The sequence below is a fragment of the Mus caroli genome, unplaced genomic scaffold (genome assembly GCF_978045245.1).
Source record: "Mus caroli unplaced genomic scaffold, Mus_caroli_1 scaffold_15, whole genome shotgun sequence".
Taxonomy (NCBI): domain Eukaryota; kingdom Metazoa; phylum Chordata; class Mammalia; order Rodentia; family Muridae; genus Mus; species Mus caroli.
In genome coordinates this window covers 103,217,228-103,289,316 of record NW_028227270.1, presented here as the reverse complement: position 1 = coordinate 103,289,316, position 72,089 = coordinate 103,217,228, and the positions used below count along the sequence as shown (strand labels likewise).

Below are 72,089 nucleotides of genomic sequence, written 5' to 3'. Positions count from 1 at the left end.
TGTCTTCTCAGATTGCTGGCTGAAGAACAAAAACAGTTCCAAGACAAATCCCATGACACTGAGGCACCTATCATGCTCATGTGTCCCCCAAAACACTTCCCCCACCCCAGCCAGTTTCCATGCCGACGTCAAGTTCTGTTACTTTAGAACAGAGGCTGTTGGGTGAGGCAGCTTGGAAGGGAGCAGGCTTCACTCAGCAATCTGGTCCTCACTTGATTCTGCCAGAAAAAGACTGGATGGGGTTCAGTCAGGGATGACTGGTGGGAGTTTTCCTATCCTTGGAAAAAGAAGTCTAGTCAGCTGCCTGCAGTGGCGCTAAAAGGAGGGGCGTGAATAGTGCCAGCTGCAGAGAGCCTAATTCCAACCTGTGAGCCTCCCTGATTGCTTAGAGATGGCCATCAGTGAGAAATGTGTGTCTGTAGCCCCAGAACCCCAGCAGAACATTCCTAAAACAGTGAGTCACTGGTCCTACTTTGCTTTCTATTTCTGTGAGAAGGACCTTGATCACAAGCAACTCTCGGAGGAAAGGGTTTACTGACTTACAAATTCTGGGCCACAGTCCACCAAGAGAAGTCAAACTGGAACTTGAGGCAGGAACCTGGAGGCAGGAACTGAAACAGGCCATAGAGGAATGTTGTTTATTGGCTTGCTCCACATGGCTTGCTCATCCTTCTTTCATGTATACCCGAGAACCAGCTGCCCAGGGGTGGCACCACCCACAGTGGGCTGGGCTTGCCCACATCAATCATTCTCATGGGACTCCTGCATCCATCGTTATCATCTGGCTATCTCAAGCCACAAGCTTCTGAATAATGACACAAACTTATATTTACGGCCATATAGCTTAGGCTTGTTCCCCCCTAGCGTATAACATAATAACCCATTTATACTAGTCCACATTTACCACATGTCCCGGATACGTCTCATTCTGTCCCCGTAAGTCCAACTTCCTCCACGACAAGCTGGCCAATCCCGTGCCTGATTCTATCCACAGTTCCTACCTCTGCCTGGATGTTCTGTCTTTCCTGCCCTGCCCTGTTCTAGAACATCAGCTCTTTATTAAACCAATCAAAACATGGACAGGTGATGCTTATAAAAATAACAATACCAAAGTCTGGACAGTACTCTGTTCTATGCTGGCACTGAAATCAACATTTGAATGAAAAAAGACACCCTTTATACAGTGCATAAGAAGATGATCCCAATAAGGGGCCATCTACCAACCTGGCCCTGCTACCAAGCTGGCACTATGGTAATAAGCGAGGCAATGAAGCTGTTGACCCTAAGGAATGCACTTTTAGAAGGAGTTATCACCTGAATCCTAGTCTTACACAAGTTTGTGCTCAGCAAGTGCTCATTTTTGCTGATTGAGGCCAGTATGTCTTGACTAGACACTGCCTTAAAAAGTGTCCTTTCCTCTCTCTTTTTCTCCTTCCCTTCCTCTTGCCACCCTTATCTTTTCCTACTTGGCCTTAAACTCCTGAACTCAAGTGCCTGCCCTGCCTCAGCACAGCTGAGGTATTCTTTGTAGATGTCACTCTGACATCTCCCCGAACCCACTCCTCTTCCGGTTAAAGACCAAAGCATTTGGACTTCAAGGTCCTCCCCCAGTTAATGGCCAAGGCATTTGTTGGTATATTTTCTTGATTTTAGCCCTAGGTGTGTTGTTAAGTTGCTAGTATGAGATCTCTCCAACTTTTTTTTTTTTTTTTTTTTGGTTTTTCGAGACAGGGTTTCTCTGTATAGCCCTGGCTGTCCTGGAACTCACTTTGTAGACCAGGCTGGCCTCGAACTCAGAAATCTGCCTGCCTCTGCCTCCCGAGTGCTGGGATTAAAGGCGTGCGCCACCACATCCAGCTTTCTCCAATATTTTTATGTAGGCACTTAGTGCTTTAAACTTGTTTCTTAGAACTGCCTCCATTGTGTCCCAAAAATTTGAATATGGTGTGTATTCATTTTCATTCAGTTATAGAAAGACTTTAATTTATCTCTTTCTGTCTTAATCCATTTTGTGTTCAATAGAGAGCTGTTCAGTTTTCATGAGTTTGTAAACTTTCTGCTGTTTCTGTTGTTGCTATCTAGCTTTAATCCTTGGTGGTCTGGTAGAATGCAGAAGTCCTGGTATGTGGTCACTTTTGTAGACGGTTCCACGAAGTGCCGAGAAAAGGTATATTCTTTTGTGTTTGGGTGAAGTGTTCTGTACATGTCTGTTAGGTTCATGTGGCTTATAACTTCCATTAGCTCCAGCATTTCTGTTAAGTTTTTGTCTGGATGACCTGTGTATAAGCAAGATTGGACTATTGAAGTTTCCCACTATCAGTGTGTGAAGTTCAATACATATTTAAGCTGTAGAAGTGTTGGTTTTTTTTTTTTTCCAAACTTGGGTGTCCTTGTCTTTGGGGCATAGAAGTTAAGAATTCCAATGTCACCCAGAGGCATAGCTTAGTGGTATGGTACTTACCTCACTCACACAAGGCCCTGTGTTTGATCCCCAGCACTATAAACTAGGTTGGAAGAAGCACAACAAAAATTAAAATGACTTGATTTAAATAAAACCACAAACTTAAAAAATGGAAAGAAAGAATTCCAATGTCCTCTTGGATTTTTTCTTTAGTGAATATCTCTTTTGATTAATTTTAGTTTGAAGTCAATTTTGTCAGGTATAAAAATGGCTATGCCAGCTTGCTGCTTAGGTCCATTTGCTTGGAATATCATTTTCAAACCCTTTACCGTGGGGTGATGTTAAGGTGTGTTCTTGGATGCAGCAGAAGGATGGGTCCTGGTTTGCATCTATTCTGTTAGTCTGTGTCTTTTTATTGGGATACTGAGGCTGTGAGTGTTGAGAAAGACCAATAACCAATGAGTGCTAATTTTTGTTATTCTGTTGTTGTTGTTGTTGTTGGTGGTGGTGGTGGTGGTGGTGTGTGTGTGTGTGTTTCATTTCTTTTGGCATTGTTGATCTGGGATTATTTATTCTCTGTGTTTTCTTTAGGTTGGAGTTTTCCTTCTCTTATCTTCATTGGGCTTCTGTAGATTTGCAGACAGATATTACTTAAATTTGTTTTATCATGTATTGTAGTATTTTATCCATCTATTGTAATTGGATATTTTATTGAGAAAAGTAAATTTGGACTGGCATCTGTGGTTTCTTAGAGTCTGCAGAATATCTGTCTGGACTCCTTCTGGTTTTGGGGTCTTCACTAAGAAGGCACATGTTATTCTAATAGATCTACTTTTATATGTTACTCAGTTTTCTTCCCTTGCTGCTTTAATAATCTTTCCTTGTTCTGTGTGTTTAATGTTTTGATTATGTGCTGAGGAGACTTTCTTTTTCAGTCTAGCCTATTTTGTGTTATGTTTCTTGAATCTTGATTAGGCATTTCCTCTCCTTCCTCCATTCCTATTATTCTTAGATTTGGTCTTTTTATAATGTTCCAGATTTCCTGGATGTTTTATGCCAGGAGTGTTTTAGAATTATTTTAGAATTATCAACATTTTTGTTGATTCAGGTATCCACTTAAAAAATGGTAAATTTTATTTATTTACATTTCAAATGTTATCCCCCTTCCCAGTTTCCCCTCCACAAGGCCCCTATCCCTTCCTCCTTCTCCCCTGCCTCTATGAGGGCTCTCCCCCACCCTCCCACCAACTCCTACCTCAGCAGTCTAGCGTTCCCCTATCCTGGGTCATCAAGCCTCCACAGGACCAAGGGGACTCCCTTCCCAGTGATGCCAGATAAGGCAATCCTCTACTACATATCCAGCTGGAACCATGGGTACCCCTTGTATACTCTTTGACTGGTGGTTTTGTCCCTGGGATCTTTGGGGGGGTCTGGTTGGTTGATCTTGTTTTTCCTAGGAGGTTGCAAACCCCTTAAGTTCCCATAGTCCTTGGCCTAATTTCCCTGCACTTAGTCCAATGTTTGGCTGTGTATATCTGCATCTGTATTGGTTCAGCTCTGGCAGAGTCTCTCAGGGGACAGCAATACCAGGCTCCTGTCAGTAAGCACGTCTTGGCATCAGCAATAGTGCCTGGGTTTGGTGTCAGCAGATGGGATGGATCCCTAGGTGGGGCAGTCTCTGGATGACTTTTCCTTCAGTCTCTGCTCCACTCTTTGTCCCTGCACTTTCTTTTGAAAGAAGGAATTCTGGATTAATATTTTTAAAGTGGGTGGGTGGCCCCATCCCTTAACTAGAGGCTGTGCCTATCCACTGGATATGGTCTCTGCAGGTTCTATCTCCCCTTTGTTTGGTATTTCAGCTAAAGTCTTCCCTATTGGGTCCTGGGAACCTCTTGGGACTTTCTAGTGGCTCTCCCCCACTGCTACACACCTACATTCAAATTCCTGGCCCTCTATACTTCTCCCTCTATTCTTCTACTTATCTGAACTGGTCCCCATTTTCCTGCCCCCTCTTCTCTCCCTCTATTTCCCAGAGATTATTCTCTTCTCCCAACTGAGTAGTACTGTAGCATCCACACTTTGATGTGATCTTCTTTTTTTTTTTTTTTTTCTGAGACAGGGTTTCTCTGTGTAGCCCTGGCTGTCCTGGAACTTACTTTGTAGACCAGGCTGGCCTCGAACTCAGAAATCTTCCTGCCTCTGCCTCCTGAGTGCTGGGATTAAAGGCGTGCGACACTACCGCCCAGCTTAATGTGATCTTCTTTCTTCTTGGGTTTCATATGATCTGTGAGTTGTATAGTGGGTATTCTGAGCTTCTTTTGGGCTAATATCCACTTATCAGTGAGTGCATACCATGTGTGTTCTTTTGTGAATGGGTTACCTCATTCAGGATGATATTTTCAAATTCCATCCATTTGCCTAAGAATTTCATGGAATCCTCATTTTTAATAGCTGAGTAGTACTCCATTGTGAAAATACACCACATTTTCTGTATCCATTCCTCTGTTGAGGGACATCTGGGTTGTTTTCAGCTTCTGGCTACTATAAATAAGGCTGCTATGAACATAGTGGGACATGTGTCCTTGTTATATGTTGGAACATCTTTTGGGTACGTCTTCAATGCCTGAGATTCTCTCTTCCATTGCTTTTATTCTGTTGGTAAAATTTGCATCTGTGGTTCTTGTTTGACTTCCTAAAATTTTTCATTTCCAGATTTCCTTCAGTTTGGGTTTTTGTTATTGATTCTATTTCCACTTTCAGGTCTTGAATAGTTTTATTCATTTCCTTCCACTGTGTTTTTTTCATAGATTTCTTTAAAGGTTTTATTGATTACCTCTTTATGGACCTCTATCATATGCATAAAGGCAGTTTAAGGGTTTTCGTGTTTGCTTCAATTATGTTGGGATATTCCTGACCTGTTGTGGTAGGGCCACTGAACACTAATAAATACATATTGTCTTGGATGTTAGTGATTGTGATTTTTGCACTGGTCTCTCAGCATCTCAGATTGGGAAGATTGTAATTCTAGGTGCTGCTATCAGGTCTTGTCTTTGTTGGGTGTGTGTTTTATTCTTTGGTCTTTCTTTCCTCTCTGGTCTTAGAAAAGTGGCTGTGTGTTGCCTCTAGGCCCTGATAGGTGTGGCACTGGGGTTTCCAGGTGAAATGTGTTTCTGGGTGTTTTGGGACTTAGGAATGGGGACGGGCAGTGGAGGAGATTCACACGAGGGAGAAAATAGGATGTTCTGCCAGCATCTGCTTAGTTATTTCCCTGTGTAAAAGAGTGTGAGAGGCCACAGCAGAAGGTTTTCTTGGCATGAGCCTAAGGGGTTGGACTTGGAGAGATGGAGGGAAAGGTGAAGATTTGCAGTTATCTTACTTGCTTTCCTGAAAGGAATGACCTGTGCATTCCCAGGAGGTGCCTGCTGGAGTTGCAGGGCTGAGATAAAGCAGGGAGTGGGGGCGGGGAGGGGGGGAGAGAAGCTTGGGGAGTAGATTTGTGTGATTCACTGGAAAGGGAGGGACCTGGGCATATACCCAAAATATGCTCCAACATATAACAAGGACACATGCTCCACTATGTTCATAGCAGCCTTACTTATAATAGCCAGAAGCTGGAAACAACCCAGATGTCCCTCAACAGAGGAATGGATACAGAAAATGTGGTGTATTTTCACAATGGAGTACTACTCAGCTATTAAAAAGAATGAATTTATGAAATTCTTAGACAAATGGATGGAATTTGAAAATATCATCTTGAATGAGGTAACCCATTCACAAAAGAACACACATGGTATGCACTCACTGATAAGTGGATATTATATTAGCTCAAAAGCTTAGAAGAGCCAAGATACAATTCACAGACCACATGAAGCTCAAGAAGGAAGACCAAAGTGTGGGTGCTTTGGTCCTTCTTAGAAGGGGTAACAAAATACTCACGAGAGCAAATAGGGAGACAAAATGTGGAGCAGAGCCTGAAGGAAAGGTCATTCAGACACTGCCCCCACCTGAGGATCCATCCCATATACATTCACCAAATGAAGACACTGTGTGGATGTCAAGAAGTGCATGCTGACAGGAGCCTGATATAGCCGTCTCCTGAGAGGATCTGCCAGAGTCTGACAAATACAGAAGCAGAAGCTTGCAGTCAACCATTGGACTGATCAAGGGGTCCCCAATGGAGGAGTTAGGACTGAAGGGACTGAAGGGGTTTGCAACCCCATAGGAAGAACAACAATATCAACCAATCAGAGCTCCCAGAGTCTAAACCACCAACGAAGGAATACACATGAAGGGAACCATGGCTCCAGCTGTAAATAATGTAGCAGAGGATGGCCTTGTTGGGCATCAGTGGGAGAACCTCCTTGTTTCCCTGGCAGGAATGGCGTGTGTGTGTGTGTGTGTGTGTGTGTGTGTGTGTGTATGCTGAGACTCCATATATGCACACACATATATGTATCAGGACCAGCAGCCCAAGAATGGCACCATCCCTATGGGCTGGGCCCTCTCCAATCAATCACTAAGAACATGTCTTACAGCTGGATCTTATGGGAGGCATTTTCTCAGTTGAGCTTTTCACCTTTCAATTAACTTTAGCTGTGTCAAGTTGGCATAAAATTAGCCAGCACAGCCTAGAACCTCTGAGACTGTGGACAGCTTAATTTTAGCTCTTGTCTTCTGAGAATCATCATAGACTCAGGGAAGACACAGGAGCCAAGGTGTCTGTTATCAAGGTCAATCTATTAATTGAAACATGTGTCTCCTGTTTCACGTCACTAGCTGGGGAGGCCAGGAGAAGCATATATATGTTCCTTATAATCTGAACATTTTCTGTCAATCAAAAATTATTACAAAACAAAAACTTAGGAGAGACTTCAACATATAATTAACTATGCTTGGAAATGGCATTTAGATTCTGATTCAAGCAAACCAGCTGGAAAGAGAGTTGTGGGGGCAGGAAGGAGAGAGCAGCATATGTTTTAAGATAGACTGGGTAATGTTAAGGAATCATAATAAGGATGGTTTTCTTTTATTTTTTTTTCCTTTTCATTCATTCATTTGTTCCTTCATTCCCTTTGTGTGTGTGTGTATGTGTGTGTGGTGTTGGCTAGTTTTTAATGTCAACTTGACACAAGGTAAGGGTCATATGGGGAGAAGGAATCTTTTTTTAAAGGATTTTATTTATTTGTTTGTAGATATATGATGAGTACACTATAGCTGTCTTCTGACATACCAGAAGAGGACATCAGATTCCATCCATTACAGATGGTTGTGAGCCACCATGTGGTTGACTGGGAATTGAACTCAGGACCTCTGGAAAAGCAGTCAGTACTCTTAACCACTGAGCCATCTCTCCAGCCCAGGAAGAAGGAGTCTTAATTGAGAAAATGTCTTCATCAGATTGGCCTATAGGCAAGCCTGTAGGGCATTTTCTTATTTATGATTGATGTGGGAGACTCTAGCCCTTTGTGGGTGGTGCCACTCACATACAGCTCATTCTGGCATATAGAAGAGGCCAGGCTGAATAAAGCATGGAGAACAAGCTGATAAGGAGAGTTCCTCAATGGCCTCTGCTTCAGTTCCTGCCCAGAGTTCCCTCAGTGATAAAATGAGGCCTGAGAGACGCAAGCTAGAGTAAACCCGTTCCTCCCCATGGTGTTTATTACAGTAATAGAAACCTTATGAGATTCAACCCATTGTCTTCCATGTGAGAGGTTAGTGCTACATCACTGATCTAAACCACTATCCTATCCTGTTGTTCTAAGGCACCCAGAAAGAACAAAACAAATGATGTAAGTATTTATTAGTAAAATTATAATTTCTTCAGGCTATCTTAAAATGCTCCCCAAAAGTGTAGTTGGAGGAAAGGATGGGAAAGACGAACAGAGTGTTGGTACTTACTGACACTGGATCAAATGTCTATGGAGACCTTACATACTACTCTGTAGTTCTACAGTGGTGATAGAGCTCAGTGGTAGAGTTCCTATGCCATCTTCAAAGCCCTGGTTCTGGCCCTAGTATCACCAACACACAAAGGAAACTTACTTTCTAAGTAGCAAAATCTGATTTGGTAAGGTAGGTGACTCTGCGACTCTGGACCCCCTCACTCTTTTCTTTCTTGGGGTGTTTCCTCATCTCAGGGGACTTTCTATGATTTCCATTGTTCATGAAGTTTCTCTTTCCCCATATTGTCAGGAAGCACATCCTACTTACTGTTTTCTCTGAACCGACCCTGGTCACTCTGACACGTGCATGTAGACCATCCCTTTGCACTCAGCTTTGGGCAGTGCCATGACAGAAGGGGTAAAAGACATAGGGTGGGTGTGACCTCTAGTCCCCAGGAGCTGAGGCAAGAGGAGTTCAAAGCTGGTTTGAGATACACAGAAAATACTTGCTTCAGGAAAACAACACAAAAATAAAGCTCTGGAGTCTTCTGAGGAAGCGGTGACCAGCTATTGGAAGCTTTGATCTGAAAGATTACAGGAAATGGCCACCCTTCATCAGTTAAGATGCTTTTGGTTCAAGTATCAAAAACTCTAAATCAATTAGCTAAAAAGGCGGCAAATGTTTCCTCCCCTAGAGGGTGCTTACAGTGAAAGAATCTTCCACACTGATACAATGGCTTAACAATGTCTGTCCAGTTCAGGGCTGAGGATGCAGGCTGGGGAAGCGTGATTGTCTAGCCTGTACAAGATTTCAACCTCTAGCACCACAGAACAAAGCAGCACTCTCACCTCAAACAAAACTAAATGTTAGCCAGGTGTTGGTGACATACATCTTTAATACCAGCACTTAGGAGGCAGAGGAAGAGGCAGGTAGATCTCTGTGAGTTTGAGGCCAGCCTGGTCTATAGAGAGAGCTCCAGAAGAGCTAGGGCTACACACAGAGAAATCTTGTGTCTGGGGTTGAAAATTAGCAACAAAAAAGACCAAGTTCTCCTCCCTTTGCTGTGGTCTATATGAGCTCACATTCCAAGTGACGTTTAAAGGCCCAGATGTCTCCCCAGGGCAATCATTGCTAACAAGTTGGGGGCAACTATCCTGCAGGTCTATTTTTACTGTAAACATTTCCTTGAAGTTAGGAAACAGGTGTGGCCTCAAATCCACTGCCTGGAAACACTGGGCATCTGACCCAACTAATAGCCAGGGCAATGTGCTTTCCTGTTTGCTTACACAATAAGACATGATGCACCCCAGACTCAGCTGGATGTAGGCAGGGCCTTGGGGCTCTTCCTTAGACTCTACTCTCTAGCAAAATTGGGTTTGCTTGGGAGGAAGAGAGAGTGGTAGAGGAATAAACTCAGGTAGGAAACAAATGGAACTTGCCAAAGAGAAAGGAAAAGGAGCTTTCTTGTCACTGAGGATAGATCAGGAAATGATACTGAACTGGGAAAGGCTCCAAAGACCCAATGTGGTGGAAATAGAGTTCAGAGAAGGAGTCCAACAGAGAGAGTAGGCAGTCTCAACTCTGTGAGACCCAGGTAACCTCTATCACTGGCTTCCTGTTGCTGCTGTAAATTTACCACAGATTTGGTAGCTTCTAACAATGAGGACTCTTGTGACTACCTTGGATCCATTAGGATAATCTAACTAGCTCTAGATACCTCATACAAACACATCTTCAATGTTCCTTTTGCCAGATAAGAGGATAACATTTTCAGGATGCTGCATATTTCTGAAGTCATGTGTTTATTCTAAGAAGGGAAAATTGTTAAAGAGCTTATGCAAAAGAAGCCATGATCCGTTCTGCAGTTCAGTGTCACTGGGAATCCATCATGGATGGGGCTGGGAGAGGGACAGATGAGCAAGAGTGGGAATGGGATGAATGGGGACTGTGGCAATCATTGAGGTGAATTCTTCAGTGCAGTGAGAATTTTGTTTTCCTTAAAAAAATGTTATGTGAATATGTCTTGTTTTAATACCAGGTGTGGGATGAGGTGCTGCTAAATAGCAGGTGATTATGATTTGCCTCATGCACTAATAAAAGTGTGATTTTTGCCAGCTGTAGGTAGTTTATGTCTCCTTTCCTCTCTAACTTTTTCTCTCCTACCTTGTGTAGTGGGGTTGGAAGGGATTAGAGGGGAATAAGTGTTGGAAGGGAGTTAGAGGTATTAGAACCCAATACAATAACTAAACAAATATACCAACACTTCAGCTTGGATTTGAAGGGTGTAGTAATTGGCTGGGATATGGTTTAGTTGGTAAAATATTATATAAAAATGACAACATGAGTTCAGTCTTTGGATCATTTGGAAAAAGAAGCTGAACATGGAGGTTCTATTGCCTGGAAGGTAGTGACAGGTGGACTCCTAGGGCTCGTGGGTCAGCCTAGTCTACTGGGTGAGTTCCCAGGCCAGTAATGCACCATGTCTCAAAACACAAGAGAGATGCCACCTGAAACATCTGAGGCTGTCATCTGGCCTTCCTGTGCATGTGAATAAATATGTACACCTATACAGATATGCACCTATACATAAGAACACACACATACATGCATACACACACACACACACAAAGAATAAGGACAGTAAAGAGAGAATGTCTGTACTTAACCGATCTTCAAAAACTTCAGTTGTGGACTAGCTTTCATAGTACCAGAAGGTGCTGTGCAAACTGTCAAATTGGGAAAGTAATCCATAGTCCTAACCAGCTGTGATACCGATGAATCACAACAATGACCAGTGTTTTAGTCATTGTTCTATTGCTGTGAAGAGACACTATGGCCATCGGAACTCTTATAAATGAAAGCATTTAGTTGGGGCTGGCTTACCATTTCAGTGGCTTAATCCATTATTCTCATGGCAGCATCCAAGCAGACATGGTGGCTGAGAGTTCTACATCCAGATCTGCAGCCAGCAGGCACAGAAAAACAATGTACCTGGCTTTAGCTTTTGAAACCTCAGGCCCTACCTCGAGGGGCATTTCCTCTAAGGCCATACCTACTCCAAAGGCTACATGTTCTAATCCTTTCAAATAGTGCCTCTCCCTAATGGCCAAGCATTCAAATATATGAGCCTATGGAGGCCACAGCCCTTTTAAAACCACCACAATCATATGGAAAGTTATCTCTGAAGATGTAATAGTGGCACGAATGCCTTGGAAATAATCAACAGTTGTCTAATTGGACTCAATGCCAATAGGAGGGAAATCACATCTGGTACTCGAAACTCACCAACTACCAAGGGCTAATGAAATCACCAATCTTATAGGAGGACCTACTAGCTCCACTTTAGTAGACTAGTATAATTCTTAACTGCATTCTAAACTTATCCTTATACCCTTAGAGACATGTAGGTCTCACCTCTCATCAAAGGAGCTTTTTGCAGCAGATGGAGACCATCTCAGAGAACAATGGGTCAAAATACAGAGAACAGCAACTGTTGGTTGCCCAGCCCCAACAGATACATCTAAAATACAACTCCTGCTTCTAAGGCTCAGGGAACATTGTGAAAGAGGGTATGGAAAGAATAAGAGCCAGAAGAGCAGAACATCCGTTATGAGATTGTGTTTTTCAGAAATGACAGGCAAGTCACATGCATGAAGTCTCACCAACTAGAGAACACCTGATGAAGGATGGCACCAATAGACAAGCCCCAACGGAGACAAAGAGCTACAGGAAACTAAGGACTTCTGAAAGAGGGAGAGTTAGTCTTCCTCAGGGATGAGGCCCCTAATCGATCATTCAATATCAAGGAACCACTCCTAAAATAATATAATTTCATATATCTGTGCATGGATGAACTAATATGTACAAAATAATATGTATGCAACACTAAATAGACTCAGCAGGTTGTATTGTGTGTGTGTGTATGTGTGTGTAAAACAATAATTATCACAAGAAGAGGCCTAAATTAAATTGAGAGGGAGTTAGAGAGAGCATATGGAGAGACGGAAGGGGGTGGGATAATGATGTATTTTAATTAAGTATTTTAATTAAGATTTGAAAATTATTGACAAAAATAATTTAAAATTGAAATTTGATGAGTTAGTGGATGAAAGTGAACAAGTGAGAAATTCATCATGGAGAAGGACCTTCCCTCAAATGTAGGAGTCTTTTCCACTCTAAAGCATCTGTGTGCTGCCAGATGTGAACATGTGTCCCTGCTGCTCGAAGGCTAGTCTTCCAGTGCTCTCTTTCAGAAATGGTTACCTCGGCAACAGGACAATGACAAAGGATGCTTGTTCCAGAGAGGAGCAGCCCCACAAAGCAGGTGCTCATTGTTTTAATGGGACATGTTGATCAGGCAGGTGTGCTGTGAGGCACACTCACACCAGGCAGGTGTGCCATGGGTTGGGATAACCTGGACATGATAGTGACTGGCCTTCCCAAAAGAGGTTCTGTTTATGGAAGTAGTTTTCTTTCTTTTCTTTTTCTATGTTAAACAACATCCTGATTGATACAAGCTCTTGATGCTACTCTGTATCTGGATAAATGAACGTATGGCTTAGGTCTCACAGGTTCTTTTGCTGAAGAGGAAAGGGCTGAAGTTCCATAGCCCCCTAGAAGGGTATTCCCCTGCAAACTAACTTCTTCCCACTAGGGCTCATGGCCTAAAAGTGCCTTTTAGCTCCCAATACCACTATGCCGGGTATCTTAGGGTTTCCATTGCTGTGAACAGACACTAAGCTGTTATGAAAGACAACATTTAATTAGGGCTGGCTTACAGGTTCAGAGGTTCAGTCCATTATCACCAAGTGGGGAAAGCATGGCAGTGTCCAGGCAGGCATGATGCTGGAGATGGCACTGAGGTTTCTACATCTTGTTCCAAAGAGAACTCAGAGAAGACTGAATCTCTCAGGCAGTTAGGAGGAGTTGAAAAGGCCACCCCCACAGTGACACACTTCCTCTAACAAGGCCACACCTACTCCAACAAGGACACAACCTCCTCATAGTGCCACTCCCTAGGCCAAGCATATTCAAACCACCACACCTAGGATTGAACTTTTACCATAGAGACAACTAGGAACGGATTATAGCACTAGTCAGATTGTAAGAGCTTTGGGAGGTGGTACCTTTAGCTTCCCTGGAACAATTCAAGAGTTAAATTCTTCAGCAACACATAATTGTGTGCTCCTGTGAACCAAGCAATGAAGTAATATAGGTCTCTCTTGGCTCTTGTCTTCTTGAAGGGAAGAATTTAGTCAAGAGCTCTAGACTGTTTAAAATAAAGTTTATTTGAGGAGAGCAATGCTATGCCAATAAAATATTCCAAATAGAGATCGGAGTAGGCTGCACTAAGGCAAGTGACTTCTGAGTTGTGGACTTTAAAGAAGTTTTTAATGAGTGTTATTTCATTAATGAATTTTGATGAATGGCATATTCACAGAGTAAGGTGACCCTTTCTCTTCCAAGTCATAGCTGATTAGATCTCCTTTATCAGGTATTTCTTCTCATGGTCCTCTAAAACAGCACACTGCGTGTGGTAGTATAATGACATCAGGACTTTTAAGGATGTGGAACCTTTGTTACTGGACAGTGTGAGAGAATATCCTGGTGTTTTACTTCCTGATACAGTGGGAGTGGCCTAACCAGAGCTTTGAGGATGCTTGACCACAAAGGGGAGTTTGACCTTCTGGAGATGCAGCTGCCAAAATGCAGGTGCAGTGGTGTTGGTTGCACCATCCTCTGCCTACTTATTCTCAAAAACACTGAAAGGAGGGTGGGACAGTGGCTCAGGGAGTAAAGAGAGATTGTTAAATAAGCATGAATTCAGATGCCCCTTCCCCAGTGCCCTCATTCAGAAATGGTTACCTCTGTAATAGGACAGAGTCACTGCTGCTTCTTCCAAAGAGAAGCAGTCTCACAAAGCAGGTGCTCATTGTTTTAATGGAACATGTTCATCAGGCAGTTGTGCTGTGAGGGGACAGGTAATGTTGGGTATGGTGGCAAGCATCTGTAACACCAACAGTAGGATGCAGAGCTAGAACAGTCTAGCCCAATTAGGAAGCTCCAGGTTCAGTGAGAAACATGACCTGAGAAAATAAGGTAGAAACTGAGAAAGACATCTGCTGCCAACCTCTGTTTTCCACATATGAATGCACACATACATGTACACGCATCTAGAAGCACAAGTGTACATACACATGAGCATGTGCACATACAACCTTACCACACAAACAAAATGAACGTCACAGAGGCTGAATCTCAGACTGAGGCAGCATCTCAGACCATGAATAGGGGCACACTGCAAGCTTTCACTAGGTCAAAAGGTTCACATCAAAGAGAATCTCTGTCTTAGGGTTTCCGTTGCTGTGAAAAGACACCATGACCATGGCAAATACTATAAAAGAAAATATTTAACTGGGGCTGGTTTATACTTTCAGAGGCTTAGTCCATTATTGTCATGGAGGGAACATGGTCATATGCAAGCAGATGTGGTGCTGGAGAAAGAGCTGAGAGTTCTACATCTTGATCTGCAGGCAGCAGAAGGAGACTGTGTTCCACACTGGGCATAGCTTGAGCATTGAAGACCTCAAACCTCATCCCCACAGTGACACACTTTCTCCAACAAGTCCACACCCCCTACTAGTGCCACTTCCTATTCAAACCACCACATTCCACTTTCTGGCCCCAATAGGTCTGTAGCCATAACATAATGCATTTTGCATTTAGTTCAATTTTAAAAGTACCCGTAATCTAGCACAGTCGCAGCAATGTTTAAAAGTTCAAAGTCTCTTCTGAGATTCATGCAATTGCTTAACTATAATCCCCTATAATATCAGAATAAAAACAGATCATATACTTCCAACATACAATGGTGTAGGACATACATTATCATTCCAAAATGTAGAGAAGGGAGCATAGTGAAGAAATACTGGCCCAAAGCAAGGCCAAATCCAGCTGTGCAAACTCCAAACTCTATCTCCATTTCTGATGTCAAATTCAGATCCGCAGCTCCTTTCAGCTTTGTTGACTGCAACACACTGCTTTCTCTTGGGCTGTTTCCACTCCCTGTTAGCAGCTTTCTTTGGCAGGTATCACAGGTCTCTGGAATCTCTAACCTCTTGGGATTTCAAAGGCAATACAGGCTTCACCTTCACAGCTTTACACAGTGGGCCTCCTTGCAGGGACACCCCTACCATACTCTTGGTCTCAGTCACTTTCCTTGGTCCTGGAGGGAGATCCCATAGGCCGTTTCTATCTTTGACTCTAAAGCTAGAACCATGTGGCCGAGGTTGCCAAGTTCTGCTTTTTGCTGGGGCTGAAAAATGGCCTCCTTTTTCAATTACATCTTCAGCAGCATTCTGTTTTCAGTGCTTACCTTTACTGCCTATGCTCAGCTGTCCTGGAACTCACTTTGTACACCAGGCTGGCCTTGAACTCAAAGATCCACCAGCTTCTGCCTTCTTAGTGCTAGGATCAAAGGTGTGCACCACCATACCTGGCCCTAAGCCTTCCTTTAATTTCTTTTCACTTTTCTTTCATTACTTTACACAAGTTAGAAGCTTAGCTTGGTGAGCTCTTCCCTTGAGGCCACCACTCCCTTCATTACATTTAGCATCAGATTTTCTTTAACCTTTTTATGACATTGAACACAGGACTTAGCTCCATTCCACTTCTTGGTGACCCTTTTCTCCTCAAGTTGTACACTTGATATTTTTCCTTGCTCAGCTTTCTCCTTTTCATTGTAGATTTGCATAGTTTTGCCCACTAATAACCACACAAGACAGTTCACACTAGCCTGTTTTGACATTCCCTCTGCCAATGGAATTAATCCAAAACTTCTCAACTTAGCCTCAAGTAAATGTTTTGGATATGGCAAAAAGCAACCACATTCTTCCCTAAAACATCACAAAAACAGTGTCTGGGCTGTATACTAGAATTCTTCACCTCTGAAATCTCTTGAGCTAGGCCAACACAATTCAAATCATGCTCAGCACCACTGTCTTCAGTGTTCCTACTAGGATGGCCCATTAAGCCCCAATTAGCAGTCCACTGATTTCCCAACCCAAAGTCTCAAAATCCACATTCCTCCAAACAAAAGCATGGTCAGACCTATCACAGTAATGCTGCTGTCCCCGATACCAACTTCTGACTTAGGGTTTCCATTGCTCTGGAGACACCATGACCATGGCAACTATTATAAAAGAAAACATTTAATTGGGCTAACTTACAGTTTTAGAGTTTTTAGTCCATTATTGTCACAGTAGGAACATGGCAGTATGCAGGCAGACATGGTACTGGAGAAGCAGCTGAGAATTCTGCATCTTGATCCACAGGCAGCAGGAGACTGTGTGCCACACTGGGCATAGTTTGAGCATAGGAGACCTCAAAGCTTGCCTCACAGTGACATACTTCCTTAAACAAGGCCATACCTGCTCTAAAAAGGTCATACCTCCTAATATTGCCCCTTTCTATGGGCCAAGCACTCAAACACATGAGTCTGTGGGGGCCATACCTATTTGAACCACTATAATCTCCATTCAACTTAGTGACTCTCACACGTTCCTCCAGGTCATTGATGAGGCTAGTTGTTCCATCCATCCATCTGTCTCTTTCTTCTATCTATTGTAGTTGGCACAGTATAGTTATTTTAAAATGTTTTCTCAGTATTTAAATAAGTATATGTTTTCCTGACCTTTTTAATATGCTAGGTTCTCACCATTTCAGTAAGGAACTCCTGGGCTTGGGTGAACATCTCAAGTAGCTGGTACTTTAGCTGTGCACCACTGTAAACCTGGCTAAAACTTAACACTGATGTGTAGTTAAAGTGGACACTTCTAGTTTCTTTGGAAAGTTAGTTATGCCAAATGACGTTTTGCTAGGGTATACAGGTAAAAGAATGTCTTGCTAAAGCAGACACATGAAAGAATGTTTTCCTAAAGCTGATACAGGAAAAAAGATGTTTTGATATAGCAGACACATGAAAGGATGCTTGATGAAGAGTATAAATATGATCCTACAGAAAGTGGGAGACAAGTACTGAGCATTGGTTTGGTTTTCTCTGCCTCACCGTTCTTCACTAATAACATGCGTGTATTGGTTCGTCTTACATAGCGTTGTTAAACTCAACTTGTGATAATACGGCCATTGAAAGAAACTCATCCAAGAACTGCTCATAGGGTTCCTGCAGCAGCTTACCACTTCTGTGGCCCTGCCTCAGGCAGATTGGTGAGTCTGGTAGTTCCTTCAGGATTGAACTACAGCTGCTGGATCGTGCTTGGTGTCTGCCTGCTGAGAGGACTGGACTGAAGCTGCTGGTTCGTGTGTGGTGCTTGCCTGCCTAGAGGACTGGTTTGCAGCAGAGTTGTATTTGGTGTTTGCTACAGGACTGAACTACTGCCAAATAACATCAAGCTCACCCACAAAGAACTATTGCTGAACAGGTCTGCTTCCCCCATAGCCTACTAACTTTTCTCTTCCACTCCCTCTGCTGGGAGGTAGGCTAGAGGAGAGATTGAACCCTTATTAAAAGTAGGTTGCAGTCCAGATTTTATCCCCCTCCCAGTCCAAATTAAAAAAAAAATCAGAAAAAAAAAAACCCAGACAATAGAATAATAATAAACTGGCACTATTTTAAAATAAAAAAAAAAGTAGGTTGTAAAAAAATTATACCTAGATGTGGTAGTTATACATATTTAAAGGATACAGCATGACATTTCATTACCTGTAATCAGGTATAATTTCCATGTTAGGCGGCACATTTATCATCCATTTCTCATTGGGAACGTTAAGAATCCTGGTTACTGCCTATTTACTTCAATGAATTTGTTGCTGATTACAGTCATCCTACTGTGCTGCTTTAGAACTCGGTGGCTCCTCCTAACTACACCTCTGTACCTACTAACCACCCTCTCCATCCCTTCCCTCATACTTCCCTAGCTTGGTAACCATTTCCTCAGTCTTAGAAACCAACTGGCTACAAGTGGTTGCATCTCTGATCTATCCTTCCTTCCAGGGTCTTCATACACCACCACCCCTACATCAGTCATTGGAATTATCTTTCTGACCATGCTGAGGAGTGAACCTAGTGTTCTGAGAACACTAGGCAAGTACAATTAATTTCTGGTTGTTGTGAGTTACTAGAACTGGGTAGAAGGAAGATGAAGGGCCCTGTTTGGCTTCTCTAGCCAATGAAGGCCACCTGGTCTCTGCAGTTCACTTCTTTCTGAGAGGCCTCTGAACGCTAAGCCCACTGAAGTGAGAAACTTGAGTCTCTGGATCCTTCAATGAGTTTTCTAGTTCCTTTACTTTTCTTTTTATCCGACATGCCAGATAAAGTAGATAGATTCCAGTTATTTCATGGTTTAACCAATGTTAACTGGTGTTACACAGAAACTCTTACTAAAGGGGGGAATTAATTTAGCAGGTACAAGGGTACTGCAGAAATTAGTGTATGGCAGCTGTGTTTGCTTTCAGTTCAACTTTCACTTTTATTGGCTGGTCCTAACACTTTGTCCTGAGGGGTGAAGAAGCTTGCAAGTATTTTAGATGTTGTTTTGCCTTGGGGCTTCTGAAAAAGCAGTGTTGTCCTTCTAACAGATTATGCATGTAGATTACGGTGGATTGAGGCTTCTCTTAAATAAATTTTGCGGATACAGCTCAGTAGGTAAGGTGCTTGCTTTGCATGCATGAAGAGGTCCTGAGTTTGATTCCCAGCACCACAAACGAAACAAACATCCAGTTGGTTAGAGGTGATGCATACCTTTAATCTCAGCACTCAAGAGGCAGAGGCAGGTGGAACTCTGAGTTCAAGCCTAGCCTGGTGAGTTCCAGGACAGCCAGGACTGTAATACAGAGAAACCCCATTTTGTTAAAAAACCAACACCCCCTCAAAACAAACCAAAACCAACAAAACCCCCTTGCTTCCTTTCTTATGCCTAGAAAGATGCCCCCTTACCTATTTCTCCACTCTGCCAACATTATCTGCAACAGCTGCGTGCTGAGCTACTGGTGTTTAGGACTAGGGAATATTTTGCAGTTAAATTACTGCGGGATAAAGGCTCCGTGGAGCTTCCTTACTGAAATGGGCATTGGAGGAAACACAAAGTGTGACTCTAGGCAGGGGGTTTCCCTGCCTGGGGAAACAGGATGCAAGCAGGAGCTTTTCTGTTTACACAGCAACGTCTGCTAGCCTTCTAAAGACACCCCTTGAATGCTGGGAAATCTCAGATGATTCCCACTTTAACAGACTTTAAATGAATTATTTTACATATATTCTCAGCTCTACTCTGTGTCTTTCCTAGTGAAGTAGTAAAGAGTTATGTACTAGGAGGAGCCTGGGGGTTCAGTTGACAGAGTGCTTGAGTTCTTAGATTTGATCCCCAACAGCATATAAACTTGGCACATGCTTACAATCCCAGCACTTGTGAGGCGGGAGGATCAAATGTTTAAGACCATCATTTTCTATGCCTCCAGCTTCCTCATGTGCAAAATAAAGACTAACAAAGGCATCTATTTCAGCGGGTTAAGTTAAATCTATAAGGTTAGTATTTTACCTGAAGGGTGTGTCATGTTTGCTACTATTAAATGGATTAGAAATAAGACTAATGAGAACTATGTTTAATCTCAGATCTTCTAGCTTCACATCCTCTCCTTGTACATGCTGGGTAGGCATTTTCCTTAGTAGCAATCACTGGTAACCTGTTTTCCCTTCACTGGCATGTTCCTAGCAACAGCCAGAATTGGCAGACCAAAAAAATACTATGGCAAACTGAAGACGTGCACTGAAGAGGTCTACTGACATGTTCTTGACTCCTGAAGGAATTTGCAAAAAGAGCCTTGCAATTGAATTCCCATGGGAATTTCAGAGACTGATTTGATAGTTCCCCGTTCAGGTTCACCAAGGCAACTGAAGTTAAAATGACTGTGACAGGACATTCTGATTTAGCCAAGAATTCACCCTAACCAACAGGTTCATAGCACTCAGCACTGTTTCCTGGTGTTTAGTTTAATTTTTCTGGCTCAAATATAGATGTACACCTTCTATCACTGCTTGTGAGTTAAGGTATTTGGATGAACTTCATTTGAAACAATGTGCTCTTTGACTCAATCAATGTCTGTTCAACAGTTAATGACAAGCTTTACCAGAAGATATCCAATGTGAAAGGTAACAGGTGGCCCCTCGTACCCACCTTTCAGAGCGAAACTGCCTTTGGAATGTCCTGATTAGGAAACAAATACAAACTCTGCCATCTGTTCAAAGCATCCGAAGGTGAAGATGACTGAACTTTCTATGACAGCAGAGATCCCATCTGCCAGCAGCTATCACAGCAGTGACTTAAACTTGAACACCACCACCACCCTGAAATCTGCCCTAACACCAAGGTCTCCAAACATATGGCTCAAGATTCAGCTGTCTGTAAATTTCCGCTCAAGATACTCAGGGGTAAGGAAGAATATCTGTAAACATCAATTAACACCACAGACATTTATAGAAAAGGATTTTATTGGTCTTTAAATGGCTCAAATTGCAAATAAATGAACCGGGTAGTGGCATCAGCCCTAGACATGTGATGCTTCTGTCAGCTGGCTTCATAGCACCTAGTACCCAGGAGAGGGAAGGTCTCAAAGCAAATTGCAATGTTAGTGGTTAGGACCCTGGTTCAACAAGACTGCAATGAGTGCACGCAGCCATGCTGGGCCTGCTGGCTGGGGTTACACAGGGAACTCTAATTTTGCACATGGCCTAGTTTGTGAAAATATTAAATCAAACCCTTCAAGGACAAATATTTATGGTAAGCTGAATGTAGTATCTAGACAGTAGAGTTCCTGAATGCCTGTCTCTGGTAACATCATGTACACACTTGTTTCCTGGAATGCCTGAGTGTCTCCTTGACCTTATGAAACTAGGACTGTGCAACAAGAAAAACTGTTTAATCAAGTGTCTTAGCCCCACAGAGGAAAAGAAAAAAAAAATGTAATAGTGGTTTACTTCCCATTGAAATTACATTCCTAACAGCATGCTTGAATTCTTGCAGCGAAAACATCACAGACTGACATCTGGTCAGTATGTGCCATACATGTTTGACTGCTTCATGTTAGGAAATATTGATACAGTATTCATTATGAACATAAAGAGACTACAAAGACTTTTCCTAACACCCAAACTGTAACCTCAGGAGTACACATTTAAACTGACAGGTAGCAAGCATATTTCCTCAAGTGTCCTAGTACAGACCACATTAGCTCTCCTGATGGTCTTCCCTATGCCCTGCTCCCAGGAGATTAAACACTTAAATGCGCATCACTTGCAGAAAGCAATTACTGGGGACCAGCACTCTACATAAAAGGGGCATTCATCCAAACTTAATTGGTACTCACGCTCATAATCTAAACTCATCATATAAATATATGCTGGCCCTTCATCTTTAACTACCTTAGAGTTTATTAAAACCAATGAAGGAGCTCTGGAACTCTAAGAACCAGAGTATGGCACACATCTGTAATTTGGTCAGACTCCTAGCAGTTGGACATTTCTCAGGAATCTTTCTTGTAGCTCTCCACGGCCTGGCAAGATAAGATCTTCTGTTATTCGTCACGTGGGTAGCGAGTGGCCCCGCGAGCTAGTGAGAACACACCCAGAATGATGTCACTGGATTATTTTTCAGTTTCTAAATTAAGGCATATTCAAAAATGTCCATGTATAGTAAGTTCCCATCTCTTTTCTAAGTTAATCGTCAGGTAATTAATATGCAGATTCACAGGTGAATTACTCCCCGTTTTACTATATGCAACAACCATGCCAGTAACTTCTTCAAGATTTGCATAACAACAGCTTAAAACGTGGTACAGTTAACTATCGTGTTTACAATTGTCATTTTTCAAGGCAGTAGAAGACCAAGACATTTTAAAATAATATAAAATTTAAGCTTTATAATAAACACCAGAGGAAATGGTCATTCCTCCTCTCCCACCCCACCCCATCTTACCTCCTGATTAACAGTTTGAGAAAGACTGCCCCCCCCCCCAAAAAAAAAACAAGCTTACACGCTACATTCAGGACTGTGATAAATGTAGGCAATTATGAAATAAGTTGAACTCTGCTTCTTGGTGAAGCCACACAATTTCTTTTTTAAGTGAATTTGACTTCCAGTGCAGTTCCAATTCATGCTTTTAGTGATACATAACAATTTCCAAAATGTTAAAGTAATTTCAGTCAATTGAGCCTCCAATGGCAATGCTTATAAATTATATTTATTAGTATGGTCAGGTCAGGATAAGAAAGGAGTTTGGGCTTTGATTATAAAATGCAGCATCTTTCTCTGATTCTCTTGGCTAAACTTTTCCTCTTCTTTTTTCCATTTTTTTCTTTGCTGTCTTCCATCTTTCTGGCTCGTATTTCCCTCATTAAATCAAAAAATACCTAGAAATAAGAAAGTAGAGTAAATAAAACCAGCAACGGCATGAATTCACGATTGTATCTCAGCAGGAGCAAACCCTGGGGATCAAAGAATCCTATCTAAGAGCTCTTCCCCAGGTGGGAGCCCAGGCCCAGCACAGGATGATGGCAAATGCTCAGTCACAGAGCTGCCCTGTCCCTCAGTGGGCTTGCTGGTGAATGCAGGCAGAGGACAGCACACAAGGAAGTTGAGACTTGAGAAAATAGCAGCTTTTCTGAATGACATACACCTCATGGTAAATTGTACAATGAACCCTACCTATTTATTGTCATTTTCAAGATTCAAATGAAAATAGTGCTATATAGTAATGGCAGAGCCCAAGATAAGACTCAAAGGATTACATAAAATACTTTTGAAAGGCTACTTATTTTTATTTTATGTGTATGAGTGTTTTGCCTAAATACATGTATGTATGTGTGCCAGTATATCCCATGTTTGTGTACCAATGGTGTGCCCTGTGCCTGATGTGGCCAGAGGCACTGGATCCCCTGGAACTGATGTTGTAGACAGTTGTGAGCTGTCATGAGTGCTGGGCGCTGTACCTGGGTCCTCTGCAAGAGCAGCCAGTCGTTTTCACAGCTGAGCCATTTCTCCAGACCATGTAATGAGCATTTTGTGATCAACAAATCTATTTTGCTAACTCATATTTGGTGGTGACTATGTTTATAATGAAAAAAATTAACATGGTAACTAAAAATTGCCAGTGAAATAACTGAGGTATTAAATTTCAACTACAAATCTGTTCTCTAACAAAGAAAGGCCTAGAAAAATATAATAAGGTAAGTGTGAGAGGGAGGGTAGCTCTCACAGTCCACAGTTCTACATAATAAGCTAAGTGTGAGAGGGAGGGTAGCTCTCACAGTCCTCAGTTCTACATTCTGTTTGGTCCTTAGAGTCTTGCTGCCTACCCTGAACTCACCAACCACCTGGCCAAGCTTCTCAGGAAACTCGGTTACTACTTATGGAATTAAAAACTAAACTATAAAACCTTCCACCTTCAATAAGACTAGAAACAAACAAGAAATATAAAAAGTAACTTGCTACATGTGTGCACATATATACAGCACAAGTGACAAAGACTATAGTTGTCTGACATGCTTTTATTATGCCTTTAGCTCTCAATGGAAACTAACTGGAGAAGTGCCAGATGCAGATGTATGGAGAAGGTACTTGTATGGAGGGAGTGCGTGTGCATCTGCTTGGACTTGTAAAGATAAAGTTATCAAAGGATGAACCAGACACTAACTAGACTAGTAGGAGCACTATTTTCAAGAACAACGGAGAACATCAGAACTGTCAGGCACCTCTGAATGACATTTCCACCTGGGAAAATTACAATTTTGTCCACTAAAACCATAAATAAAACACAAAAATTCATTAAAATTTGAAAACTGGAAACAATGACTAAATTCTTAGTTGATGATACAATAATGTAGAGAAAAAAATTATTTCAAGGGTCTTTAGAACACAGTATATGGAAAATTCATCTTAGGTGTTAAAGATAAAAATAAAACTCAAACAAGTAGGACCATAATGCCTAGCATGCAAGAAACTCTACCTGTGATTCTGAGTCATACACACACACACACACCCATATCTACATACACATACAAAAACATACCACACACTCATACCAACATGTATACACACACACACACACACACACACACACACACACACACACGTGCACAGGAACTCACATACACATACAGAACCTCAGTAACAACAAAAACAAAGGCAAACAAGTCTTAAGAGTCACTCTGTGAAAGTGACTCACACACACTGTAGGACAACACAAATGTCTCTGCTGGAAGCCAGGCTTTCCAGGATGAGTGTTACCTCAAAGAGGTAAGGATCTGTGATAGAAAATCTGAATGGGTAATAACAGTGTGAATTCATGAGCTTAGGTAATGAGCAAATATTCTCAGGTTGAGGCTGCTGACTAACAATCCATCAAATGGGATTCTTGGGTAATAGCTGATTTTTGAGCTGGAGCACTAAATGTAACACTTAGGTGAGAAAGTGAGGAAGCTATAAAATGCTAATGCCTCAATAGACAAGGGAATGAATGGATGTTTAAAAGGTAAATTCTGGCCTGGAGAGCATGCAATGTTGAAATACCACAATGTTGGGATTCGAATTCTCCCAGGGATTTTGGAAGCCTCTGCTTCCCATTCAGATGGGACTGGCTCTAGCAGGAAGCCCCCTTTCTGGCCAATGAGAGTCTTCCAGTACTGGTCACTGTATCAGCACTGTATCAGACATATACAGTACACTAGGAAAAGGACATAGAAGGCTTAACTTTCCAACAAGTCAATGACTTTCAGAAGTCACCCAAACTGGAAAACATGGCAGGAAACATTTCAAGCTGGCATCAGCTAATTTGATGAATTAAGTCCTGTTTCAAGTGCCGACTGAAACAAACATTAACCAAGGAAGAAGACAGACAGACAGACACACACACACACACACACACAGAGACACAGACACAGACACACACACACCCAGACGGCAAATACACCCCTATAGCAGAACCACCTCCCAGGCTATCTATATTGTTCTCCTGGCTCCACCCTCTTTTCTCATTTTAGGGCAACCCAGTGCCTATGAAATTTGGCTTTCTAATTCCACACTAATGACCAGAGAAAATACCTTTTCACATACATAAAAATAAAGACAGACAAAACAAACCCACAGGTTTACGCTTGACTTAAAATATCTGTGGCTAAAAAATAAAAACTGCCCTCACCAGTATTTCTACTTTTAAGAATTTAGTGGCCCTGAGTTCACACTAGAGACTATTAAATTGCCAAGAGAACCAAGGAAATATTATAAAAACTAATACACAAAGAAAGTAATATATGTGTATATGTGTGTATACATGTAGCTTAGAATGGTTGTAAGCTCTAAGAAAGCTATACAATTCAGAAATCACAGAATAGAATAATCAAAATCTGACAGTATAATCTATTTTTCCCATGGTGAAAGATAAAGTATGCCACATGAAGACATGTTACAGACTAGGAGACAATAATGACAGCAAATGAAGTGGACAGAAGATTAATGTTATTATTCTAAAGTAGACACAAATCAAAAGGTATGTAAGTCATTAGGCAGATGGGCAGAAAGACTTCAGATGGGCAGATGACTGGGTCAATCAATCAATCAATCAATCAATCAAAGCACATGCAGTCTCATCGGTAATCAGGGTTCACCATGTTCTTGCAAGTTTTTTTAAATTAATTTATTATTATTATTATTATTATTATTATTATTATATCTGGTGTGTAGCTAACTTCACACACACCAGAAGAGGGCGTCAGATCTCATTACGGATGGTTGTGAGCCACCACATGGTTTCTGGGATTTGAACTCAGTTCCTTCAGAAGAGCAGTCAGTGCTCTTACCCACTGAGCCATCTCACCAGCCCTCTTGCAAGTTTTTAGGACCGTTTTAGTTGGGCTGGTAAGGACTAAGAAAACTGTCTTATAAAGATGATGGAACACAAGCACACTGGTGTGGTGGGTACTTTGTCACCTCAGATGAAGAAGAATCTTTTTCTAATAACCACAGAAAGTCTGGTGAAGTACTGTTTGTAATAGAAACCTGTGGGTGCCAGGGGAGAGATGGCTCAGTGGTTAAATGCAATTTTTCCTTTCAGTAGTTGGGTTCAGTATAAGGACTCATCGTGACTTAAATCAAGTCTGTCATTGGACACATGTAGCTTTGGTCTTTCGCATCTATAAGTTCTGTTTCAATTACTACCGTTGTAAATATATTTATATGTGTATATAATTTTCCCAGAAAATACATTTTAATTTTTATTTTAATACTTTTGAATTAATGGACTTTAATTTTTTTCACATAATATTCTGATCATAATCTTTTTCTCCTGAAACTCCTCCCAGTCTTTCCCACCTCCCTGCCAACCCAACTTTATTCTCTCTCTCTGAAAAAAAAAAAATCACAACAAACAAACCACCCCCAAAGACAAAATAATATGAAAAGCACAAAAACAAAACAGAGAGCACAGAGAAACCTACTGAGCCGCTCTTGTGCTGGCCAACTGCTCCTGAGCCCAGGACCTGACCTGGGTGTAGGTTAGCACAGCAGTGATGGCACACTGGGGAAAACTGCGTTTTTCTTTCCTAGCCACTCAATTACAAACAGCTTTTTGGTTAGGAATGGGATTTGTGCTACTTTCCCTGTCCACACTAGGACAACATACACTTTTAGAATCTGAAGTGCTGGGTCCCAATTTTGGGAGATAATGACCAACTGCCCTTCTGTAAATATGAGGCTTTTTGTACATTTCTTGCCAAGAATATACTTTCATTTTTTTCCTAATGAGACAGGCTAAAAATATTTTTAAACAGTACATTTGTTTTTACAAGTACACGAAAGTCCTTTTTAAGTTTAAGGCCATGTCCACTTTTTTCTGGTAATGCATTTGGACTGCACTCTTGCTGGATTGCTGGCTGTCTTCTCACTATCCTGTGAGTGCTCTGATCCCACCTGGCATTCTTCTCAGGTCAGCTGACTAGACACTGCTGTGACAGCATGGCTCATCTCTGTGCACTGCCTCTGTTGCCTCTCTCCCCCTTTCCCCTTCTTCCCAGTCACTTTTAGTGTGTTCACACGTTTCTTAGGACAATTAGGAAGAAAGATAAGCCTATGCTTTGAAAACTCCCTCATATTGAATATTAAAATACATTTTATAAGAACTTTAAAAATATTTAATATAATCTTACAGAAAACCAACACAGTATACGGAACAGAAAAACTGTAGGACTCACTGTGTCCAAGTACTAAGTCCGACCCCCTTACTAAAAACTTTAATCATGACAACACGGCCATAATATCTATTATAAATGAACAGAAATATCCTCTGATTTTTTTCTTAACCTCATGATGCTTTCTGCCTCAAATTTTTTCTTTTCTTGTGTGCATGTGTTTCTTCTTAAGACATATTCTCATTGTGACTATGTAGTCTAGGCTGGCCTTGACCTCACAGACAGCTGCCTGCCTCTACTATGGCTGACCAACCTCATGCTTCCTGACTCAGTATTATGGACCTCTAAGTATAAGCAGACTGAACTACAAAAACTCGATGCCACCCAGAGCAATGTGAGCTTCTAGAAATGCATATTCCCATTCTAGAACAAATGAAGCAAAATCCTTAGTGGTGAGCCTTAAGGCTGTGTGCTTGTTAGGATTCAGGACAACTGGCTGCACACTGGGTTTAAGGAGCTCCTCTAGAGAGCACCCCACTGGGAGTCTCCAAGCACCAGAGCCATCTCAGCCCTGAAGATAATCTCCCCTAATCCTGGAAAGGGTTCCATCCAGAAGGCACCCTCCCTTCAGAGGCCTTACATAACACTAGGCAGGCATCAGTCAGAGCAAGCACATACAGTGCTGGCCCGTTAGGATCTAGAGAGCTGCTTTTACACTGTACAATGCCATGAAAAATAAAGGCAGTGAGTGGGATGAGGAGTGCTTCTGATGACTTAAAAAAAGTACATTTGTCTAAGTGTCTTATATCTGAGAAGGCCCAAGACAAGGTGAATTTCTACTGTCTTACTTAAATATTTACAGATGATACACTCAGTCTGTCAGGGCTGGTGAAATGGCTCTGTGGGTAAACGTGCTTGCCACAAGCCTAAGGACTTGAGTTTAATCCATGGTGGGAGGAGAAAAGAGACTGTCCTCTGACTTCTACAAGTGTGCTACGGCTCCCTCCCACCCTCAATAAATAAAAGCAAACTAAAAACAACAAACAAACAAACAAATGAAATCACTGTATTAAATTATAGTTTGGATCCTGGAGTCTAGATAAAGTAGGGTAACAGGGCCTTTACATACATGGCACAGTAACAATGAGAACAACAATTTACCTTGTCAACATTGGCGCGCGTTTTAGCAGACGTCTCCACATAGTTAACGTTCCACTGGTCAGCTCTGTTTTTTGCCTCTTCTACAGAAACCTGCCTTTTATCTTCTAGATCTGACTTGTTACCAACCAGGAGAAATGGGACATTCTCATCTTCTTTTACTCTTAAAATCTGCTCCCTGGATAAGGAAAAGCAAGCAAGAAAGTATTAACACAATGTCTGTACATTAAAAATCACAAAATAGGGACTGGAGCAATGGCTCAGCAGTCAAGAGCATGTGTCACTCTTGCCTCCGGAGGAGCCAGGTTCAGTTTCCAGCACTCACATGATGGTTCACAAGCATTCCTAATACCAGCTCCAAGGGATCTGATGCCCTCTTCTGATCTCTGTGGGGACCAGGCACACTTATGGTGCATATAGTTACATGCAGGCCAAAAAGTCTGATACATATAAAATAAATGTAAAACAAAAACAAGTAAACAAACAAACCCCTCAGAATAACAACTAGCCATCTGCAATCAGAATTTATTTCCAAGCATGTTTCTAGATAGTACCAAGTTCATCTGTTACCTGCCAACAATTAATTTAGATATATATTCCCTTAACTGAGGATAGAAAACTACAGCAAAGTAGGAAACACAAGCATGGCAGTAGCAGAAAAGCCGTGAGGACGGGCTCCAGGGCAGGAGCCATGGCTTTCCCTGGTTGCTACTGTAAGTGTGAGCATATTTTGTGCATCAGCAACTCACCGACCCTCACCTACCACTTACAATCCAGATCCAAACTGATATCCTGCTATTTGTATTTATTTTAGTGTTTTCTTTTCGGTGTGGGATGCTAGGCAAATGTCCTGACACTGAGCCCATTCTCAGCCTGACACAAGCATTCGTGCACAGCATCTTTTTTTTTCTGCTCCAGGCGCTCCTTCAGCACTTAGCTTCCCGACATTCCAACAGGCTGTGTGGACTCTCAGACTATCCTGACGTGATGAGGAGCTTGAAAGATTAGAGGACCAACATGACTGAGTCTCTCAGTTTTTCTCTTAATTAAGCTGATATTATGGAAGCAGCTTTCAGAGATAGATAGCACTGCTCTTATTACATCCCAAAGGTCCCACACAGGACAGATTTCCGTAGATAGCTCTTGTATACAAAGATGTTATGTGCTACACGGTATCACTGAGTGCTAAGTACTATGACCCTGCTCTTCCTAGTCATGTGATTCTGAGCCAGGTGCCTCTCTGCCTCACCTTCCTCATATGTAAGGTGGACTGACAATGCGATCCATACTCACACTGTTGCTGTGAGGATTAAAAGTGAATGCTTATAACTGCGTGTGGTACACAGTCAAGTATAGAATGAGTCACAGGCGTCCTTAGTACTGGAGCAAGATGCCTAGCTAGCTTGTGTATTTATTTTAAGGTCATAAGATTGAACCCCAGGCCTTGCGCACACTATGAAAGAGCTATATAATGTGTTTTACATACTCTCACACTATGTCAGGTAGTATCATATAAGGGCTTTTGAATATATTTCTTAATGATTCATTTTTAATATTTTATGCTCTTTTACTATGCTTAATTCCCAAAGAATATTTTGTATGTTTTGAAACAATTTAGTATTCAACTTTAGATTATGATCCTCAGTTATAGACAGGATTAAATATTCATTAGTGATATTTTTAGGGTGTGAAAGGATATAAATATAAAAGTTGAAAATAATATTTATATATTATTTGATTCTCAAAATACTCAATATTATTAATATGTTTGATGTATATATGCATTTAAATAATAAAAAAAATTTAAGAAAAAAGAAAAAATTAACACTAATAAAATCTAATTTATTAAAAAAAAAGAAAAGCGACTCTACTGAGCTATGTCCTCAATTCCTTTCATTCTTTTTTTTTTAAAGATTTATCATTATATATAAGTACACTGTAGTTGTCTTCAGACATCCCAGAAGAGGGTGTTAGATCTCATTATAGATGATTGTGAGCCACTATGTGTTTTCTGGGATTTGAACTTAGGACCTTTGAACAGTCAGTGCTCTTAACCACTGAGCTATCTTTCCAGCCCCAATTCCTTTCATTCTTGAGAGAAGTCTCAGTAAGCTGCCAGTGTGGCCTGGCCTTGAACTTGTGACCCTTCTGCCTCAGTATCACAGAGAACTTGAGTTACAGGTATCTGAAAACATGTTTGGCCTTTTCACTTTCGAAATGAAGAAACATGGGATGGCTGAATGGCTCAGCTGGTAGAGGCGTCTGTGGCCAAGGCAGACCACCTGAGCTCATTCTCTGGGACCCAAATGCTAGAAGAGCATGGATTCCCACAATTTGTCCTGCAGCATATGTACATACACTAAATAAATAAATAGACAAATAAATATAATTAAACATTTAAAATAAGAAACAAAATAAATACCTTAGAGTATCTTGCTATCATAGACATGCCATACCTTTGAAATTGTTAAGAGATGCAGACATTATAGGAACACAAACATTTGCAGAATTTTGGCCCATCACAGTTTGTTACCAGGACTGGTAAAAACAAAATCTCTATTACTCTTTTTTCTTTTGAGAGGCAGAGTCTCATGGTTTCAGGCCACATATTTACTCTGCAGCAAAGATGCCCGTGTGCTACCCCTACTGCCAGGCTTACTGTTACATGTTAGTCCACTTCAGGCTCAGACATTACTATAGAAATTTTAAAATATGAAAATCCCTTTAAAACCTGGCCCAATTTTATTTCTGAAGTAAGGAAAGGTAGGTCCAAAAAGTTCAAAGCTCCACAAAAAGTTCCAAGCTCTCAAAGCCAGTGTAGATTAGCCACATGTTACACTGCTCTATGATTATAAACGACACATGTGAGAAAGAAATGGGCTCTTGAGACTTTTTCCTAGTAAGAAAAAAAAATATGTAAATTCAGTAAAAAGGTTTGATAAGTGTGGAGCTGGAGAGATGGCTCAGAGGGTCAGAGCACTTGCTGTTCTTCCAGAGGGGCAGGGTTCTATTCTCATACACTTGGTAGCTAAAAACTGGAACTTCAGCTTTAGGGAATCCACCACCTTCTTCTGGCTTCCACAGTGCATAGACATACAAGCAGGCAAAACACCCACACACATTTAAAAAAGTGTGGTATGGCAAGTGTGATACTAGTGCTGTAGCAAGCACATTTAAGGAGATGGGGAAGCAATGGTCTGCCTTGGTGACAGATGAGCAGGAAGGGTAAAGGCTGGAAGTATTTAGGGATAGCTCTGATGCTAACTAACTTTCAGGTTGAATCATGGAGAGTGGCGTCTGTTACCAGTCAGACTGTTTCAAACTGACTTTCTTGGTGCTGATGAGTCACTGGGGCTGCTCTTCTTTATGGGAAGGAAACTGCACTGGAAGTACACAGAGAAGCAATGAATTACCCTGACTTCCCAGTCAACCATAGCTATGGAAAAAAAAATTCTATCCCATTACCAACAGCAATGCCTGCTTCATAATAAACCCTTTGGTATCTTCTGGAAGAATGAAAGGGCATGTATTAGCACTTACATAATTTTTCATGTCTCACCGTTTACAAGTGGATCTGTCATCCACTATGCAGTATCACATATGAAATTCTTTTACAGAAACCAACAGATTTGATCTTATAAATCAGTTTATCTTGTGCATTTTCTCAACCACATGCCTTTGTTTGGGGGTGGGTGGGGGGAAGACTGTTCTCTAAGATTCTTTAAGAGCTCTCCAGTTTCAAGTATATAATTGTTCCAACACTTAAATATCGTCTTTTCTCCCAGGGTCATCTTTTTTATAATGTTCTCCAAATGCCTTCCTTCCCTTTCTGGATCTTCTATAATGATCTCTTCCTACTTTACCCTCCATGTAAAGGGGTTTTGTGTCATGCCTTATACATACAACTAGGCTATGCAAACCCTGACTGGAGGATGTATTCAGGGTTCTCGAGAGTATATTACATGCTTCTCCTGTGCCTTGCATGATAGAACTCCGATCACAGATACAAAACTCTTTAAGTAAAGAGCAACTTGTATGATGAACTGAGTACTTTCAAGATTGCTTCAGAGACTGTTCACGCCGATAGCTCTCAGACAGACAGTGATGTCATCTCCTCTAAACCAAACCTATGTCAAACTCCAATTAGGTACACAGTGTATACTGTAGAACAAAGTCAAATATGCTAGTATACAGTGATTCACTTTAAAAATTTAGTTGATAAGATTATTGTATTTTAAAAACTCTAGACACCTATATAATAAAGAGGATGACACAAGTGCTGTGAAACTGACCATTCCAGAGAAGATGTGGAGCACCACTGTGATCCCTATCCCACCACAGCAGTAGACATGTTACTCTGAAACACTTTAGTACAGCATAAAGGTTCTCTGGGCACTTGAAACTACAATGTGGCCAGCACCCGGACAACTGTAAGCCCTGAATGAATATATATGTGTATATCTACAGGGGCCAGAATCACACACTGATATTGAAGTGGAAAGACACTATTCAAAACAGTAACGATTACCAAGCAAGAAACTTCAGTTACCCACCTGTTTCTGGAAAGAACTGTTGTGTGTTTACATGAGATTAGGCTCAGCCATACCTGAAGTCCGCTGTAGCTGCGAAGGACTCCATCTCTGTGATAGAGAAGACACAGAGGAATCCCTCCCCACTTCGGAAGTAGTTGTCTCTAATTGCAGCATAGTCCTCCTGCCCTGCTGTATCTAAGATGTCGATCTGTACTTCTTCCCCGTCCAGTACGACCTTCTTCCTGTAGCTGTCTGCTTTGGTAGGTTCATAGTCCTCTACAAACTACAAAACACACACACACACAAAGACATCCATTTTTTAAAATTATTTTTACTTTTAACAAAATCTTATTTAGAAATCACTACTCTTTACATGTTTTCACCAAATAGTAAAAGCTATACCAATTTTCATTTTAGATTACTGGTCAGCTGTTTTATCTGCAAAAAGACTGGGTTGAAGTCTTACTTCTAGGCTGTTTACAGCTTGAAATTAGTGCATTTTCAATCTAAAAATACTATACATACAAAACACATTACACATATATTCTATTTATCAAATTTAGAATTCTACTCTAGATGACTTTAAATAAAACAAGATTTTGGTTCCAAAACTGTGGAAATAACTTATAAGCCAAAATTTAGATAAATACCACTATGTCTTTCTCCAAAAGGTGACAAGTTTTAGTACCAGGGGAGACCACTCTCTAGAAACCTTAACCTTTCAGACCAAGACGGTCTGACTTTACAACAGTGTCATCCTCACTCCATTATTATGTACCCCCCCACACACACTCATATATACACATACACATACTCTCACACACATATTGTAGGCTTTTAATCAATATTTTCATTATTTGTTTAATGTTTATGTAAGTTACTAGTTATCTACCTTTGACAGCAGCGGCCTGGAACTACTACATACTCAGTTCTATACATGCTAAGTCTAGAACAGCAAATAGGACACAGTAGAGCAGCAGTTCTAAATCTTCCTAAGGCTGTGACCCTTTAACACAGTTTCTCATGTTGTGGTGATGCCCAACCACACCATTATTTTTGTTGCTATTTCATAACTGTAATTTTGCTACTGTTATGAACTATAATATCTGTGCTTTCTGATGGTCTTAGGTAACCCACAGGCTGAGAATCACTGTGGTAGACGGTCAACAATTATTTACAACATAATGCTTTAGTAACTGTATTATCTAACATTCTACCATTGCTTTTTCTAACACTGTGCTTAGTCATCCATTGAAAGCTAAAAAGCTGATGGAGGCTGGAGAGATGGTTCAGCAGTAAGAGCATAGGCTGCCCTTTCAGAGGACCCAAGTTCGATTCCCAGCGCCCACATGGCACCTCATAACTGTCTATAGCTCTAATTCCAGGAGATCTGATACCTTTATACAGACATACTCGTATTCAAAACACCAGCCAATGAACATGAAATAAAAATAAATAAATCAACACAACACGAAGAACCCCATGATTCCGTGAGTGTGAAACCAATGCCTGGCCTGAGCGGCCTCTGCTGAAGTCTGAGACCAGTATCACTTCTCTCTGTATAACAGCATGGGAAAGATCTTTGCAAACATCTTCAAGCACCTCTCTTGAAAAAAAGAAAGAAAGAAAGAAACAAACAAACAAAGCAACCAACCTTCTCAGGATGGGCCTGGATGTTGCAGGGATGTCAAGAATTCTATATAAACTGAAGCATGGTGAAACCCTGATTACCATTCCCACCATACAACTGAAGTATGGTGAAGCAATAATCACCATTCTCTCACCACCAGTTTCAGGGTGTTGATTGCTGAGTACAAGAACATCAGTTTCACCATGTGGGGTATGGGCAGCCAGAAAAACATCCCACTACTTACAGAATGCCCGAGGTTTGATCTTTACAGTAGATAGCAATGACAGAGGGTGTGCGAATGAGGCTTCCGAGGAGCTCATAATACTGGCTGAGGCTTAGCTGGGATGCTATTCTGGCGTTTGTCTACAGGCAGATACCAACTGGACCTCCCCAGTGCCACAGTGTAGCTGAAATCACACTCAGGCTGGGGCTGCACTCTCTATGCCACAGGAACTGGTACATTCAGGTCACCTGCCCTACCAGTGGGGCTGGTTCTATAGAGGATCAGACTGGCTGTCTAATCAATCTGTAGGCAGAAGTGAACCAGACCCTTCCCTAGTCAGTTCCTTTTCTCTGCCCCCAGCTTTCCTCTCATGCTGCAAGGCTGACTCCACCGTCCTAGGTGTAGGAGCTGTCTCCATGGATGGGTCACATGTACATACAGTCTACAGCCAAGCTTTTATTTAATGTAAATGGTTTCTGTTTCTACCTAGGCCATTTCTGGTGCCCCCATGCAATGTTACTTAGCCTTTTGATTATGAAAAGAGAACCAACTCTCTGTTAGTACTAAGGAGGGATCTAGCTAGGTGTCAGGGCACCTGATTCCCAGAGCCATAGGGCCGGATGTCAGTGTCAGGATCCATTTTGGTGGTTGGTTTTCAACACAAAGTCAGTGCATTAAAAAAAAAAAAAAAAAAGCAAGATGAGAAACTCATCACACAGAAGGGTGCATGTGTCTGAGGTAAGTTTTGCAGTAGCAACCTCGACACTAACCCACTTGATTGGCTGTTACCCTGTGGGAACAAACCACAGCTGAGACCCTGTGACATGACTGCCTTTGGGTCACCTGTATACCGCAGCTTGCTTATACTTGTGATCACATAGTCACCTAGGGCTGGGCTGATGGTCAAAGGGTCCAGGGCCTGGCCTTGTCTTTGGCTGGTGAAAGCCTGGGCCAGGGACAACCCCCATTCCCTCCTGGTTTTGGGCTCATTTGGACATGCTGGCAGAGATCAGGAGGAGCTGGTGCAGGCCGGGCGGGTAGGTCTACTCCAGCCCCACATTCATGAGCATGCTTACCTCCATGTTTGAAGCTGTTGTCTTCCTCAGCCTGCAAGGGTCTGACCTGCCACCCAAAGATGACCTCTATTTTTTTCTTTTGTGTTTTGATAAACGCTGAAGAAGATAGAACTGTTCCACTTCTCTTGGGGAAACCTCAGGACTGGTTTATTTGATGTTGTAGAGCATTTTACTGCTTTTAGTACATAATTAGTAATCAACTGTTTTGTATACTTGTTTTCAGTTGTCACTTTGACAAGCACTGTAATTACAGCTATTAGAGTAAAATCTCTTACCTATTTTAGGAAAGTTAAAAGATGAATGTTCTTAGTTTGGCTTCCTTATTGGCAGGAAAGGGACTAGTAATGGGCATGGTGGCTCAGGCCTGCAATCTCACATGTGGGAAGCTGAGGCAGACAAACTGCCCTGAGCTTTCAAGCCAATATAGACTTGTGAGTGAAACCCTGTCTCAAATCGCAACCTACGAAAAGGAGGGAAGGGCTCATACAAAGGTGAGTTTGAGAGAAGACTAGATAAGAAATAAACAGTTTAGAATATGCAAATGAACAAACAGTTTAGTACAGCTTCTGCCTCCTCCCATTTTTTTTTAGCCTGGGGTCTAGAGACTGGCTGGTGAGTTTTTGACTTGTAAAATTAAGTAGTTACTGATGTTGGCTCTCAACTTAAAATGGAAAAAGTATTAGGAGCTCCAAGGAGTCAAAGAATCCTACCAAATACCACTACAGCTAAGGTGGAGGCTCCTCAGTGGAAGCTTAGCCTTTAGTCAAGAGAGGTTGGGCACTTACCTCATCGTACATGAACTGCAGAGTCAGAGCAGACTTGCCCACACCACCACTGCCCACCATGATGACTTTGTGTAAGGCCAAAGAATTCTGACCCTTGGGCTTGTTTGCAGCCATCCTGTTTCCCAGAGTCCTCAGAGGATTAAGAAAAATCTAAGACAAATGAAACAGTATATTCTTTAGAATTCTGATGGAGGGAAGAAATCATGTCCTTAGGGCTCAAGACACTAGCTCTCTCATTCTGCAGTGACTGTAAATAGATAGTAACCAGAGTGCACACTCTTAGAGGGAGGATCATCCATCAAAGAATGCCATAGCAATGAGACAAGCCAATGATTTGAGGGCATTTCACTTCTTACAGATTCTATAATACATTCTGGCCAAATGTAAAAATTCCCAGGGCAACCACAAGCTGATAATAGGGAGAATTAGTTACACTGGAGTATTGAGAACAGGCACAATTAAATCATCATTTGTTTTCATGTTAATTCATATGCTCAATGCTTGAAGAAACATTCCTCCTAAGGTTCAGTAGGAAACAAAGACGGTCATTTGCATTAAGGGCATCCTTAGAAATATGTGCTTGGAAGAAACCTCATCCAACAACTGTTAACAGACTTACAAATAGGATTCCAGCAGTACATAATTCAACAACCATGCAATGGGGACATCTGTGGTTTTTGGAATAATCAATATAACTTGACTGCTTCAATGTAGCATTCCTTAGAACATTTTTTTGTCTTAATATATTAAGGCTCTCAATGTGGAGTCTAGACTCTTATAGATGTTGTAGTGGTGATGTGGGTACACAGTTGCCTTTGGCCGGAGTACCAAGCTTTAAGAGGAAATCATGCTGCAAAGTCACAGCAAACACATCCATGGGGAGGCTCGAGCAAGGACTTTGTGGTTAGGCAATCAAGGGGTTTTGACTCCATCCCTAGTATCTCCTCCACATTTTGTAACAGCTTTGCTTAGTAGCAGTTCACAGACCTATCTCTGTCTGTCCACCTCCCTGTGCTGTGTCTCAGCTCAGTCAAAACTTCACTGTATATGTTTCCTTCTGTATATGGTCTTCTCTGACTTCCACCTTTGCCACCAGGTTTCCTGGTTACCCAGCTCTCTCTTCTCAGTTTTGGGGTCCCAGTCTCACTTGAAGCACTCAATATAAATTGAGCTTTCTTTTTCTATGTGTTCCCAAGTAGCAGCTGATACTTTCCTTTTAAAACCCTCATCATGTTTTGAAATAACTGAGTGTGTAGTTGTTCAAAATAGGTTTTCTCATGTATGATATGCCAGAAATCACTTGATTACAGGGCCACTATGTCTATTCAGTTATAAATTTTTCACCTCATTATTATAGCATAAGAGTGAGTGTGTTGTGTGTACATATGCTTGTGCATACACAATGTCAGAATGTAGGCATACACATGCCTCATTAGACATGTAAAGGATCTAAATTGGGTTACCAGGTTGCTTTGGCCTAGTAGGGAAACAAAGCAGAGAATGTGCAGTGAACCAAAGATTTGCGCTTCAGTGGCTGTCAGGTAGTGAAGACAGAAAGAACAAGGGATGGGGGTTTCAACATTCCTGTCAAGGACATGCCCCAGATGACCTAACCTCCTTCTACTAGGTCACACCTCCTAAACATTCTGCCACAGCCCAACAGTTCCACAAGTTAGCAATCAAAAACTACCCAATGGGACGTCTCTATCAAAGCCCCCCACCCTGATCTTTATGGCTCAGGGAACCACTCAGAAGGAGGCAGAAAGAATAAGAATCAAGGGGAATGGGGGACAAGAAAAGAAGGCTCTCCAAATCAACCCAAGCAAAGCTCAACAAATGGTGCTGGCACAACTGGCAGTTATCATGTAGAAGAATGCAAATTGATCCATTCTTATCTCCTTGTACTAAGGTTAAATCTAAGTGGATCAAGGAACTCCACATAAAACCAGAGACACTGAAATTTATAGAGAAGAAAGTGGGGAAAAGCCTCGAAGATATGGGCACAGGGGAAAAATTCCTGAACAGAACAGCAATAGCTTGGGCTGTAAGATCAAGAATTGACAAATGGGACCTCATAAAATTGGGAAAGGATTTTTACCAATCCTAAATCTGATGGGGACCAATATCCAATATATACAAAGAGCTCAAGAAGCTGGACTCCAGAAATACCAATAACCTCATTAAAAATGGGGTACAGAGCTAAACAAAGAATTCTCAGCTGAAGAATACCGAAGGGCTGAGAAGCACCTGAAAAAATGTTCAACATCCTTAATCATCAGGGAAATGCAAATCAAAACAACCCTGAGATTCCACCTCACATCAGTCAGATGGCTAAGATCAAAAACTCAGGTGACAGCAGATGCTGGCGTGGATGTGGAGAAAGAGGAACACTCCTCCATTGCTGGTGGGATTGCAAGCTTGTACAACCACTCTGGAAATCAGTCTGGGGGTTCCTCAGAAAATTGGACATAGTACTACCAGAAGATCCAGCAATACCTCTCCTGGGCATATACCCAGAAGATGTTCCAACTGGTAATAACGACACATGCTCCACTATGTTCATAGCAGCCTTATTTATAATAGCCAGAAGCTGGAAAGAACCCAGATGCCCCTCAACAGAGGAATGGATACAGAAAATGTGGTACATTTATACAATGGAGTACTACTCAGCTATTAAAAAGAATGAATTTATGAAATTCCTAGGCAAATGGATGGATCTGGAGGAATATCATCCTGAGTGAGGTAACCCAATCACAAAAGAAGTCACTGATATGTACTCACTGATAAGTGGATATTAGTCCAGAAACCTAGAATACCCAAGATGATACAATTTGCAAAACACAAGAAAATCAAGAAGAAGGAAGACCAAAGTGTGGATACTTCATTCCACCCTAGAGAACAAAATACCCATGGAAGGAGTTACAGAGACAAAGTTTGGAGCTGAGAAGAAAGGATGGACCATCCAGACACTGCCACACCCGGATATCCATCCCATAATCAGCCACCAAATGCAGACACTATTGCATATGCCAGCAAGATTTTGCTGAAAGGACCCTGATATAGCTGTCTCTTGTGAGGCTATGCCAGTGCCTGGCAAATACAGAAGTGGATGCTCACAGTCATCTATAGGATGGAACACAGGGCCCCCAATGGAGGAGCTAGAGAAAGTACCCAAGGAGCTGAAGGGGTCTGCAACCCTATAGGTGGAACAACAATATGAACTAACCAGTACCCCCAGAGCTCGTGTCTCTAGCTGCATATGTAGCAGAAGATGGCCTAGTCGGCCATCATTGGGAAGAGAGGCCCCTTGGTCTTGCAAACTTTGTATTCCCTAGTTAGGGGAACGCCAGGGCCAAGAAGTGGGAGTGGGTGGGTAGGGGAGCAGGGTGGAGGGAGAGTATAGGGGACTTTTGGGATAGCATTTGAAATGTAAATGAAGAAAATATCTAATAAAAAATACATACAGTAACCCTGAAGACCCACAAAAGGTAACATCACAGAAGGCAGGCCCTTCAGTTTTCATGTGAGGGACCTGGCACCAGAAGACTGAGGTCACTCCCAGGGAGCTGTGGTTCTCAAATTTCCTTATGTTGTGCTGATGCCCAAGCAGAAAAGTACTTCACTGCTACTTCATAACTGTAATTTTCTTACTGTTGTGGATCATAATATAAATAGTTGATTGAGAACTACTTTGGCAGAATTAAATTCCGAACTAATCGAGGGTCAAGGCAGGATGGCCTAGCTGGCTTTCTACACTACAGGACCTAGCTTACTCTGAAGCAGGCCTGGCCAGAGTGTGACTTAACAGCTTCTTCCTGAGAGGGATTTGGAACACACCATGGCTGCAGTGGAGCTTTAAGAAGACAAGAAGGCTTTAGGAAGGCTTGTTTCAGCAAGTGCTTTAACAGCCACATTCCATTCCAGGGAATCTGCATGCAGCTCTTACAGCACCTTTCTCTTCCCCAGTTCTCCTGATCATGAATCAGTGCCTGCTCATAACTAACCCCAAGTGAGTCAGGCTTGACTCGAAGGGCTTGAAAAGAAGGTAATAAAAGATTAAAGCTCTTTCCATGTTATTTTATAAAAATTCAACCCGAGAAACTACAAGCAAGAACAGATGAAGCCTGGGTTTGTTTAATTCAAGTATAATAAATTCTTAAGCCTAAATATAGCTGTTACTCTCATAAACTGAAGGAATATTCAGAAGTAAGAAAGATTAAGTAATGTGGAACTTTGGTTTGCTAGTTACATTTCAGTCAACAGGATACAAGTATAATGAAGTATGGGGCTAAATAGACAGGAGAATAAGGGTTTTGACTTTGACCCTCAAAAAACGTCTACAGACTAAGGACAATGTCATAAGGACTACAGAGCTTCTCCGATGAATTCTGCCTGCATTGTAACGAAAAGTAAAGGTATCTTGTAAAAAAGGGAATCTTAACCAAGGCTAAGATAATAATTCCTTAGTACCATCTTTCCCTACTCTTTTCTCTTTTCTTTTTTAAAATGAGGTTAATCTTTTTTTTAATTGGATATTTTGTTAATATTTCAAATGTTATCCCCTTTCCTGGTTTCCCGTCTGCAAACCCCCTATTCCATCCCTCCTTATCCTGCTTATATGAGGGTGCTCCTCCACCCACCTACCCACTCCTGCCTCACCGCCCTAGCATTCCTCTACACTGGGCATGGAGCCTTTACACGATCAAGGGCCTCCCGTCCCACTGATGCCAGATAAGGCCCCTTCAGCTCCTTCAGTCGTTCCCCTAACTCTTCCATTGGGGTCCCTGTGCTAAGTCCTATGGTTGGCTGCAAGTCTCCGAATCTGTATTGGTCAGGCTCTGGCAGAGCCTCTCAGGAGACACCTATATGAGGCTCCTGTCAGCAAGCATTGCTTGACATCCACAATAGTGTCTGGGTTTGGTGTCTGCATGTGGGATGAATTCCCAGGTGGAGCAGTCTCTGGATGGCCTTTCCTTCAGCATCTGCTCCACCCTTTGTCCCTGTGTTTCCTTAGGACAGGAGTAATTCTGGGTTAAAATTTTGGAGATGAGTAGGTGACCCTATCACTCAACTGGGGGTGGGGAGGGCATGTCTACCCTCTGGATATCATCTCGACAGGTTCTCCCTCCCCTTTGTGGTGTATTTCAGCTAATGTGATCCCCGTGGTCCTGGGAGGCTCTTGCTTTCCTGGCATCTGGAACTTTCTGGTGGCTACCCCCAGTTCCCCATCCCCATTGCTACACACCTCTGTTCAATTTCCTGACCCTCTGTATATCTCCTCCATCTTCTTCCATACCTGATTCTGCTCCTCATTTTCCCCTCTCCCTCCTCTCTTCTTCCCAAGACCCTCCCACCCTCTACTTCCCCTGATTATATTGTTCTCCCTTCTAAGTAGGATTGAAGCATCCACTCTTTGGTCTTCCTTCCTCTTGAGCTTCATGAGGTCCATGAGTTGTATCATCGGTATTCCACACTCTTTACCTAATAGCCACTTATCAGTGAGTACATACTATGTGTGTTCTTTTGTGACTGAGTTACCTCACACAGGATATTTGCTAGATACACCCATTTGCCTGTGAATCTCATGAAGTCATTGTTTTTAATAGCTGAGTAGTACTCCATTGTGTAAATGTACAACATTTCCTGTATCCATTCCTCTGTTGAGGGACTTCTGGATTGCTTCCAGCTCCTGGCTATTATAAATATGGCTGTTATGAACATAGTGGAGCATGTGTCCTTATTACATGTTGGGGCATCTTCTGGGTATATGCCCTGGAGTGGTATAGCTGGGTCCTCAAGTAGTACCACCAAACTGATTAAGAGATATTAAGGAATAGTGACTGTTGCTTCCTGTTATTTTTGTTGTTAGAAGAGGAATTATGTTTGTGTGGTTATCTTTTTTTGTGTTTTTTGAAAGAATATTATGTTCTTGCTTTTTCTAGGGTGTAGTCTCCCTCCCTGTGTTGGAGTTTTCCATCTACTATCCTTTGTAGGGCTGGATTTGTAGAGAAATATTGTGTAAATTTGGTTTTGTCATGGAATATCTTGGTTTCTCCATCTATGGTAACTGAGATTTTTGCTGGGTAGCCTGGGCTGGCATTTGTGCTCTCTTAAGGTCTGTATGACATCTGCCCAGGATCTTCTAGCTTTCATAGTCTCTGGGGAGAAGTCTGGTGTAATTCTGATAGGCCTGCCTTTATATGTCACTTGACCTTTTTCCCTTACTGCTTTTAATATTCTTTGTTTTGTGCATTTGGTGTTTTGATTATTATGTGACAGGAGGAATTTCTTTTCTGGTCCAATCTATTTGGAGTTCTGTAGGCTTCTTGTATGTTTATGGGCATCTCTTTCTTTAGGTTAGGGAAGTTTTCTTCTATAAATTTGTTGAAGATATTTACTGGCCCTCTAAGTGGGGAATCTACCCTCTCTTCTATACCTATTATCCTTAGGTTTGGTCTTCTCATTGTGCCCTGGATTTCCTGGATGTTTTGGGTTAGGAGTCTTTTGTTTTTTATGCTCTTTCATTGTTGTGACAATGTTTTCTAGGGTATCTTCTGCACCTGAAATTCTCTCTTCTATCTCTTGTATTCTGTTGGTGATGCTTCCGTCTATGACTCTTGATCTCTTTCCTAGGTTTTCCATCTCCAGGGTTGTTTCCCTTTGTGATTTCTTCATCGTTTCTATTTCCATTTTTATATCCCGGATGGTTTTGTTCAAATCCTTCACCTGCTCAGCTATGTTTTCCTTTAATTCTTTAAGGGATTTTGTGTTTCCTCTTTAGGGGCTTCTAGCTGTGTTACCTGTGTTAAGGGAGTTATTATGTCCTTCTTAACATCCTCTACCAACATCATGAGATGTGATTTTAAATTAGTCTTGCTCTTTCAGTGTGCTGGGGTATCCAGGGCTTGCTGTGGTGGGTGAATTGGGTTCTGATGATGCCAAGTAGCCTTGGTTTCTGTTGCTTATTTTCTTTCTTGCACTTGCCTCTTGCCATCTGGTTATCTGTGGTGTTAGCTGGTCATGCTGTCTCTGACTGTGGCTTGTCCCTCCTATAAGCCTGTGTGTCAGCACTCCTGGGAGACCAGCTCTCTCTTGGTGGGATTTGGGTAGGGAGAGATGTGGCACAGGGTCAGCTCCAGGCACAGATGGAAACTGGAAGGTCTCTTTTCTCATTTCATTCCCCACCTCTTAAATGCTGTATATTAACCCTGATGATTATGCAATTATTGCTAATGAAATATTTGGGGACAATTTGGAGAAATTTGAGTCAACTATCAAAATGGATTTGTAGAAAGCTGAATACTGATATCAAAAATAAGCTCTGTTAGGACTGACATGACTCAGAATACTCTAATTTACAATTCAGTATTTTCTAAATATTAGGTCTCGATGGGAAAAGAAAGCCTTATCAAAACTTGATCTACCTACTGTGACTCTATGTATACTTTAGAAGTTTTTTGCACAGGTTTACTGAAATACACTATATAGAAAGTAAACTGCACACATTCACACATTTGGACATTATAATCTCTTCATTCCCCTACACTTCTCTTCTCCATAGACCTGATTTTCTGTAACAGATTAGTGAAGGATTTTCCAGGCTTACATAAAAAGGAAATTATGTAATATATGCTTTCTTTTAAATTGACTTCTTAAAAATTAAAGATGCTAATGAAAATTAATTGCTTGCCTGGCAAGCATGAATATGCAGAAACCAACAAACAAAACATAAAAACTCCATATATTCATGGGACAATACACATTGTTGTTGGCTTCTTTCATCCAGCATAATTTTGAGAGCCATGCTGTTGCTTATATCAATAGTTCATTTCCTTTTATTGCTAAGTAGTACTGTGCAGTGTGGACATACTGCAATTCCTTAACCATCACTTTCTGATGGGCATCTCTATTGTTTACAGCTTTCAATATTTGACGATAAAGGGACAAAGGGCAATGAAGCAAAGATAAGCTTTTCAAAAGTGATGCTGAAAGTGGTGCTGATATCCATTTGTAAAAATTAACATATCACCATATCTCATACCAGATAAACAAGTAACCCTAAGTGGGCCATTCTAAATATAAAAACTAAACCACAAGTCTGGAAGAAAGCATAGGAGGAGGCATGTGACTCTGACTTAGGTAATAACTTATTAACACCAAAAGCAAAACCCATAAAGATCAAATGGATGAAGTCACAAAACTGTGCTCCTGAAAGTACAATTAACAAAGTAAAAAAGATAAGCTATGGAACGGGAAATGATTTTTACAATTAGGAAATTTTACTGAGGAAAAGACAAGAAATGTGCAGATTTTGTCTTACTAGCAAAATCTTTCTAGTTTATTACTGTAAAAACTGGAATGAGGGCTGGCGAGATGGCTCAGTGGGTAAGAGCACCCGACTGCTCTTCCGAAGGTCCAGAGTTCAAATCCCAGCAACCACATGGTGGCTCACAACCATCCGTAACGAGATCTGGCGCCCTCTTCTGGAGTGTCTGAAGACAGCTACAGTGTACTTACATATAATAAATAAATAAGTCAAAAAAAAAAAAAAAACTGGAATGAACTGCCTGTAAGCATCATCAAAGAATTAAACAGCAAAAATGGGGCAGAAGACAGAACTGACTGAACTTCTTATTCTATATCCACATTTCCAAGATGACCACTTTAATGAACATTTGCTATTCAGTCAGTGATAAACATAGCAATTATTTTGTGGTCCATACAATTCAATCAAAATCTTTTTAGTTAAAATATTTGGGATGCTGTAGAGGTGCTCAGTGAGTAAATGTTTGCTGTTTAAGCCTGGGGACCTGAGTTTGAATCCCCATCAACCATATAAAAGGCAGGCAGGGCTGTCACTGTAGCAAGCCTGTAACCCTAGCATTTGCAGAAGGACAGGTGGATGTTGAGTGAGATGTGTTTTTTCTACTTGGGTAAAATGAATGTGCCCATAATGGCAGGAAAGGCTATTTAAAGAGTTGATCTGCACAGCTTTCCCCTCCTCCTGCCTCTTTCCAGGTGGTAAATTCCTCAGTGGTTTCCCAGCAGTCTAGAGTGGATTTCTACAGTGCTTCTCATCATGATATCAGGATTTCCTGGTACAGAGCTGTCTGTTTTAGTTCATCTAGTACACTTTCTGTAAAGGATACTACACACACGAAACAACTTTAAGAAACTACCTTGAAGAATAATTTATTAACAGTAATAAAACTGAGTTGTATCCCAGGAACCCTTCTAAGAACTCTTCATTAAGAGTCCAGCATGTAGCTCAGCACTAAGTGATTGGCCAGCATGTGGAAGGCTCTGGGTAAGGCTACAATGTCATTTTCCCAATTCTCCACTCTGGCCCCTGACAAACCCTAACTGGAGGGCTAGGCAGAGGAGGTAGGACCAGCAAATTAAGGCTCATGAGCCAGACTGCTCCCAGGCTATACCTGTGTATAGAGGACATATGAAGCTGTCTGTGCTAGCTTTCATAAGGCTGGTTCCCAAAATGCCCCTCCCAATAAGTCAGAATTGTTAGAGATAATACTCCTAAGTTAAACCAATTTTCATGCAATTTCCTTAATGAGTACAAGTTTATCGATTTTATAAAATTTTATAGAAGGCCTGACTACAATGGAATTCTATTTTCTGATATGGCAATCTCTAAAAAGCCTTTCTCCTTATATAGGTAACTGGAAACTTAGAAGTTTAAGGAAACTTAGAAGTTTAAGGTAGTCTGAAAGGACCTCACAAGCTCCTATATGAATATTTGGTCCCCATTTGGTGGACTGTTTAGGAAGGATTAGAAGGTGTGGCTTTGATGAATGTATGACCCTGGGGTCAGGCTTTGAAATTTCAACTCCTGCCATTCCCAAAGCACCTCTGTGCCTCCTGCTTGCAGACCCAGATCTGAACTCTCAGCTGTCGCTGCCAACATGCTCTTGCTCAGCCATCGTGGACTCTAGCCCTCTGAAATTTCAAGTCATTAAACATGCTTTCTCTTCTAAGTTGTCTTTATTATGGTGTTTTGTGACAGCAATAGAAAAGAAAACAGAAATTGGTACCAAGAAGTGGGTACTGCTGTGACGGACTTGAACATGTGCTTTCCCTAGACATATGCTAAGACTTTGAGATTTTGGACTAGAAAAGTGGTTAAGTGCTATAAACAGAGCTTAATGGGCCATCAGAGTAGAAGCTTGGATGACAGTAGTGCCAAGGGCAAAATGGACTGTAGAGGCCCAGCTTAGGTCTCAGCAGGGAATAATATTAACTGGACTAGAAACCATTTTTGTGGCAGTCTGACAACTATATGACATCCCTCCTGCCCCTATCTTAGGAATCTGCCTGAGGCTAAATTGAAAAGTGATGGACTAATTTCTTTGGCAGAAGAGATTTCAAGGCAACTAATGCTGTCACACGGTCACTGGTCATTACTCTTAAGCAGGTCTACAACAAAAAAGAGCAAGTGGGGCAAGAGGAAATATAAAACATAATTTTAAGAGAAAATTAATGTTGGAGCCAAGGCTTGTGCCACAAGAGATAATAAGGATTGAAGTGAGGCCTGATGTGCACTGGAATAAAAGGAGGGTGCCATCAGGGCAAGAAGCCCTCCCCCCAAGCTAAGCTGCCAAGCTGTAAAAAGGCCTACTAAGCAATTTTCTGCTTCTAAAAGGCAACAAACAAAAGCTGCTGCAAATGTGATTCAGGGGCCCAGGCTCCATTCCAATCAGACAGCAGAGCTTAAGCATTGTCCATGTTGCTCTGGCTTTAGTCATGAAGACACAAAAGAAAGGAAGAGGGATGTAGAATCTCCCTCTGTGGTTAAGGAGAACAGCTGAGGCTGCATGTGTGGCAGGGAGCCACTGCTTGTAGGCCCTCAAAAACCATTATGTGAAGCTAAGAAAGTGAAGCCCAGATTATGTCAGAGGTGTCAGAACTGTGGTACATCTGCCAAGGAGAGCTGCACACAGGGAGTGGAACCAGTCTGGGAGATGTATATTGCAGGCAGCAAAGCCAGAAGGGCCAAGCCATCTAAGCTCTTGACATCAGACAAGGAATAAAAGGATTTAGAATTTGCTCTCCTGAATTTTGGTTTTACTTTCTTCCAGTATTTCCTCACTGCACTCCACCACCCATTTAGGAACACTAATGTATGTTCTGTGCCATTGTATGTTAGAAGTATGTAAGTGCCTTTTTCATTCTCACAGGCAGTTACAGTTAAGAATTGCCTTGAGCCTCAGAAGAGGCTTTGGACTTGTGAAGTAGGACTGAATGCATTTTGTATTATAATATGGCCAGAAGCCGATGGGGCCCAGGGAATAGAATGTGGTTTGAATGAGAATGTTGCCCATAGGCTCATAAGATTGAATACTTAGTCCCAAGTTGGTAGACTGTTTAGAAAGGATTAGGAGGGGTGGCCTTGATAGACTTTCTATTATAAGTTGTCTTCTTGGTCACACTGTTTGTCACAGCAACAGAAAAGTAATACAGTAGTTTGAAAATAGCATTTATGTAGGAACTTTATTTTTAATATATAAATACAAACAAAAATATCAGCAAATTAAAATTTTAGTAATAACTTAACTAGTTATACAATTAAAATGTTTAATTTTCAGGACATTTTGGTACCTGGATACCAGTTTTCTACCATGAAGTTTTATTCATAAAATCAGAGGAAAAAGAAAAAGGAAAAAAAAAAACTTGGTGAAAATTAAAAAAAAGTGTACAAGTGTTTATGACTATGATATAATCAAACTGTCACAAATAACTACTCTGGGCAGCTACAGAAGCACTGGTCGCACGCAATGCTGAGAACACAACATGAAGCATGTTATTAGCATTCAATCAGACCGGCGTGGGTAACAGCCCTAAGAAGGCTCTGGACCAATACAATACACTTGAGAGGAAGGCATATCATAAAGGAAAAGGTTTCTGTTCTCTCAGTTTTATTTAGGGGAAACCATGTTGTGAGTAGTTTTATGGAGCGTCCCAGTCTCCTGTGAACAGCAATATACACTAGAAAGCAGAATCTTGAGACCTAGCCAAGTCTCAGTTGATTGCTGCCTGATGGGAGTTAGAACCATATAGCTAAGCAGGTTTTAGATTCCTGATTCACAGAAGGAGTGAGAGAAATAAACGTACACTGTTCCAAGCAGCAAAGGTTAGGTGGTTTGTAATACAGTAAGATATGACTATACAGCTAGCTTACAATTTTGGAGGCTGTTATGATTTAGATTAAAATGTCCTTTAAAACCTCATGTCCTGAAGTCTTCACCTCTAATGCTATAGAGTCAGAGGTGGAGCCTCTAGAAGGTAACTGGACTGGAGCTCCAATCTCACTGATACATCATCCACCATGGAGTCATAGCTAAATAGACTATTGGGAGGAAGTGATGGGAACTTGAGACAAAGTCTAGTTCCTCATTTGCCCCCCCCCCTGCCTTTGCTTGTCCCCATGAGTCTAGCGGCTCTACTTTGCTATGTACTCTATGTCATGATACAGGCCTTATAAGGGCCTGGAAACAATTTTCTTCCTTTTATAGTGATTTGATTTTTTTCAGTATTTTATCACAAAGATGGAAAGCTAAGAGACTTTTCAGGAACCCACCTTAGGAAAAGTGCCAGGCTGCAAGTCAATTTGTTCTAAGTTCAAGGTTCCGATTTCTTATGTTTTGACCAAAACAAAACAAATAGTTGAATACATTCCTGAAAAAATTCAGTTTTCTTATTTGGCTTCTCCTTTTTTGACTCCCTACCAGTATATCAACCTCTCTTCAACTACTATATATCTAGAGTCAGTAAGCTTTCTAGCAAATACTTAAAAGCTTTGTAGCATCTACTCAACTCTGCCACTGGGACTGACAATAACTAAGCAGAAAAAGATGGCTATAGTCCAATAAAACTTTTATTCTAAAACCTGGCAGTGGGGTGGATTTGGCTCTTTTCCCCTTTTACAAATGATCTTGGTAATCCTAATGCTTCCCTTATATAGCAGATCCCATCAACTGCAGCTAATTAAGCAGACATTACCCCACAAAACTGTCTTCTTGCCATTCATCAATTAGTTCTTCTGAGATGGATCCATCCATTCATCTTATTTTCTTTTTTTGTTTTTGTGTTTTGAGACAGGGTTTCTTCTATGTAGCTCTGGACATCTTGAAACTCACTCTGTAGATAAGGCTGGCCTTGAATTCAGATCTAGCTCTGCCTCCCTAGTGCTGGGATTGAAGGCGTGTGCCACCACTGCCTAGCTCCCTCACTTCAGCTGCACTTCCACTTTTACAATCATTTATGTGTCCCTCTCATTGTCTCTCAAGCCTGTTCTTACTGGCTCTTAAGAGCATCAACGATCTCTACACTACTAACACTAACAGTCATTTTCCAATCTTCATGATTTTTCATGTGCTAGCAGTTGACTGAAATAGTCATGCCTTTTCATAAACAACTTCCTTGAAAAAAATTATTTATTTTTATTCATGTGTACGTGTGTATGTAAGCGGTGTGTGAGAGAGTGCGTGTGTGTGTGTGTGTGTGTGTGTGTGTGTGTGTGTGCTCCTGGAGGCCAGAGGAGGACGTCAGATCCCCAGGATCTGGAGTTACGGGTAGTTGTGAGCTCGCTGGCATGGCTGCTAGGAGCTGTACTCTGGTTCTCTGGAAGAGCAGCAAACTCTTTTAGTCACCAAATCACCTTGCCAGCCTCTCATAAAACATTAAAAAAATATATATTTTTTTTATTTCCAGAGAATTATAACCCATTGTTTTCCCCCACAGGTTTCTATTTATCCTTTTTACTTACTTACCTCACTGTAAATGTTGGTTAAGTTGAATCTCCTTTTTCTATCTAAATTTAAATGAGAAGGACCTTACTCATTCTTGTGCTATTTGTATAACAACAAAACATCTGCGATTGGGGAGAGTTATAAAGCAGAGGAATTTACTTTTTGTAGATCTGAGGCTGTAAGTCTAATATCAAGATGCCACAGGCTTGTTGCTTAGAGTAGCCAGTTCTTTGCTTTAAGATGGTACCTGCAAGATGACAAACCCTGTCTTCTACAGTGGAAGTGCAGTTTCCTCTAGTCCTTTTATAGATACATATATCCCATTTGTTCTGGGCTCTGTCCTCATAGCCTAATCTCCCAAAGCTCCACTTGGTGCCACTTTGCCTTGTGGACTGAACTTTGGAGATGACAAACATTCAAACTACCGGGCTCAATAGACATACACAAGGAAGCTCATTAATATATCAGATTCATTTCTTCCCTAATGTCAGATTCACATTCATTTTTCCTACTCAATACTTGAGCCAGCTGTCTAATAACCTTTAATATAACTCTCTCCATTCCATGCTACTAGAACTGAACTCTTAATTAATCCAACTCCACAAGTCTCTCTTCACTTTTCCTTTATCAGTCAAGGGCAACCTCGTACATCAAGTTGATCAGGCTAAACCCTTGGATTCACTATCACAGTTCAGATCTTACCAGCTGACAAATCTCTCAACCTGTACTTATTCCAAGGCTCCACATCATCAGAATAAAGCCCCATAGTGGTCTCTATCTATTCCACATGTTTTTGTTATACCATATATGGAAGAAGATAAAGTATGGCTCATTCTTACATCCTTTAAGATTCTATCTTGTAGAACATAATATCCATGTGTGCAGGGATTCTCCTCAGTTTGTTTATTGTCACAGCTCTACCACCTTGCATAATTCCTGCCCTATGGTAGTCAATTCATGTTTCTTGAATGAATGAAAGAATGAAGTGTGAAGCACAATGTATGTGTGTTTCCTAAAATAGATTGTCATTACATATATATGTAATAATATATACACATATATAATGTGTGTGTGTGTGTGTATATATATATATACATATATATATATATTCATTTGTATTTTTCCAGAATACAATCAAAGCTCTGATTATATACTAAATCAGAAAGGCAGCTAGAATATGGAGCAATGGGCCTAGGGTTCTGCTGCTAACCCTCTAAAAAGTGTGGTTTACTGATACTCATAAATACAGATCATGTTTTTCAGGTCTATAGGATGAAAATCTTGAATATAAAGCTCTTGAACCTTTAAAATCAACAAAACTCTAAACTTTGGATATAACTAAATTTAAAAAATTATCGTAAGTGTGTTTGCACATGTGAAGTCAGAAGACAACTGTGTGAAGTTGGTTTGCTCCTCACTTTACATGCATCCCAGGAATCAAACTTGGGTAGTGAGGCTTGTGTGGCAAGTGCCTTTAACCCTCTAAGCCATCTCACCCTCCCAGCTGTGACTTTAAAGACAGCATTGGTAAAGATATACTCATAGGAAAGTTTAAGTGTGACTTCCTGGGATTATGTCCTGATATACTTCAGTATCACACCAGCAGGTAAGATGGCAAAACAAAGCCTATTTAAGGGTTTAAAAACGTACCCCTCAGTCTTTATTTATAACACAGGTAAGAAGGGAGGAGTTTTGGCTATTTATTTATTTATTTTTGTAATAAGTCACATAAATAGGACCCTGAAGTCATTAGAATGCTAGAACAAAACACCATACAGAATGGCTTATAAACAGCAAGCACTTACTTCTCTTAATTCTTAAGACTTTGAAAGCCAAGACCAAGGTGCCAGAATTTTTGGAATCTGGTTTACAGACAGCTCTATGCTCAACATACTTTCACGTAGCATAAGAGGAAGGATTTCTCTGGGGCCACACAAATCACATTCTTGAGGGTTCTACCTTCATGACCTAACACCTTCCCAAAGCTCCACCTTCTAAACCTATCATCTTGGAATATAAAAGATCAATATATGAATACTGGGAACACATAAATATGCAACCCATTGCACACATGCCAAGGTCACACAGCTAACAAATGTCTAAATTGGAATTAAAGTATGTAGCTAGAAATATACCCAAACTACACTAATGCAAGTTTTCCTTCTAGGAAATAATAAATTGGAATGACCACAGACACCTAAGGAACTCTTTAATCAACGATAACCAAGTACATTCTAATAAACTTACAAAAATCATCTTGCGTCATCACAAAGAATTCACAGGTCAAGACTCATAAGGACAGAGGTAATATAAATTTCCTCCTAGGAAGAATGGTCTCATTAACAGAAATGCTTGAGTTCTCAATCCATACTGATACCCTGCATGTTTTTAAAGGAAACGGCACTAAAATCTGAGAAAATATGCCCACTGTCTTCTAATATTTTATTTTACAGTATTCATCAAAATGTTTGTAAAGCAAGAACCAGACAGATATAAACAAGACTCATAAGACTGTACAAGGAATTATGTATCTTGCATCAAAATTCAATATTAACAGTTAAAGACTTGAGGTGATAGAGCCCATCTGTTTCCATCTTCTGCTGTGAGGTAGTCATATGCTTAAATTGACTAAAACAACCCATTCTTTCTCCTAGATTCCACGTTTCAGTGGATGGCATTACCACTGAGTCATGCTAAGGTGGCCATAACACAAACATGAAGTTATTCTTCTTGTTCCTTACTAACTTCTCATGTGGAACTCATCTCACGCCTCAAATCCAGCCACCCCACTGTTCTCAGCTGGGGTTACTCTAAGGATGTTGTTATCCAAGGACAATCTGTTTTAAAGATGTTTTACTCAATGTAGTTGTTGACAGGAGACCTCAGTTCCTTACCACTTGGGTCTCTCCACTGGGTTACTTCGAGGTCATCCTGGTGTGACAGCTGGCTCTCTCTAGACTGGGTTATCTAAGAAGGCAAATCAGAAGCTTCACTGTTTTTAAGCCTTTGAAGTTACACTGTAATATTATTTCTCAATAGTCTTTTGGCTCCACAGGTTTGCCATTATGTGTTGTGAAAGGGAACACAAAAGATTTGAATATCAAGAAGCAAAGATATTTGGTGGACATCTTGGAGATAGCTATCACAAACAACTTTACTTGAAAACTAGGAAACATTGCTGAGAAACCTAAATAATAATTCCAGATTGTTAATGATTAGAGCATAATGATGGTTAACATTGCCAATTTAACCATCTCCAGGCATACTAGTGAGAGATTATGCACACTAGGTTGCCTTTGGGAAAGCCTGTGAGGGACTCCCTAGATTTGGTTGATTAAGGTGGCAAGGCCCCTTAGCTGGGGGTGGTAAATGATCCAATTCTCTTGTATTAAAAAGGAGGATTTGAGTTGCGCACCAGCACTCGTCTCCCTCTGCTTCCTGGCTGTAGATACAATATGACCAGCTGCCGTGCACTCCTAGCACTCCTGCTGTGCTTCCTAAGAAGAACTGCTCCCTTGAAGGGTGAGCCCAGATAAACCCTCCTTACTTCTGTCTGTTTTGTCAAAGTACTTTATCACAGAAATGACACAAGTAACCAAGACAAATGCTCATACTGTAGACATGTCATGTCATTCCTCCCCAGTTCATCTAAAGAATCAGAATGCAAATTGTCAATCAGTTGTAAGTCTGAAAACACTAAAGCTCTAAGCGCCCAAGACAATACTGAAGAAGAGAAGCAAAGAGTGCAGGGTTGAGAGACTAACCCAGTTCTGTTTTGTTCACTCATCAAGATCTGCAGGGAGTTTCCTCCACAACAAGGTTGCTTTGAGATTTTTACACTCTCTGCATAACAGATGCATACCCATTAGCTTCAAATATTACAGAAAGAACAATCGATGGAGTCTTAAAAAAAAAAATCAAAGCCTGAAAAAAAAATAAAACCAAACCAAACAACAACAAAAAAAAAAACAAAGCAAAACAAACAAAAAAACTTCAGTTGCTGTCATTTTTCTCTTTCTCATTTCATCTTGAAGCCATAACTGCTAATTTATCCCAGTCTGGGTATGAAGAAAATCACTAGTAACAACTTTCATCTCAACACATGTTCACATGACTAGCTTAAAAAGGGAAATGTCTTTTCTGAACCCTTGTGCCTTCACTTCCTTGACAAAGTCATAAAATGAGTTTTACTGACAACAACAACAACAACAACAAAAATGGCCACAAAAAGAAACCTGTTGTTTACTCATGGCCTAGTAACTATAATATAAGCAACAGTATTTTCCATGTGTATGTGTGTGTTCTAAGTCCTAATGGAGTTAAAGTTACAATTATGATTGCAATATTTCTCACCATTTAAGGTTCAGAATTCATCAAAAGTTTGGTTATATTACATTAATTTATCAATATAATGAAACAGCAGCAAGTAATTTATGAGAAGAATATGAGTCTCTTACATTTTGCACAATTTGCTCATGGGATATCCTAATAATGCATAATAAAGGAAATTTTAGTAAGAAGTAATTAAAGTTTCACTAAAAGCAGGAATACCTTCACTATTTTATAATCTCAGTAGAAGTAATGTTGTGACAAAGATTAATTATGGAGTTTTAAACAATAAAAATTTTGGTTAAAAACAAATTGTTATTATTTGTATAAAAATGTTAAATATGCAACAAAATTAGACAGGGCTCAAAGCCATAAGGTGCAGGGTTCTGACAATTCACAACAAAGTAGTAACCAATCCAATAGGAAACAAGAGGAGGATGGAATCCTGTTCTTCTGAAGTAATACAAAGTTATCCTTTTAACTCGGAGACTAAACGTGAGCAGACAGAGCTCTTACATCCTTATCAATAGTAGAAGAGGAGTGGACCGGTGTGTGCTACAATACAAGGATAAACTTTAGAAATTAAACTATGGTTCTAGAGATGAGAAACTACCTCTCAAAACGATCATCAATGAGCTAATGCCTACAATCTACTGTTTTCTTACCACACATACTGAAATCCAAGAGTCATGAGACTTTCTTAACAACGAACTTATGCCAGAAGCAGTATTCAGGTAAGAAACAAAGTTTTGGTTTGCATTTAAACACCATTTAAGCTGATACACAGAAAACATAAAAACTATATATATATAAGTGGGGTATCATGTCATATTTTAGTACTTCTATATATTGTATAATGTTTATATCAGATAGTTCATAAATTAATCTCATTTAAAATATCTTTATGATGAAAATGTTCAAAGTCCTTTCTTCCACTGTTGGGTTTGGTGTGGAAGTGGAGAAAACTCACTTCAGATATAGAAGTTTTAAAATGAAAGCTTTGTTTTCTGAGAGCTCTGGGAAGTAGCCAGTTCATGATCTGAACTGAGTCCCTGAAAGGAGACTGTATAATGTTCTTAAAGATGGGCACACTTGCTTTAAATGTACGTTGCCTACAGCAATGCCACTATGTAACAGCACACTGATGACACACAAGCAATAGAGATCCTGTACTCAGAATTTCATGTCTCACACATTCCTCTTTTTCGGGGAGGGGGGATGGTATTCAAGACAGGATTTCTCTGTGTAGCCTTGACTGTCTTAGAACTAGCTCTGTAATCCAGGCTGATCTTGAACTCATAGAGATCTTCCTGCCTCTGCCTCCCAAGTCCTAGTACTACAGGCATGTGTCACCACCACCCAGCCAAACAATTCCGCAATTTAAGAGCAATTCGATGTATTATCATCTAATGATTTTCCCTGAGCATCAAATGAATAACAATCTGTTCCACTGAGGCCTTGGGATTTATACTTTGGATGCTGAAAAAAAAAAAAAAAAAAAAACACTTTTGGATTAAAAAAAAGTGAGAGAGAAAAAGAGAAAGACAGACAGAAGACAGACACACAGACAAACAGACTTTATATCTTAATGATACGTCTTAAACTTCAGTGATTTTTCTACCATTTGGTGTGCGTTTGATAAGTAAGTGGAAACACTGAATCTAAAATTGTCTGATCAGGGCCCAACTACAGATTCTAGAAATTTATATTTGGGCTCTAAAACTTAAGCTTTGAAAAGGCAAATGTTAGTTATAATATTCTCAAAAACTAGGATGGTTACAGACTAAAGAGATGAACTAGTGGATCACTAGTTTTATATATAAAAAACAATCTACCAGGTTCCAGTAATTAAACAGCGTTACTTTCAAGTCTGTTACCAGATTACGGGTAGCAAGTCCTCAAATGCGTAATCCAGAAAGCCAAACAAAGAACAAAGAAAACCCTCAAGATAATGTTTCAGTGCAAAACAAGGACCTAGTTTGAAATGCCAACATCCCTATAGGAAGCATATTCCACAGCATCATTGTAAGTGTTTAACAATGGCTAGTGGCTGGATAAGTGTGTGTGTGTGTGTGTGTGTGTGTGTGTGTGTGAGAGAGAGAGAGAGAGAGAGAGAGAGAAAACAGGTATGAAAAAAAAAACCCAGAAAATATTCCTCTGAGCTAAGTTTTGTTTTGTTTTTCCGAAGCAATCAAGAGATAGAAACTAAGGGCCAGCTCTCCATCTACCTCTTCTCTACCAAGAGACAGAATAAAGTTCACTGAGGGAATTCTAGACTGAGCAAAGATAGCCACACATAAGTCTTACTCCATTAGTTTCCTCCCAGTTTCTTGTCCCCGAAAGCCTGAAGGCTGTTTTTGTTTTCTGTGGGAAGGAGGGTTCTGTTCTCCATTCTCCACTGTGAAGCCGCTGCTCTGTGTTACTCTTCCCTGAGTTTTCCTCTACTTGTATCTTTCTTTATAACTGTCCTTTGTTATAGAACACAGGACAGTGACGCACTGAGATGTTTCTCTTGCAGGTGGAGAAATATACTAGATGACCTGTTAAGTCGTTCCCTTTTACATGCTAAAATAATAAATCTTGAAAGGGAGTATATGTAAGAAATGCAAAATCCACTTCCTACCCAAAGTTTCCTGTACAACTACACAAACAATTAGTTGTAATACTGATTCAGGATTTAGATAAGTAATACTTCAAGTGAGGAAAAAAAAAAATCTGATTTTGAGCAGGAAAATGAACTACAGCAGCAGTCCTCATTGCTGTTGCCATACCTATCATCACATACCCAGCCATGAAAATGACCTGGGAACGCCTTACTTTTTTTTTTTTTTTTTTTTTTTTGGTTTTTCGAGACAGGCTTTCTCTGTGTAGGCCTGCTCTGTGTAGGCCTGGCTGTCCTGGAACTCATTCTGTAGAACTCATTCTGTAGGCCTCGAACTCAGAGATCCACCTGCCTCTGCCTCCCAAGTGCTGGGATTAAAGGCATGTGCCACCACGTCTGGCGAACGCCTTACTTTTTAAAAAAAATCATTTCAGAGATGACTCATGTAGAATATGACACAGATTGAGAACCCTTTAGTGGATGTGGAAGGGTAGGAAACTAATTATAAAAGATTAATTTTAGCAATCTATAGGACTCAAGACAATAGGATATAAGCCCCATCCAGAGACCTAAAGAAAGCTGATAAAAGAATGGCTAGGAGACACAGGTCTGAACCATTATTACCACATTGTTTCACTGTTAATATGGTTACCTTCACCTCCTTGAGAGGTGCGAAATGGTGGGATGCTTTATCTTAAACCACGTGTTAGACATGTTTTTAAAAAGTGCTACATATAAAGTCTGATCATAGCCAAAATTAATCAGGTAACAAACACATTTTTACTTCTAACACTTCATAATTAACCAAGCTTCTATTCACTACAGAATGATATAATATTGTAAGAGAATACACATATGATTAGTCTGTACATTATCTCTTCCTCTTTGAGAAAAAAGTTAACTTCCTACTCAATATAACTCAACAAAACTAAATCAAGAGCTAGGTACGTGGCTCAGTAATATACATGCAGAGGAATTAAGAAAAGTTCATTTTTGTTCCAACCCTCTAAAAACAGCTTCATAGCAAATGAGAAAACATTATGTATCACTCATGGTTAATATCATTTACAGAATGCCAGCACCCTTCCACTAAAATGTTTACTAATGACACATATCTAATGAAAGGCTATTGTGTGTGTGTGTGTGTGTAAAAAAATCTAATATATGGAATATACACACAAACTTAATATTAAGGTATCAACCCAATTTAAAAAGAAATAGAGAAAAAGACTGGATTAGTCATTTCACTAAAGAAGTTATATGAATGGCCTCTATGTGCATACAGAGATGCTCAACACCATCATCATTAGAGACATGCAAACTAAATCAAAAGGAGGGCTGGGGCTATAGCTCAGTTTGAAGAGGGCTTGTCTAGCAAGCACAAAGTCCTGGGTTCAATCTTCAGTACCACATAAGTGGTCATGAATATAAGTAATCCCAGCACCCGGGAGGTGAAGATACAACGCAACACACAAACAGAATTCACCACCGTGGGGTATCATTTTATATCCATTAGAATAGATAAAATGACAACAAAAACAAACTCTAACAATGGCTGGTAAATGTGTTCTTATGGCTGAGCCCTCAATCTGGAGCCCTCAAAAGTTGGTGGTGGGAATGAAAAAAATAGTATGCTGCCAATTTAGAAGACTTAGTAGTTTCTTTAAAAAGTAAGAATAAATGTACTACACAAGCAATTATACTCCCGAGTATATACCAAGAGAAATGAAAACATGCTCTAATAAAGATAGTTACATGAGCATTCACAGCAGGATTATTTAGTAATTAACAAAAAATTCATAGAAATAATCCAGATATCCATCAACCAATGAATGGATGAGCAAAATGTAATATATCTATAAGATGGAATACGACTCATCAATAAAAATGGAAAAACTATTAATACATGCTATAAAATAAACAAGTCATTAAATGTGTAAAGTTAAAAAAAAACAGCACAAAAGACCACATATTATATGACTCTGTATTTATGTTCTGTTCAGGAAGAGCAAAGGGAAAATTCCTAGAAAAGAATATAAAATAGTTGCCTATCCTGGGGAATGGGACTAGGGACTAACTTGCACATACAGAATCTGACCAAGATTCAGGCTGAGGTGGGAGCCTCTGTTGGTAAAGCACTTGCCTCCCAAGTATGAGGACCAGAGTCTGATCCCAAGAAATGTACAAATGCTAAGCATTATGGTGAGCACCCGTAATTCTAGAGCAGGAAGGTGGGGCTCCCAGGCCAATTAGAGACACTGTATCAAAGGAGTTCCTGAGGATAACACTTGAGGGCCTCATGCATGTGTGCATACAAAGCACACACACAATACATAAAGAAGAATCTTACTGAAGCTTGAAAACACTGTTTCAAAAAGTTTTAATATTATGTTATGGCAATAGTTTCACAATTCTGGAGTTATAAAAAATCATATAAGCCTTAAGTGGATAAACGTATGTCATGTAAGTTATATCTCATACTAGTTGATGGATCAGGAATACAGTTCATTGAAAAACATGAAGGACTAAAGACATAACTGTCAGAGAAACCATGAACCCTGACTGGATCCTAAGATAAGGGAAAAACAGCTATTAAAAACATTAAGAGACGCTGAGAAATATTAATTTGGACTAGACATTAGACAGTATTGTGGAGGTATTTCTTTCTTAGGCTTTAGACTATGGTAGTGATGTAGAAAACTACCGTTATGCTCAAAAGATGCAAGCAAAAGAGCATAGAAATTAATTTCTCCATTTATTTTTAAACAGCTAATCAATGAATTACTCAACAAATAAACAAGAAACCCTTAACTTCAGAAAGAAAGGTAAATGTAGCAAAATAGAAATCAGGGCTAGCAGGTAGTCTACCTCCCAGCAGGCATGAGGCCCTGGCTTCAATCCCCTGCACCACACTGAATAGATAGATGAATGAATAAATTTTAAAAATGATAATCAGTAGATGATAAATACAGGTGTGGGTTTGTATGTATCCAATGTACTACTACTTCTAACATTTCTGTAGGAGTAAAAACTTCAAAATAAAACATTCCAAACAGAATTCTCACTTGTTCAATTTATTTTAATTTTACTTTTTAGTCTTTGGAGACGGGCACACTAAGTAGCTCAGGCTGGCTGCCAATTAGCCTTCAGTTCTCTTGTCTCTTGAGTGATGAGGTTACAAACCTATGTGACCATACCTGGCTTCTCATTTCATCTCTATTAAATTTGTCTTTTATCCACCCATCCATCTATCTATCCATCCCTTTACCTACCTACCTATCATCTATCTATCTATCTATCTATCTATCTATCTATCTATCTATCTATCACCTACCTACCTCCCTACGTGTGTGCATGTGAGATGTGTTTGGATGCAAATGTGCCATTGTGAGTGGAGGTCAGAGGACAACTTGTGGAAACTGATTCTCTCCTTCCATATGTGGATTCTGAGGATGAAACTAGGATTATAAAATTTGGCAACAAGCATCTTTACTCACTGATCCATCTCATTAGGCACCACTGGGTATTTATATGAAACAAATAGAAGATACAGACAGGACAGACATAGGAGTGTGGTTACACTTATAATCCTAGTACTGTCACAAAAGGAAAAAAAAAGACAAATAACATGTATACAAATTTAGTTAAGTCTCATGGTGGTTTGAATAGTTATAACCCCCATAGTATTTGAATGCTTCACAACAGGAACTGCACATTAGGAGGTGTGTGGCCTTGGAGTAGGTGTGGCCTTGTTGGAGGAAGTATGTCCCTGTGAGTATTATATGCTCAAACCATGCCCAGTGCTACTCAAGTCTCCTGCTGCTGCCTGTGAATCAAGAAGTACAACTCTCAGCTACCTCTCTAGTATCATAGCAGCATGGAGGCAGACATATTTCCTGCCGATGACAATGGACTAAATCTCTGAAATGTAAACTAGCCCCAATGAAATGTTTTCCTTTATAAGAGTTGCTGTGGGGGGCTGGAGAGATGCCTCAACGGTTAAGATCACCGACTGTTCTTCCAGAGGTCCTGAGTTCAATTCCCAGCAACCACATGGTGGCTCACAACCATCTGTAATGGGATCTGATGCCCTCTTCTGGTGTGTCTGAAGAGAGCAATGGTGTACTCATATACATAAAATAAATAAATAAATCATAAAAACAAAAAAGAGTTGCTGTGGTCATGATGTCTCTTCACAGCAATCAAATCCAAACCAAGCCAGGGTTCATGTTTAAACATTTAGTCATATTATATACTAAGATGTATGCAACATGAAACAGTACCATTTTTGGTTACTCGAGTCATAATTTGGGCTCTGCAGTTTTGTAATCAATACTACACTATTGACTGAAGAGATACAGCCAGTATTTCCTAGGAATACTTTAACTCCTCCATCTTGGACATTTTGTCTCACTTCTTGATATTCCACAAATTCTAAAAATGTATCTTAACAATTTAAAGTTTAAATTGTGGCACCAGAGAAATGGCTTAGTAGTTAAGAGGGCTGGTTGCTTTTCCAAAGGATACAAGTTCAGTTCCCAACATTTGTGGCAAGCAGCTCAGAACCACTCAAGTTCCAGGGGATCCAAAACCCTCTTTGGCCTACTTGGATACTCGCACATACATGGCAGATAAGTACACATGTAGGGCATGTGGGACCACACTACCAGATGGGCATAAGAACTGGTGGAGTGGAGTATACTCAACTCCCAGAATCTCAGAGATCTGAGACAGTAGGAGTGGAGCTGCCCCCTCCCAGCCTCTAATGTCTACTCTGAGACCACCAACTGAGAGAACCACAGTCACTCAGTTACATAGCATAAGCCCTGGAGTTCTTCTCCATGCTAAAAAAGTATCTAGATAGCTTCAGCCTTCAGCCAAGGACCTTCCCTTCCTGCATATTCCTACTCCCTTCCCTCCCAAAAGTATATAATTCCTGGCATACTCCAAATAAAGTGTATGTGTCCACATCCGCCCCCAATAAAGCAGTATGAACAAGCAAGGATCGTCTTGGAGAGCTGCTTCATTAAAGATTGCCTTTGAAGAGAGGAAAAACCTGGGACCTAAAATGAACTGGGTACCACATATACAGACACATACACATATTAATATATATTAAAGTTTCAACAGTATGAAACTCATCAAAAATGCTAATGTAAAACATAAATCTTGCTAGTGAACTAAAAAAATTTACTTAGAAGTTTAAAAGCAAGATTTATAATTCTTATAATAAGGCATTTTCAGCATCTGACCTAATGCTAAGACAAATAATACACAATATGTTAAAATATAGATTATTTTATATATACAGAACTGCTTAGACAAAGTACCCTAGCATATGACAGAATATAGAAATTATACCTATCACAAAGGCTACGAGCAAACAGTTGGATGATAAAGTGTTTATACAGATGGAAGAAAATTGGAAAGACACAGTGCTAGTTCTTTCATATCTTCAACAAAAGAAACAGGTACCTCAGAGACGACTTTGGCCATTCCTCAATATGTTAACATTAGGTCAGCAGATACATTTCAGTGTTAAGACAACATAAGCCCCCAAGCACAAGCATTCAAATATTAATCAATTAATGAATAGATAAAGCATGGTATAGTCACACAATGGATTATTCAGCCATACAAAAATGAAATATTCATATACGCTGCAATGCAGTGAACCCTGAAAATCAAAGATACAATGACCATCTACCGAATCTTAGAAGATTCAGAGTAGCCAAATCTGTACAGACATGAAGTACAGCAGTCAAGGGCTACAAGGCAGGATGAATCTGCAGAGATAGCTAGCAAATCGGAACTGCTTCTTCTTAAGGGGCCATGATCTAGAATGAGTGAGTGGTAAAGGTAACATAGCTCTTTGACTATACTAGTATGAAATTTTAAAAAGAATGAGTTCATGGTAGTTGAACTACATTTCAATATATTTTGTTTTGTTTTGTTTTTGTTTTTTTGTTTTTGGTTTTGGTTTTTTGAGACAGGCTTTCTGTGTGTAGCCCTGGCTGTCCTGGATCTCACTCTGTAGACTAGGCTGTCCTCAAATTCAGAAATCCTCCTGCCTCTACCTCCCAAGTGCTGGGATTAAAGGCGTGCACCACCACCACCCAGCTTCAATATGTTTTTTTAAAAAAAGAACTAGCCCTTTCATTACAGAAAAAGGAAAAAAAAAAAAAAAAGAAAGTAAAAGGACAAGTCACAGAAAAGCAAAGCAAATGAGCAATAAATAAATATACAAATTTCAAGCAACTTCAACATGACAAATATAACCTTTAAAAAACAAATACAGGACTGAATTTTCTGAACTGAAAAAAAAAAGCATGAATAAGAAGAGATCAGTTTTTCATTTATTTGGGAACAAGCAAAGAACAAATAATAATATATAAGGTAAGGGATAGAGTGAATTATCCTAATTGTAGCACATTGAGAATCAGGGAGACCTGAGAAACTAGTAGGGTTGTGGGAAAGGCAACAATTATCTAAGCACTAAGCGATCAGAGCTAATGTCCAAGAAACCTAAAGCCTCAGAAGACAGAGATTTTCTTTCACAGACTGAATGTCTTAGGCAAAAAAGATGAGTGGAGCCAAGAGAGGTGATGCATGCCTGAAATTCTAGCATAGCAGAGGCAGGGGACCACAATTTCAGGCCAGATGTTCTTGAAAACAAAAGGGCCATCTACTTCAAAAAAGAAAAAAGAAAAAGAAAGAAAGAAACAAACAAACAAACAAACAAGAAAGAAAATGAGAAGGACAAGATTTCTTGAGAAGAGACAGATTTCTCTGGCCAGAAAGCAGTGGAGAGGAAGATTAAAAAAAAGAAAAAGAGAAAAAAATTTTACTCCAAACTCTGTCCTAGGACAGCAACATGTGTCAAAGAGTGAGATCTGAGGTTCTCCAACCCCATCCAAGTCAAATCCAGGCCATTGAGGCAGTTGGATGCAGAAGAACATGGCCACAGAGGTCACAGGAGAACAGGCACAGCAGGGCATAGACCAAGATGCTGCCAAGATGCTTTCAACATAGAACACTAAGAGATTATTAACAACCGGACAGCATTCCCAGGACAGTAAAGATATACAGGCCACTGCCAGTGTATCTAGGGATAAGCTCTGCAGACTAAGGTCCAAGAAAATAACTGCCTACCACCCAGCACCCCTGGGAGAGGAAAGATTTAAACTAAAACGGGATATGGACTGACCACTCACACATGGACTTTACATAATCTTGAAATTGTGAGAATCTATGTACCTCAGTGATAGAACACCTGCCCAGTATACACAAGATCCTAGAGTCACCCCCAATTAACAAACAGCTATTCTGGTGCGACAGAGTGGTGTGCACCTATACTCCCAGTATTTGTGAGGTGGTGGCAGGATCAGAAGGTCAAGGTCATCCTTTACTAAAGAGCAATACCAGGAGCATGTTTTCTGTATGAATTATACAGCACTGAAATAACTCTCTTCAGGTCCTGGAAGACTGAGCTGAGCATTGGTGGGTATTGCCTATTGCTATATCTATACATCATTCCAGGCAGAGAACTGGGCCTGCATAAATAAACTGTAGAAAGGTTAACCTCAAAGTCAGATGATGCAGGTCTTTGGATAATCCTGTCTAGAACTACCCCATAGTTGTTACTCTAGGTTATCCCTGGATACGCTCATCGGATTACACATCAGCTTTGCTTTATGCCCTAGAGAACCAATGATGCAAGCCAGAACCACAGCAGGATAAAGGGAGCTTCAACTTAGGAGGCTGAGAGAAGTTAACATCAAATATAGAAGAATGCCAGAGAGAAGCTAGAAGAAAACAGTATCCATTTGTAACTGGGAAACCACCAAGAACCCTAGCCTTGCTCACCACTGTATTCTGTTGCTCCCCAAAACCCAACTTTGAGGACATCTCAACACATGTCTCTAGTTAAGTTTCTCTTAAAGAGAGTAGAGAACTGCAATCTTTAAAAGGCATATCCATAACTAAATTAATATCCAGTTACAATATAAGCATCTCCATACTAACTTAATATTGCTCTAGAGAGACTAGCTAAAGTAACCAGACCAGCTAACACACATAAACACAGAGAAGAAGGAAGAAACTGTATATCCATGTGATGTGACAGTATCTGGAAAGTGTAAGAGAAAACAGTGTAAAGTAACTTAGAATTCAGCAAGGTAGCAGGAAAACAAGCAGAAATCAGCAGTATTTCTTTCCATAAATAATAACCAGATTGAAGATATATCTTAAAAAGATAAAATATGACTAAACTTAATAAGAACCATACAAAAGTTGTATTAAAAAGTTAGTTCTCAAGACATAAAAAAATAAAGAAGAAAATAAAGACATTGCTTGCTCTTCATTAATGTTAAAATGTCTCAATACCATGACGATGTCAACTGCTCCTAAGTAAACCCATAAATATAATGTGATTCCAATAAGAAAACCAACAGAGTCAGACAAACTGATGCTAAAATTCACAAGGGAAAAAAATACAGCAGAACAAGAGAAACAGGAGGAGAAGCTACAACAGGGGCTACCCAGTCAGACAGCACACCACACCCCAGTGTACTATAGATCTCTATGACTAGGGTGTTGGTACTGGCACAGCACTGGCCAGAAAAGCCAACAGAGAATACACCCATTTCCATAGTGTGTCAAATGAGCAAATATTGGTTTTCATAAGTGGCACTGGATAACTATTTCAATAGTTGAAGGTGGTGAATTAGATTCATTTATCATACCATATACAGAAACATGCTCACTGTGGAACTAAACATGAGAAATAAAACTGTATAATAAGTACAAATTTCTCTATAATCTAAGGGCATAGAAAAGCCTTATATGGTTAGAACTCCAGATGAAATAAGTTTAAGATGACTATATTAAATCCAAGAGAAGACTTCATGGCAAAAACAACATGAGCAACAGCAAAGGATGACTATTTTAACATATGCCAACATTAAAAGGTAATGTTCTTAAATAAAAAATAAGTTGAAAAGATGAAGGAAAAAATACCAAAAAATCATGTAGAAAACCAGGCTAATAACAATAATAAAATCGTTCTTAAGCATATTTGAAAATACTCAACTCACTTATAAGGGAAATCCAAAAGAAAACTACAATCATGGTGGCCTATACCTGAACTCAGTCCTCAGGAGAGTACAAGAAACCACTCTCCACGGTGTAGTAAGTACTGGGACAGCGGTCACAGAGATACAGAAGTCTCCTCTCAACCCCAACCTAAGACAGAGCCTCACTATTTGCTCCAACTTACAGTTGTCCTGCCTTAGCTATTATAATGATCAGAACTGTAGGTATGCCCACCTTACTATTTTGTCTAGTCTTGAAGAGTTTTCTTTCTTTCTTTTAAGATACAGGTCTAGAAACAAAACAAAACCAAACAAACAAACACCCAGCTACACATAGACATAATTCTTGGAAAAAGTGTAACCCAATGGGGGAGCCGGAAAGACAGCAGTTTACTAGACTGGGGAGAAGAGTGGTCAGATCTCCAGGAAGGGGGACTGGGATCACCAAGTAAACGCCAGGATTCGGTGTCACGGCACTGCTGGAACTGTGCTTGCAGGAAGGGATGGCCCATGAGTGAGTTTAAGTAAGTCGTCCTTCTGGAAGGCTGTGCGTACCAGATTGAGGTTAATGTTCAACATGAGCCACAGAGGATTCCAACCAGTGCAGTATGATGGATGCTTTAAACATGGGGAGCACTATAGGCTAAGCGGGCTCTCAGTGATCAGAATAAACCTAGACAGCACTCACAAGTCACTGAGCAGCCTCCATATTCAATGGGTACTACCATAGCTATTTGGTTGTGTTAAAAAGTGACAGAGATCTTATGGCTTAGATGACCATCATCAGAGGCTTTGCGGGATTTCATCCATTTTACATAGCATCTGAAATCAAGTCATTTCATAATCTCTGGCTGGACTGTCCATAATCATACTGTGAAACCCTGACACTTAGTTTCAAATCTGAATCAAACAATAGAATTGGAACTCAGAGTTAAGTAAATTATGTATGTCAAGAATTCTGTCCCTTGTATCTAACACAGGACACTGTGCAGGGCTTTCAGGAAAGCATCGTATTACTTAATTTCTACATGACATTTCCTTCAGCTTTCCAATTTTTAATATTTGAGTGGGGCAGTGGTAGTGCCAGCACTCAGGAGACAGAGGCAGGCAGAGCTCGGAGTTCGAGGCCATCCTGGTCTACAGAATGAGTTCCAGGACAGCCAGGGTTACACAGAGAAACACCTGTCTCAAATCCCCACCACCCAAAATAAATAAATAAAATTAATGGCTTATATAGGCTACTCTCATGATGTTGAGGAAATAAACCTTCACTTTCATGTATGATTAATTCAATGATGAAAATTCCCTTTTAAAATGTACTCAGCTTTAAAAACTAAACAAGAAATCCTGTTCCTTGTTGAGGGCTAGAGACAGAACTCTGTTACTTGGAATGACAGCATCTCATTCCCATCTTTTAAACCAAGGGATGCACATGCCCTCCCTCCATTACTTTCTTAAACTCCACACTTGCAGGGGAAAAGGCAACCAGACCTATAAGGATAGAGTTCTACAACTCTTTTTGTTTTTTAAAATATTCTTCCTACTGTCCTACATTGATCTCACCTACTTTAGTGGAAGAAAGAAGGAAACAAATATGATTTCAAACAGGGCTGGCTCCAACAGGTGCTGCAGAAGTACAAAGCCATCAGAGATCCTGTTCTGAGTTCCTACTCTACTAGGACACCTACAAGGACAATGTTTCACCAGTTGTCATCTTGGTACACAACAGACTGTATGTAGGGGGACAGTTACATTGTGTTCATAAGCACCTTGGAAATAAAGATGCCTGCAGCTCCCACTTGGCTAGTCACTGGTGACTCCAGGCCATCCTTCAGGACTAAGAGTGAGAAGCATAGTATCTTTTCTGGAAGTTCGGGTCAGTCAGAATCACTTTCCCCTTGACTTTTAGGATTAGCTGCAATTTTCAGTGCTCTTGGAAATTGTTACTGTCCTTTTAAATCCTAGCTCTACTACATGCTAGCTTGTGAGCTGGGCCTCTTGCCAAATAACTTGACTTAGTGTCGGGGAAGACCACCCATCTTGAAGAGCTATGGTGGAGATAAGAAATAATATAAGCATATTGGTATCATGACAATCCTCAGCAAAGTGCTTGATGGGCAATCAATATATAAGAACTATCACTACCAAGATGGGTGCTGAATTAAAGAAGGGAAATCTAACCTCTGGATAATAATATTATGAAACCAAAGGCTTCTCTCTCCTTAACCCAAGAATTATAGTATTTTATAAAACAATGGAAACTGTCTCCTACCTCTTCAAGATCATAGTCTCTTCCCTAGTTAACATTCACAGCTTCCAGTATTTGTAAAATGATTGCTCTTTTCACTCATTTATAAAAGAATACAAGAACCTATTAGTTTGGTGGACCCATATACAAGAAGTGATATTGGTACATTTATTTGTACTCTGTTTATTTGAAACGCTGCTTAGAAAGCCAGTGCAGGACCACCATATACTAGAAGACAAAGATATGTGCAGCTTAACCGAGAATAATGCAACCATCTATAGGCCAAAACATTCCCTTAAAAATGGTGAGGAAAAAAAATGGTGAACATTCTTTCCTATAATTCTTTCCTATGATTAGTTTCCCCCACACTGAGTGCCCTGGGGAAAAATAGTTGTAATGAAATACTACTTCAAAATAAACGTGCATGTGCACACCCAGCAGAGAGAGAAGCATGTGGCTCTCCAAACATCAAAGTGCCTGCTGATCAAAGATGCCAAGGTCACATCGCAGTGTCAGAAGATTTCATGTATCCTTGACGAAAAATGAGCCACTCTGAGAAATCATGCTTCTCACCTTATTTCTAAGCAGCATCAACTCCTAACTTCCTCTTTTTAAAGACTGGGTACAGTTATCACAACCCCAAGCATATACTTGCAATCTTTTGCCAGGAAATCTCTTCCTTCTAACTCTGGATATACTCTAGAAATAAACACGAAACAATAAAATATAAATGATTATGCGTCTAATCACAGTCCCTAAATATTTTTAACCTTTTCCAGGTCAGGGTAGTGAAAATGAAATTCTTCCTGAGTTTTTCCTTGATCTTCTGGAGAACAAAAAAGACAATGCAAAATTTTTATGTTCCAAGAGTCCCAAAGGAACAAAACTGTGCTCTTAACAAAATTGTTTGGGGCCTTGCTAGAGATGGAATCTAGTACCTTTTGCTTGGTATGCAAGTACCAGCCACAATCAATTGCTTCTGGAAAGTGACTATTCCATCAACTGTACACATTCGAATCCATTCAGTGAAGAAATGGGAGTTCTGAGCACTTTACACGGTAACAGAGAAGATGAGAAGAGATGTCCTCCGAAAACAACTGAACGGTAGAAACATCTTAAGGGTCACAGGAGTCATTTATAAGAATATTGTATCAACAGATACAAACAGCATAGGCTAATAGTACATATTAACAAGCATAAGCCAAAGGGAATGCCTTCTACACTGTGAGTAATAAATTTGTTAGCCAATTTTGGGAACGTGATTAAAGCTGTAATTTATTTACAGGAAAAGAATTTACAGAAATAAAAGGTTCTCCCAGTACACGTACCCAAACTGTTTGTAAATTGGGTGCTTCCTGGCTTGACAGGTAGGGCGTGGCACCAGAGTTCTCACAGTAGCTCAAAGACATTTGGACGAGCTCTCACAAGTCTGGACACTCTGGTTTCCATGCAAAGGCCAGTAAATTCTTTAATTCCTAAATCCCCCGACAACACAACCACCTCAGCGCCACCACGCCCGCCCACTCCAACACAGGAATGCCCAAGTAAAGCACACAAATCGCATCTTCTACTCCTTGACATCTTTCAGGTACCAAACACGGAAGATACCCCCATCACACAATGCCTACATTCCCTTCCTCTTCTAAAGGCTAAACCTGTACAAGAGCCTTCGAGCATTCAGCTGGACGCGTCTAAAGACTTTAGTCTGAAAAAGCCATTCCTTCCAAACACTGGCAGAGAAGCTCGAAAAGCAGCCGCTCTGTACCGGCAAAGAGTGGCTTGAAAGCGAGGGAGGTCGGGGTGGAGTGCGGCGCAGGGACTGCAGCAGCGGCCCCAGGTCGCGGGCACCGCCCGGGCACAGCCCTGGGAGCCACCGGCGCTATACAGGTGACCTTCCGGAGACGCCGCCCGCTGTCGGGGCGCAGTCGGGTCCCAGCCCAGGCGGCAGGCGGGACGTGCAATCTCGGCGGCCGCGGGCCCGGCCCGTCGGACACACCCCCGCCGCGGCCCGGCCTCCCCGGCCGGCGAGCTCTCACCTGCACCGCGAGCCGCTCGACCCGCGGGCTCTTGGGCCTCGGCTGCGCCGATCGGACCGCGCTCGGAGTTCCGCGCGAGGCGCGGCAAGAGGAGTCGGGAGGGCGGCGGCAGCGGCGGCGGCCTGGGCGGCGGCGGAGGAGGAGGACTCCGGCGCTCCGCTCTAGGGAGACCCACCCTCCTCCCGGCCGCTCTGCAGCAGCCGCCGCAGATCACTTCCGGGGCGCGGGCCAGCGGGGCGGGGCGCCAGCCCGCACTTCCTGTCCGCGGGGCCGAGTACTCCATGGCGACTGCGAACAAAGGCTCTCCGGGCGCGGGGGAGGCGCAGTGGTACAGCCTCCCGGTGGACCCACGGCGAGCCCCGGGGTTCGCGAGGCGTAGTCCCCCCCCCCTCCCAAGGCCGTGCCGCCGGGATTCCCGTGTCGCGGTGTTTTCGTCTTCCCCGGACATGGAGGGGCTCCTGGAGAAAGAAGGGGAGGGGGAGGCCGCCATCTTGCTTTTGGGGGCTGCTAGGTTCTCTTGCAAGAGTTTTCCAGTGTGTAGTCTGCAACGTGGCTTGTCGAAAATCAAGTCCTAGTTAGTGGATTGGTCGCCTGTCCTGGTTGGAGGGTTTCGGTAGCTGACCGAGTTGAGAACTGGCCTCAGCATATGGGCTTCGGGTTCCTTTTGGAGGAGTAGACCCTTCGACGCTAGATATGGCACTGAGATAAGGCGACGGCTCCGTAACACACTACTTTAATGTCTTAAATTAGTAGTTAAACTGAATCTGTTGTTTTCTTTAAAACTGCCCACAAGTTCGAGATAGTTTGCCTAGCGTCTGTTAGCGACCACACGTTCTTCCCTGAACTTTAAAATTCTCATTTCCTTTGGCCCCAAATTAAGAACCAACGGCTTGGTTGGTTGGCATGACTACTTAAAGGAATGAATGTACACTCAATCAAGTTTGCAATCAAGAAACCAAGTACTTGGCATTTGGAAGTATGAATGGAGGGAAGACTTGATAACTTTACTAACAATAGGTTAGAGTTTTAAACTTAAGTAAGATCTTTTTTCCAGTACAAAAAGACGATGGTAAATGTGGATCCAAATAAAGGAAGTCCCGGCAGAACAGGGATCAGTGGTTCATGGAGAAGGCTGAGTAACA

At 40.9% G+C, this 72,089-nt stretch overlaps 1 protein-coding gene across 1 annotated transcript; it reads right to left on the bottom strand.

Moving 5' to 3' along the window:
• Nucleotides 1–20,768: 20,768 nt before the first annotated feature.
• On the bottom strand, nucleotides 20,769–71,164 carry Rala (RAS like proto-oncogene A). The gene is made up of 5 exons (XM_021180722.3): nucleotides 70,948–71,164; nucleotides 36,878–37,027; nucleotides 33,238–33,446; nucleotides 28,635–28,809; nucleotides 20,769–22,703 (listed from the first exon to the last, which is right to left on the bottom strand). The coding sequence occupies exons 2-5, from the start codon at nucleotides 36,989–36,991 to the stop codon at nucleotides 22,581–22,583; spliced, it is 621 nt and encodes a 206-aa protein (XP_021036381.1). The 5' UTR covers nucleotides 36,992–37,027; nucleotides 70,948–71,164; the 3' UTR covers nucleotides 20,769–22,580.
• Nucleotides 71,165–72,089: the final 925 nt, after the last annotated feature.

Excerpts from the sequence above, each read along its gene's own strand:
- Rala (XM_021180722.3), bottom strand. The coding sequence starts at position 36,991 with ATGGCTGCAAACAAGCCCAAGGGTCAGAATTCTTTGGCCTTACACAAA. Across the intron at positions 33,447-36,877 it reads TGCAGTTCATGTACGATGAG|TTTGTAGAGGACTATGAACC; the intron begins GTAAGTGCCCAA and ends TGTGTTTTGTAG. Across the intron at positions 22,704-28,634 it reads CGCGCGCCAATGTTGACAAG|GTATTTTTTGATTTAATGAG; the intron begins GTAAATTGTTGT and ends TCTTATTTCTAG.